This window comes from Xenopus laevis, chromosome 5S (genome assembly GCF_017654675.1).
Source record: "Xenopus laevis strain J_2021 chromosome 5S, Xenopus_laevis_v10.1, whole genome shotgun sequence".
Taxonomy (NCBI): domain Eukaryota; kingdom Metazoa; phylum Chordata; class Amphibia; order Anura; family Pipidae; genus Xenopus; species Xenopus laevis.
Window position 1 is genome coordinate 52,634,642 of NC_054380.1, and position 72,089 is coordinate 52,706,730.

The window sequence follows — 72,089 nt, forward strand, 5'->3', positions numbered from 1 at the left end:
GGATGAACAGTTGCGGGACAAAGTGAGTAAGAGACCTAAATTTAGTTACTTCCATTCAAAAAGTTTAAAAGAACAATTGAGTCCATCCGATTCGAGGGATCGATACTAGGGAAAAATTTGCAAAACGAGCCGCACACCATGATTTCATTGTGCGTCACAATAATACGTTGTGGTCCTGTCGCACGTCAAAATAATTTGTTGCGAACGTGAATCTATGTTTTTCAGCGCCACGTTATTTTTTGACGCGTAATGCAATTTGATGAAACCCATCTTCTATGGGTGTATTGTTTGTGACCTTTTTTCACCTTTGGGGCTACCAATAAAACATTTTCCATTACTTTCAAGCTTTGTAGACTGTGATGATAAATTAATATGGCATATTTTGCTTTGTGTCTGAATGTGCTGAATTGCATTGGAGTCAATGAGAAGACCAATTCACATGCCTTTTTTCTTTTAGTATACTGCTATACACATGCCCTGTATTGTTAGAGGACTCCTATATTTTCAAAAGAAAAAAGAGGCTCTCATTTTCCCAGTTTCTTAAAAACATCTGTTATTATTTAAAATATCAGTGAAAATAATCTTATATCCCTGGAGGACTATAGGAGCATAAATCCGACAGTTCCTCTTGGCTAGTTTTGGGCTGGTTTTGTAGCTGACTTTGGCTGATTTAAAAAATTACAATGGCAACCCTGTTGTCACCTTTTTTCAGATTTGGGCAGGCCCGGACTGGCAATCTGTAGGTTCTGGCAAGTGCCAGAGGGGCTGCTATCAGGTGCCATAGAAAGTCTGAAGAGGCCTGTTTGGGCGTCTGTGTACTTTGAATGCCAGGGCCTATTTTGACTCCCAGACCAGAAATGGCTTTGGGGCTACCATTAAAACAATTGCCCTTACTTTTAAGCTTTGTACACTGTGATGAATATACGGCATGGCATATGGGAAGAGCAATTCACACTTAAGTTTCACTCAGTAACTGCTACACACACATGCCCTCCCTGTATACATTGTTAGAGCACTCCTATCATTCCAAAAGAAAAAAAAGTGTTCACATTTTGCCAGTTTCTTAAAAACATCTGTACTTTTTTACATTAGCTGGTTGACTGGTAATGTTATCTCCTACTACTCTATATTGCTGTTGAACCAAAAAGTACCATCTATAGTTTATTATTAATAATAGCTTACTAACACAGGCTCAACTATAAATAATTAATCTGAACACATAATATCTGGGTGCTTTGTATCCCATATTAAGATCAAGAAAGCATATATTTATGAACCATATGTAATGTAAGTAGTCATAATTGTGTTATATTATCCAAACAACTTCAAGTACCATATGAGTAGTAGTTAAATGAAAAATAAACTCCAAATATAAAGTTTTAAACAAAATTTTTATATAAAGAAAATAGAAGAAAAGCACAACAGTGCTGCATTAAAAAAAATAAAATTATATTAGAGGAGGAGGAGGGTTCTTCCTGAAGCTGTGCAGCAGGTCCCTCACTTCCTGAAGCACCCGCCTCATTTCTGTGACCTGCAGTACCAGGCCAGGTAGGAGGTTGTGGTGGTAGTGGGCCTCCGTCTGTATAGCAGCATCCACTGTGGCTACACCTATCCCTTCTTCTTCAGCCTCTCCCCATGGAGACGGTGGAGGTGCTGGAGGACACAAGCACAGCAGGTTCTGCTGCCTCCTCCTCTCCGCCATCATCCACTACATTGGCCTCTTCCTCGGCCCCTCCTGCAGCTGGATCTTCTTGGATCCACTCCGCTGGTTATCAAAGAATTTCAGTTTGAGTAATACAGAACTTGCATTTGTACAGTACAATTTATACAGGCTGAGGTGTTGTGTAACTACAAGAAAACCATCATCGATAAGGATGGCAAGTATTGGGCGGGCAAAACCATTAAGAGAGTTTTTGCAGCAGACAATTCCGCCATTTGACAGCTCATTTACTTGTTATCTAACTTGTCTGCAATTATATGACAGTCAGTCAAAGTCTGTCCTAATTAAAGTATTCACTTAAATACATTTTTGCTGTAAAATAGCAAATCAATATAAAAAAAGTCGTGACTTTATTGTAATAAACAAAAGAATTCTATGTTTTCTTTACATTCCACCTCCACACGCAGCTCATCCACCAAAGCAGTGTGCCTCCTCTTCAAATCACTCCAGATTCTCTGTAGGTTGCGCAGAGGCAGGATGACACCATAGTGCTGGCGCATCCTGCGCCTCAGCCACTCCATAATGCTCCGGTGTAATGCCTGGATGCCTATTGTCCTAGGAGGGATATTGTCATATCCCTCCCGAAGCAGGTACATGATGAGGTACCTCACCCCCTCCGGCCGCATCATTCCAGGTCCTACTAAGGCCATGGCTTGAAAGTTTTGGAATGCTACAAGTGGGAGGGCAGGGCTTTATATTGGTGCCGCCCATTTTGGATGCATGTATGACGCCCGCGCCACGTGACGCAACGCTGAGTTTGATGTGTGGCACCATATTTAGACACAAAGGAGCCAAATTTCATCACAAAGGCGCTGAAATTTATGAATTGACTATTGTAACACTCAAATACATTGTTTATTTTTTTTAAATTTTAATTATGTCACACTATATTTGCTAACTAGGCACTATTAGAAGTAACATTATTAGAATTAAAATTAGACTTTGAAGGTAGATCCCCAATCATAAATAATTAACCTGAAAATGCGGCATTCTTAGAAGCCAATCCAGAAGAAATTAGACAAGCATGCGGCAAATAATTTGATGAATCTGCTATTGAATTGAGCGTCCCTAAAATCCATTTTATTTTTTTAGTTGCACGTTTCACATAATGCAAACCTTCAATACAAGTATAATATAACACAACACTAGCATTAGTTGTAGCGTTTGAACAGATTGTTAATTTGTTATTTGTACGATGACTGAGGTAGCAGGACTTTTGTCCGCAGTCGATTCAGGGGTAATAATAGTGTGACTACATTTGCCAACCAAGCAGCAGCATTGGAATCAACTGTATTTGAGCCAGTAGAATTAAATAAGGTAGACCTCAACCAGAAGAAATTAGCCAACTAAGCGGCAACTGTGAGGCATGGGGAAATTTTCTCACAAAAAAAAATACTCTTCTTGATGAAAAAAAAATCAGAGGTTTATTTAACTTTCCAGACCTCCATAAAAAACAATAAGAAACTTTTTTTTAACAGTTCAAAAACTTGCAAAGCAGACTGTTACAAATAAAAAAAAATGATTTCTGCATCATACAGCACCACTTGTTTAAACCAGCACTTCCAACTTGTGCTTTACAAATGACTCCCCTGCTTTCTAATCACTCCAGCCTTTTATAGGAGTCAGAACTCCCACCATGCACTGCAGCATTACCTTTAAATTCCAGGAAGTGCTGCTGGCCTGCCTCTTAAAAGGTGCAAGCCACCACACCAGGCTGTATCACAGGTAAAACTTTTAACTTCAAAGCTGCATTTGCAATCATGCTGTATTTTAAAATCCTTCACAATATAGTTACCACAAATTACATTTCCTATGCATATGTGTACATTGTAGCATTTATCTTACACATTTAAATGTAACACACAATAGCAGTAAGGTTTTTTTTTAACACAAGCTAGTTAATTACATGCATGGTTCACAGGTGCTGACAGATTTAGAGTAAAGAAAGGAAAGTGCATTAGGTGGCCAGCCTAATGGAGAAAAGGAAAAGTAACAGAAAGGAACACCATTCACCCAGCATAGGTCTGTCAGTCCATGTGAACACTTGCATTAAAACCAGTGTGACAGATTATAGTACATATTATATACAATTTGAAGCAGTACCATTCACATCTCCACATTCACATAAGCAGCAAAATTTTTAGAAGCCATGTTAGGCCTCAACCAGAAGAAATTAGCCAACAATGCGGCAGTATTCGAAGAAACATTTTTAGAAGCCATGTTAGGCCTCAAACAGAATACATTTGCCAAATAATGAGGCAATAGTAGCAACAGCAGCAGCAGCAGTAGTGTTGGAATCCACTATATTAGAGCCAGAAGAATTAAATGAGGCATTCCTCAAACATTCATTCATTTTTATGAATGTCAGCATATCCACGCTGCCAGTGGATAGCTGTGTCCGATTCTCAGTGACCACCCCACAATGTGGCACTGAAGTGTCTGACAGGACACTGGCAGGGGGGCAAGCCAGCACCTCCAGAGTGTACTGTGCCAGTTCTGGCCAGTGGCATAACTAGATATTACTGGGCCCCACAGCAAATTATTTTTCAGGCCCCCAAAATGTTTAGAGGTTGACTTGTTTCTCCAATATTTATTGAAATTGTATATGAATTAGGGCCTCATGGGGCCCCTATACCTCCTGGGCCCCCCTGCAGCCGCAGGGTTTGCTTCCTCTATAGTTACGCCCCTGGTTCTGGCCACTGGTCAAGCCTCAATACCCAAAAATGCATGGGGTCATCATCAGGGCGAATGGCATCCTGCACGCTGACATGTAGTCAGCCACCATATGCTCCACCCGCTGCTGGTGGTGGCTTTGGGTGCTGATTGGGCCTGCTGCTGCCCGTTGAGGCTCAAAAAAGCACTTCCAGACACCCATGAGATCTCCGCCTTTGCTGCTGCTGCTACTAGGACCCCATCTCTGCTGGGTGTGTGGAGTAGTGGAGGCCTGATAAGTGTCAAACTGGGGAAGGCCTCCAGTAGTTTTGAGTACAGAGCCCTCCTCAATTGACCCACCCTCCTCTTTCTCTTGCTGGGTACAAGGAACTCCCCCACGTTTCCCTTGTACTGTGGGTCAAGCAAAGTGGCCACCCAATAATCATCCCGGTTTTTGATGGAACAGACCCGGGGATCGCTTCGGAGGCAAGTCTGCATATGGGCAGCCATGTAAAAGAGGTGCCCCCGACCAACTTCTTCTTGACTGCCCTCCAGATGCAGCAGGTCATCTGGCTCGACCTAGCTGGGGTGGTTGGGTGGCGTGTACCCTGGTCCCCATGCTGCACAGGCACCCAGTCCTCCTCTCCCTCATCCTCCTCATCGGGCACCATTTCCTCCTCATCCTGTCTCCCAGCCCCCTCTGCCTGCCTACGGGGCCTACTCTCCTCCTTCTCAGGCATGTCACCCTCCTCTAGCAGCCCATCCAACGTGCGCTTGATGAGGAACACCAGGGGTATCACATCACTAAGACACGCATTGTCCCTGCTAACAAAGCGTGTGGCCGGCTCAAAGGGGGCAGTACTCGGCAGAGCTGCCTCATTTGCTCCCCCTGAGTACCCCTGGCACTGTGCTCCAGCAGGTAATTGCTGACTGCCCAACGCTGCTCTACTAGGTGCTCCACCATGTGCAGGGTGGAATTTCAGTGTGTCAGCAGGTCACAGATGAGTCGGTGGGGTGGCAGATTATGCTGCCGCTACATCCATGCCAAAGATGCGCTGGCAGTGGCAGACCTGCGAAAATGGGCGCATACTCTACATACCTTCTCCAGCATGTCACCCAACCCTTGGTAGCTCTTGAGGAAGCACTGCACCATAAGGTTGAGGACATGTACACTTTGGTGCTGCTCCCACGTCATCCTGTGATGACGTTTCATATGGGAACTTAAAGTTGATGTTCCCATATGTGACCCTGCCTGCCCCCTTCGAACCTTCTGCTGGCAGAGCTGGCACACTGCTACCATCTGGTCCTCTGCCTGGCACGTGAAAAATGCCCACACTGCTGAAGTGCGGGCCACTGCCTTGCCTGCTGTGGAGGGTTGGGGATGGTCCCCACCCATACGCCCATAGGCTTTGGACCTAGGCGCAGTGCTGCCCTGTTGTCTGCCCCCCCTAGCAGTGGTTGGTGGAGATGGCTCTTCATCCTCATCAACAACAAACAGTTCCCCACCTGAACTGCTGCTGTTATCCTCCTGAGCCGGCTCCCAGGGTCTGTCCCTGTCATCGTCCTCCCCCAGACCAGACCCTACCTCATACATGGCATCAATACCCACATCCAGCATGCTGGTGTCTGACCCCATACCAGCAACCTGCTGCCCTGCCATTAGGGGACCCTGCCCAATATCCAGGATTTTAAAAGGGAAATACGCACTCTGACAATTATGCCTCTGAAGAAGCTGATAGGATCAGCAAAATGTGGCAGGTGAGGGGGAAAGCGCACATGTCCAGAGGAAGCTTATGAAAAAAGCAGCAAGACTGCCTCCTGGAACTTTGTAACAACTAAAACTGGACTCAATGTGATTACCCCAAGGGGAAGAAATGTGAGTGCAATTGTTTCTTAAAGATTTTATTGAATACACTATTTTTGGATTTTATCTCTGTCTTGGAGCCTGCAGAAAGTATAAGGCCTGAGAGAGACCGTTAAGATTCCCTACATGTGATACACCACTTGAGTGGTGTGTAAGAAGGCGATTTAGCAAACCAGTGGAGGTGCTAATTCATTCACACCTGGGGAACACTACAGCTACAGTACAATGCAGCACTTTTGGCTTACTGAAGATGCGCTTCCATTATTTGGACCATTCACGGGGTGTTGGCGGTATTCACCTGTGTGTGATTTTTTTTAGCAGCCTGTATTTTACACATTATTGCAGTGGACAATCACCTATTGCTGGATCTCCAATTATCAGAACCTTCTGAAGATGATCAGCAACATGAAGATACTCCTGTTTATCCTGCAGATGCAGGACTACGTGGGAATTAGGTTTGCCAGCAAGTAATTTGTGGACATTTCTCTTGTAAGCTTATTTAAAATGTAATATGACATGAGATTATGATTTCTTAGGTGACATATCATTTATAGACAAGCTGTTTTTTTAAATTGTAATTTTTAAATTTGTGACACTATACACTATGCTCATTGTTAATTTTAATGGTGTTGTTTGCCCTGTCCTCACCACTAGGGATGGGCGAATTTTTTCGCCTTGTTTCGCCGAAAAAATTACGCCCATAGACTTGTATGGTGTTGTGCGTTAAAATAAAAAGACGCGCGTCAAAACAATTTCGCCGCACGACAAAATTTTTTTGATGCCAATAGACTTCAATGGGCGTCCGCGACATTACGCCGGCGGCAAATTTTTGGCAAAACTAAACGGGTCAAATTCGCCCATCCCTACTCGCCACACAAAATAGACAGTTATGTGAGACAGTCACTGTGCCCTTTTCAAAATGTATGTTCCATACCACCCTCTCCAATTAAGATTGAGCTCCCTAATTCAAAATTCAGGGGGGGGGGGGGTGGAAGCACTCAAGGCTAAATCAAGTATATTTAAGTTTAATGGAAGTGCTACTTACAATGCACTTCCCTGGTCCCCTGTCTCATATGTAATTCAGTATAAATGCAAATGCATAACTTTACAAAACAGGGGTTTTTAGTTAGAGTTATGATCATAAAGTTGAAAAGCCACCATACCACATCAAGGTAAACCCCATATGGCGGTCCCTAGCTTGCTTGTTTAAAAGGAGATACTTCTCTGCATAATAGCATTACCTGTATTCAATGTGTGTTGAACCTTGGTTTCAATTTGAAGGCTGAATCCTCCCCCGCCAGTAAAGGCTTTTAAGAGAGAGGGATTACCCAAACCAACGCCCATATTTAAAAGCATAAGACTATTGTAAAATGTACCCTAGCAAGCAGACATCTCAGTAGGATATCACTAGTGTATCTGTTACAACTTGAAGCTATTTTTGATGTAAAATGCTCCACCATAAATGTACATGTGTGTGAAATTAATTTCCCTTAATGTCAAAAGTTTAACTAGTTTTAAGTCAACCTTGACAAATGTATCTAATACATGTATTGCTCATTTAAGATAGGATTTGAGTAAATGATTGAGAATGTAGCCTTTGGACTTATGTATTAATTAAAACTGTCTCCTAGTAAATGTTGGCACTAATTTGTTATTTGAACTTTTTATACTAATTTGTTGTTTGCTAACATTTTTATTTAAAAAATGCACATAACAGGATTATTGCCTATTGTTTGTATCTAAAAAAAGAACATTATATACCATACCATTGTTGCTATGTAAAAAAGGGAGTTTGCTGCAAATGTTACAAAGCCAAAATACATTATAGAGATATACAATCATCATGACAATAACAATTTGCCGAAAAGTAATTGTAGTATTTATTATAGACTTATTTCCCCCCTTTTTTTGGAATATTTGAAGTGGGACATGATGTAGCACTTTCTTGTCTCAGTCACTTGCAATCTGGTAGACACAGTGGGGCTCATTTATCAACACTGGGCAAATTTGCCCTTGGGCATTTACCTATAGCAACCAATCAGTGATTACTATGTTAAAGCCAGCTGCAAGTAAAACAATGAATGCAGCAATTTGATTGGTTTCCATGGGTTACTGCCCATGGGCAAATTTGCGTAGTGTTGATAAATGACCTCCAGTCTCTTTTTCCTTGCCCAATGCATGACATAAATTTTCGGAAGTGGTTGTTGGCCACGCCACATCATTTTTATAGGATGACTTTACCCTTAAAATGTGAATCATTAACAAGCCTACAAATATTTTCCTTTTAAGAAACAATGAAAATTTACACCTGGCTGGTAAATGGGTCAAAATAACAATATTTTTGTTGCTTGGATTGTAGTACATGATGGATATTATACACATCTATGTGGAATATTGGCATGCTCAAATATTAAACATTTCATAATGAGAAAGACACATCTTTTGTTAAGTAAGGCTAAGAATTAAGTGAAGATTACCCCTTGTTGAAAATGAAAGATAGATGATCTCCCTGGAAGGCTTGCAGTGGTCAAAGGACTTCTGTGATATCAAAAGACTTCTGCTATTGACTTCTACATAAACTCGGCAGGTCTGTTTGGAGTACTTTTTTTCAGACATGACATCTAATAAAAAAAAGTTTTTTTTTTATAGAAAAAATTAGTTTTCCCCTTTTAAAATCTGACCAGAAAAAAGCAGACTTTAATAAATAACCCCCATTGTGTACTGTATATTTTGAGTCCGTCCCTAAGCTCAATAACTGACAGCAGCACAGAGCATGTACAGTGAATCAGCAGAAAATAAGATGGGGAGATACTGGGGCTTCTTTGGTTGTGGTTGCCTTGGACTGGTACAGAAGCCCAAAACACACTATACACCATTTCTAGCCTACTGTGGTCTAGCAGAGGTGCGACGTCAATGACCTCCGCGTCTTCCTGTATGAGCGCTGGTGCATGTTCTGAAAGAATTGCATCGCTGCTCGCTTGCTGGTTTGATGTGGCAGCGAGGGTGACATCATTGCGTTTGGCACACTAAGACCTGGTGGCACCCAACTAGTGGAGGGCTCCTCCCGAAGTGAAAGGTGGCTGTTAAAGGCAGAGACTGAGCTGCGACCAGGACCTTGGGGTTTGTTCTGGGTTTGGGATACCAACCATAACAGTACATTGGGCACAAGATGGACGCTACCAGAGCTGCAACCTCTCCTGCTACAACAGAGGCAATCCTGACAAGTCTCCTTCAGCACCATGGAGAACAGGAGGCAAAACAAGATCAGATAGTCCAGTGTCTGCAGGGACTATCCGCAAGGCTGAATCAAGTTGAGCAACAGCCTATTGCACCTGTATCAGCTCCAGTCCAGGCAAGCAGACCATTATCTTCATCTGCGGTTAACCCCTTTGTGGAGCCAAAGATTCCCTTCCCTGAAAGATTCTCTGGGGATCACAGCAGGTTGTTTGCCTTTCAGGAGGCCTGCAAACTCCATTTTGTTTTTTTATCCCACTCCTTCCCTGCAGAAGAATCTAGAGTGAATTTCATAATTACTTTACTGAAGGGGGACCTTCAGCTTTGGCCTTTAGTCTGTCTCCCAGTGATATAACCTGTCTCTCATTAGATGCCTTCTTCAAGGCAATGTCTATTATCTATCATAATCCTGACTGTGCCACCTCTGCTGATGCTGCCATAAATAACCTCAGGCATGGCAAGTCGAGAATTATTGTACGGAGTAGGAGCTGGAATGACGCGGCTTTAAAAAGTCAGTTCAGGGTAGGTCTGGCCACGGCTATCAAAGATAGTCTTGTCAATTTTCCTACCCCGTCTTTCTTAGACTCCCTTATGCATCTGGCCATCCAGATAGACAGAAGGCATAGGGACACATGTCAAGAGGAATTATCCTCAGTTGTCTCCTCTAGTACTTTCCCTAACCAGGCTCCTAACACCTTTTGCCCCTAGACCCTCTGAGGAACCAATGCTATTGGGTTCTACCCGTTAGTCATCTGAGGAGAGGGATCATAAGCGGGTTAATGGGTTATGTCTTTATTGTGGGGAAAGGGGGCATTTTCTCAGCACCTGTCCCAAGAGACTGGGAAACGGTAGAACCTAAGCAGGTCTGGGGAGTCCTACTTTGGTTATGCCATTTCTACTTCCCAACAATTTGTTTCTTCACAAATTTTGATCTTGGTCTTCTAAAATTTGGATAAGGGCTGCACCTAGTGTACTGCTTTCCTTGATTGTGGTGCAGCTGAGAATTTTCTGGATGGTAATTTTATTCAGAAACATGGTATACCCATTCAACCCTTGGTTCCGCCTCTCTGGTTAGTAGCAATTCATGGGAGTACCTTGGGAAATGGGTTGGTATCATTCCAGGCTAAAAGCTTCTCATGTCTGCAGGGGATCACTCTGAGGAGATCACCTTTTATGTCATTCATTGCCCTCAAACCCCGGTGATTCTGGGTCTCCCCTGGTTGCAAGTACACCCCCCACATTGATTGGGGGGTGCTTCTCCATTGGGGTATAGATTGTGAGCCTTTATGTTTTCAGATTCCTCATGTGCTGGCCGCTACCTCGTTAGAAGGGCTACTGGCTGTGTACTCATCGTTTTCTGATGTTTTTTCAAAAAGAATGCCGAGACCCTGCTCCCACACAGACCCTATGACTGTGCCATTGATTTGTCCCCAGGTTCCTCTCCCCCTAAGGGTAGAACATATCCTCTCTCTCTTCCAGAATCTCAGGCTATAGAGGAATACATTAATGAAAATCTGGATAGGGGATTTATTAGGCCTTCATCCTCTCCTGCAGGTACTGGGTTCTTTTTTGTAGAAAAGAAGGTCTCAGGCCTTTTATTGATTATAGAGGTCTCAAAAAAATCACAGTGAAGAACCTTTACCCCCTTCCCTTGATTTCAGAGCTTTTCAATAGGGTTAAGGGTGGCACTATTTTCTTGAAGCTTGACCTTAAGGGCACATATAACTTGATTTGAATCAGGGAAGGGGACAAGTGGAAGACAGCTTTTAATACCCGGGATGGGCTTTATGAGTACTTAGTAATGTGATTCATCTCTATAATGCCCCAGCTGTCTTCCAAGAGTTTGTAAATTATATTTTTCGGGACCTAATGGGGCGATATGTTGTGGTTTACCATGACAATATCTTGATATATTTCTCCAGTTTACTGCTCATTGTATCCATGTTCAAGAGGTGTTATGGAGACCGAGGCAACATCAGCTTTATTCTAAACTTGAAAATGTATTTTCAAGGTAACCTCAGTCAACTTTCTAGGGTATATTTTGTCTCAAAATGGACTGGAAATTGAGCCAGATAAGGTTCAGGCTATACTAGATTGGGCGCAAACCCTGCCCCTACAGGCCATTCAGAGGTTTTTGGGGTTTGCCAACTACCACCGACCGTTTCTTAAAAACGTTTCCACGTTAGTGGCTCCCATCACGGCCCTTACTAAAAAAAAGGGGCAGGCCCTAATAGGTGGCCCGAAGGGGTGATTAAAGGCTTTTGAGTCTCTGAAACAAGCATTTATTTCAGCCACGTTAACTCAGCATCCAGACTCCACCCTTCCTTTTCTGGTGGAGGTGGATGCTTCTGAGGAGGGTGCAGGAGCAGTCTTATCTCAGAGACACCCTGTTACCAATAAGGTTCATCCGTGTGCATTCTTTTCTCCTGCAGAGGTGAACTACGATGTTGGTAACAAGCAATTACTGCCCATTACATGGGCCTTTGAGGAATGGAGACATCTTCTAGAGGGCTCTAAACATTTAGTTACAGTCTTTACCAGGCCCGGATTTGTGGAAAGGCCACCTAGGCCCGGGCCTAGGGCGGCAAGATTTTAGGGGGGCGGCATGCTGCTCTACCACACCCACATTGGTTCAAAAACACTGGGTATGCACTGGAGATCAATAATTTTTTAAATTTCCATTGCTCCAGTCCAGATGATGAAAATTTGCATGACTAAAGGGGAAGGGGCAGGGGCGACAAATGGCAGTGGGCCAAGGGGCACCCACTATATAAATCCGGCCCTGGTCTTTACGGATCATAATAATCAGTTTTATAATGAATCCACTAAGCCTGGGGAGAAAGATATTAAAGAGGACACTTTGTCTATAAGTTTGTCTCCAGTACCAGGGAAGAATCTGAACCTGATTTAATTGTAGGGAGGTAATTGTAGCAGACCTGAGTCCAACCTGTCTTCCTCCTTGTCTAAAGCCAAGGATAGTCCTCCTTCCAATAAGCCGTTTCTGCCGTGAATTCCTGTATGAGCACAGATTCACATTCTGAAAGACGTGGTAACGTCATCACGTTTGGCGTGAATTTTCAAATAGTTAAAGGCGCAGGCACCAGTTGTTCCTTTCCCAATGTAAAGGTCTATTCATAGTTGACCCTGCCTGTTCCTGATATTGTCCAAGTTTGCTGCCTATCCTGACCCTAGCCTGTATATCGACTACTCTTCTGGATTTCGCTTTGTACCTCACAATTGGTGTGTTTGACTCAGCCTGTGACCTTGACTGCTCTAAAGTCTCCTGATTCTGTACTGCCTGCTCCAGTTTGGTATTTGACCCAGCCTGTCCCTCACCACGTTTCTGGTTCCCTTGCCTTCCCAGAACTCTTCCCTTGGTCCTCTCACACTAAGACCTGGTTGCATCCGAGTAGCGGAAGGCTCCTCCTGAAGTGAAAGGTGGCTGTTAAAGGTGGAAGACTGAGCTGTGACGGGACCTTGGGGTTTGTTCTGGGTTTGGGATACAAATCGTAACACCTACATCTCTAGTTTAGCTTTTTTAGGTTTAGTTTTCCTTTGTAAGACTTACCGGCAGGATCCTGGCCCAACAGGGGCGACAAACGGTAGCATGGGCATATAGACGCATGTCTGCACCAGGTTGTGGGTCAATGTGCATTCCAGCACAGACGTCAGCATGCACAACGTCATTACGGCCAGCGTCATTACGGCCAATGTCATTATGTCCAGCATCATTATGGCCAATGTAATTACATCCAGCATCGGGCATTGAACACGTGACCAGGAAAGGTTTTTATTTCCAATTTTCGTCATCGTGCCTGCGCCACTGCTACCCACATGGTAGCTATGGGCACCTCCATTTTTGGCCATTGTCAAGGAGGAACACACCAACCGTGATTTTTGATATACTGTTTACAACTTCTGCTTGTTATTACTGTGCTTGAACTCCACCTGAACCAACCTCTCACTGTCTGACCACTCTGCTTGAACTCCGACTGAACCAACCTCGGCCTGGCTACTCACTCTGTTTGACCCTAGACCTCTGCTTGTTTTTTTTTTATGCTCTTCTGCTTCCCCTCACAGTACTCAGCTCTGTTTCACTTCCGGTTGCTGCTGTACTTATGGTGTGGTGCATGAGATGCTCCTCACATCTTGCGTTCCTCCTACTACGTAATCGTTACATCCTTTAACAGATTGGATCAGCCAATAGAAGAGGTTTATAGAAATATTAGGTAGTTGTAACCTTTAGAGGATAACTGGAAGTTATTTGCCACATAAAAAGTGTAAAATCATTAAATTCATGTATGTTTGATTTAACGAATTTTAGATGTAGTTAGAATATCGCATGTTAACCAATGCCATCATCTGCAAAAAAAAACAGATCAATATGAACATGTTACACAAAAACACTACACGAATCTGGAATTAGCAATAACACATTTATGCAAACTTTACTGTTTCTCACATTTGTTGAATTCTATATCACAATGAATTGAATTTGGTTGAGTTAAGTTGATACTATTACTAGTTTCAAGGCACACTCTGGATGGAAAAATTTAATCTGGGCACATATTAAGCGAGGAGAAGAGCTTAAAGGTAGAGCTGTAATAAAGGTGTCTGTCACTTGCTGAAACTGAAGCACAAAATTCAAAGCCGTTAAGCCAAATTAACAGCAAGTCTTTTAAATTAGGGTTATCGTTGATATCAGAAAGGCATTTTTCAGACTAGTGTGCCTTAAATGCTTTCAAGAAAACACATAAAACTTTGCATTTGTTCTGTGTGATATATTAATTTAATTAAATAGGAAAAAAAGTCAAAATCACAGGCATGACAATTTGTTAGGTGTCTAACGTTACCTTCTACCATTTAATTTTAAGAGGCATCTGGGTGACCCACATCATCTTTTCATCTTCTAGGTAAGCCTTGCTGGGCACATGCTGAAAAAATACTACACTGACCATTGAGTAAAGCACAAGAGATACTTGAAATCAGAAATGGAAATGGCAGCTCAGCACTCTGCTTAAAAATATACCACGGGTCACTGTATTTTTTTTAAGAAGAGGTTCGCCAGTCCAAATTCAAATGTAAGCCTTTTTATTTAGCTGGAGCTACATAGTTAGGTTTGGTTGAAGTCCATCAATTCAACCCCTCCAAATGCCCAACACACATAGATACACATACTCTAACTGACCCCTCCAAACACTCAAATAAACTATATATACCAATATCTAATTCTAAGTCCGTTCTAACAGCCTATTTAAACGTTGTGCTTGTAACATCATTGGTTAAATACACGAATAAATGCAATACTGATTACAGTACTCAGTCAGACAAAACACGCAGCCTTTCCTCCCCATTCCTCCCCTGTTCGCAACACTATCTTGTACGCGGAGCGAGAGATCTTCTGTTACCATAGAGATGCAATGCTGTTCTAAACTCCCGCTCCGCTTACAAGATAGTGTTGCGAACAGGGGAGGAAAGGCTTTGTGTTTTGTCTGACTGAGGTCTGTAATCAGTATTGCATTTATTTGTGTGTTTAACGATTTTTCAAGCACAGGAAAGTCAGTGCGGATATAAGTTTAATGGGGAAGTTATGTATAGGCTTAAGAACATGGCACCCTCAAAGTTATTGAAATGTTGATAAGTTTGGAATGTGAGCAGAGCTTTTAAAAGGCACACAGAGATAATCTAACCCAGCATTTCAGGAAATGGGGTAATTGGCAACATTTTGGGATAGTTTTCTAATTTTGCCTTTCCTTCTCCATTAATATCTGGACTGGAGCCCAATACTGCACTGTATACTCCTGGGGCCTTACCAGTGAGGTAAAATTAGGTTTTCATACATTTAATGCAAAATAGTACTTTATTTGAGGATTATTCATTAAGGGGTCATTTTAAAATATTTTTTGCTTTTGATGCCCTACAATTTAGTTCTAATGTGCTACAACAAATATTTCTATAAATGTATTTGTTTATAGAAACAAATATTTCTATAAATTAATGAACATTATACTGACGATTTCAGATATGCAAAAAGGTATGTTCAAGTCTGTTAACGAACCACACTTAATTGACTGAATTAAGGAAGGAATTGTACCAAGCCCCAAAATAGGAAATATTTTCATCATGAAATAAGGGGAAGGTGGAAAAAGATGGCAATATTTTGATTATTTAAAATGCTAATTGTCTCATTTAAGTAATTTAATGTATAAGATCCATATTGTAAATGACAAGTACATGTAGCTAATTTCTGGGTGTTCGTAAATGAAATAGTTTAATAAACACAATGGGGCTCATTTATAAAGTTTGCTCAGTGTAGAATGATTCACACAGTTAATATTTTTGCCCTGAGTATGATTATATTTTTAAAGCTAGATATGTGTGGTGTATTTAATGTGCAAACAGAAGTTGCAAATTGTGAATATTTATGCAAACACTGCATTAGAATTACACCACTTTGGGGTGGAGAAAAGTTATGCAAAACAGTTTTTTCGCAAGTTGCGAATCTAATTACTGTCAAAGCTATCTTTGCGCACAATTACCTCGAATATTTTTGCACAATGCGCATTCCTAAAAAACGGAAAGATGGGCACAGCAGTACAATATTTTAACATTCAGAAAAAACATAGGCAATACAACCATTTGCGAAAAAATATGTGATGTGAGAACTTTATAAATGACCCCCCCATGAATGGCAACACTAACACAAACTGGAAGTTGGTCTCTAAACCCAAAACATTCAGTAAAGCCCACTGCACCAACATTATGGCAGTACATAGTTTTATATATATATATATATATATATATATATATATATATATATATATATATATATATATATATATATATATATATATATATATATATATATATATATATATAGTCCTCCAAGAAGCCAGCACTCTCGAAAAATAGTTTCAAACGCCTGGGTGCAGTATCGACAGTTTCGATCTCCACATGCACAAATAAGATCCGCACTCACAGGACTTATGAAAATTATAGAAAATTTATTGCAAGAATCTAACGTTTCAACCTCATCCGAGGTCTTTTTCAAAGTAACAAATACTAACACACAAATGCTTTAAATACCTAGATTGGCGGGAAAAACAGGTTCTTGGTCAATTAAAGATGACGTGTCCACCTCATCATTAAAGCACGACAAATATACATATCCCAGACAACATAATAATTATAAAATCATTACACAAAAGTAAATTACAGTATAACAAAACCCACACTCTAATACAATGTTAAAAACAATTAAAACCAAATATTCAGTAACATTATATATCACTTCCCAATTTGTTGCCATAATTGTTACATAGCTGTTACTTGTTACAAAAAATATCAGTTTGAAGGAGAGTGGAAGGTCTGTTCAGGGGTTCCCTCTACAATTGTAATTTGATGTTACTATTCTAATATCTTAAACTGGATAACAGCGCAGTGGTTCTGTATAAAACATTCTAATAGCCGTCATATAACCCATCTCTCTACCGCTCAGTGTCATTATAGCCCAGGTGCTCGCCCACCTTCAGAGATTTAAAACTGGCAAGAGGGATCCAACTATTAAAATACTGAATAAGGATAGATCGTCACAATTAGGGTTGTATTCTCTGGAGAAGAGTTGCTTGTGAGGGGGCAGGGTTACTTATTTTAAATACAGTATATACATTAAATACTGAGAGCAATGGATGATTTTAACATATATATCAGAACAAAGGGCAAGAGACCACCCTTTAGTTTTGTGGAACAAAGTATTTGCCTTAAGCATGACTAATAGCTCTTTGTTGTGTGTTCAGTGAGGCTATAGAATGAGCTTGCGAGTGTTGTTGTGTTGTCAGATTGCCTTAATGGCTTTAAGAAGAGCTTGGTTGACTTCTTGGACTGGCATAATATCCAGGGCTACAGCAGTCTCAAAACAAGCCAGTTTTATGCAAGTTATACACAGGTTGAGAGAGACAGACTGTTCTTTAAATGAAAATATTCAATTTATTGTGTAAATTTAGTTTTTAGTGACAATTTTAGGGAATAAACAAAACAGAAGTATACAAATAAAACCCCATTCTCACTCTGGGCTCTACCACAGGATTTGGCAACCTCACTAGAATGGGTCCCAGACTGGGATTCACAGCAGCAAAACAAAATAACAGTGTGACCGATCACTGTACTTATGTTTTGACAGAGGATTCAGAGCAGCACTACTTTGATGTTTACTGGTGTATTTAGGTGGACCTTCCTGATAAGGCTTACTTAGTTTTAACCTTTCCTTCTCCTTTACTAAAAAACTTAATTCAGGGCCTGGTCAAACTGCCCTTTAGGAGTGAGGAAGAATTCCGCCCACCCCTATGCAAATTTGTGAAGCTTCAGATGATTTTTTAATCTTTTTCTGGATAAACAAGTTAGTTGCAGGTAAAACTTAGTCTCTGTGTAAAATGTATAATGAAGTAATAGAATTTTTAATGAATAAGATGAAAATTGGGCGTAGGACTGGCCAGATATGGGATGTAGAGAATAATCCAGCAGCACACTGATTATGGTGTGAGAAGTGATAAATTGTTTATTTAGCCCACATACATACAAGGTAAGGGCAACGTTTCGGACCCCACTGGGCCCTTTGTCAAGCCTAGTGGTCAAATACAAACACAGTGTTTTATAGAGTGTACAATGGGAGTGGCCTGTGACTCCTCCCCATCAAATGACATCATTATGAATCAGGTGAAACAAGAATACTTAGTGTCCATTTAGAAATAAAGTCCATTTGTATAAGTCCATACATCTGTGTACTCAATAATATGGCAACACAATAGAATGGTCTAGTACTACCTGAGACGCTTATAGACTGCTGTTGCACATGGTATTCAGCTCTCCTTGAGATTCATATGCAGATCTAGTAGTCTGCACTCTAGACCAACTAGTAACCTTGTTAATAAAAGAGAAAAAGCATATTATTAAAAACAGAACTATTAGAAAATGGAACACAATAGTTACGCCATTGTATGCATCCTACAACTTACTTAAACATAAACAATCCAGGGGTATAACCTTTATTTAAGCCTTGTGGCCATAATGTATCTAATTTATGTATCCAGTACATCTCTCGATATTTTAATTGAAGTAACCGGTTGCCACCTCTTCTTGGTATGTCAACAGTCTCTATAACTTGGAATTTGAGTTGACTTATTGAATGTTTGGCCTGGTGGAAATGATAAGGGACAGGTAAAGTGGTGATTTCTTTGCGAATTGTGGATTTGTGCTTTGAAATCCGATTTTGAATGGTCTCCCCTATGTAAATTAACCCACACGGGCATTTCAATAAATAAATGACAAAAGATGATCCACAAGTGAAGTAATGGTCAATAGTATATTGTTTGCCAGTGTGTGGATGGTAAAAGTGATTGCCCTTTACTTAATTGCACTGGGTACAGTGTAGACAGGGGAAAGTGCCAAATTTTGGGTGCTGCAAGAATCGTTGGAAACCCTTCTTTTGGGGACCGATATCTGCTTTAACCAATTGGTACCGTATGTTTTTACCCCTCTGATACGCTATTAGTGGAGGTTGTTGAAATTGTGAAATATTGGAAAGACCGTTTTGAAGTAGGTGCCAATGTCTTTTTACTGTCTTAGACACATGTCTACTTGCACTTGTGTATTTGCTGACAAAAAGCATCCTATCTCCCTCCTTCTTGGTCGACTTGTTTGGGTGTAGAAGAAGTTTCTGTCCATATCCTTTATCTTTCCTAAACCTTCCTCAAGTACCTTGTCTGGGTAGCCTCTTTGTGAAAAACGATCTGTCATTTCTGCCAATCTGATGTCACATATGTTGGTGTCGCTTAGAATTCGTTTTACCCTTGTGTACTGTGTTGTTGGTAAAGATTTTTTTAAAGAAGGTGGGTGAAAACTTTGGAAGTGTAATAGATTATTCTTGTCTGTATTCTTCCTATATAAGTCTGATTCTAGTTTCACACTCCTTCTGGTTAACTGTACATCCAGAAAGTTCAGAGTATCGGTATGAAAGTTGTGAGTGAAATTGAGTGTTGTGTCTATATTATTCATGAAATCCTTGAACAACTCGAGGCTTTCGACATCTCCATCCCATAAAATTAACAAATCTTCTATATAATGTATATATAGTAGACAGTGTTTTTGGTACAGTAAATTCATATACACAGACATTTCTTCGATATATGCCATGTACAGATTAGCATAGGTGGGGGCAACGTTACTACCCATAGCCGTCCCCCTTTGTTGAATGTAAAATTGGTCTCCAAAGAGAGTAATTCTGATATACGACAATTTCTAATAAATCAATCAGAAAGTTCCTTTGCGCTATAGAGTATTGTGTTTGATCAAGGAAATGTCTGATAGCCTTCAGACTATCAGACATTTCGTGTGAAATAGAGGTGTATAAGCTTGTGACATCAAAACTATTCAGTAATATATCATGATCTGGAAGAATAATTGTGTCAATGATGTTCAATAGATGTGTAGTATCCTTTACATAGGATTTTGTTGTTTGTACTATAGGTTGGAAAACCTTATCCAAAAATATGGCAAGTGGACCTGTAACTATTGGTCTGCCTGGGGGATGTCTAAAGTTTTTGTGTATTTTTGGTAGTGTGTAAAATACAGGGGTAATTGGATCCTGTTTAATAAGAAATTCTTTCAAATCATCATCAATTATACCATCCTCATGTGCTCTGTACACCCTGTCCATTATGCATTCTTGTATAGATGTCAGGGGATTACTGTTTACTCCCTTATACACCTCTGTGTCTGATAATTGTTGTGAAATTTCTGTTATATAATCTCTTGTATTTAATATTACAAGAGCTCCACCTTTGTCTACAGGTTTAACCGTAATGTCTTTATTTTCCCTTAATTCTTTCAAACATAGTCTTTCCTTATATGTGAGGTTATCTTGATAGTCCATCCGGGGATTACGTTTCAATTTGCCCTTTAATTTTTCCACATCACTGGATACTAATTTCACATAGGCTTCTATAACATTATTATTAGATGGGGGCATATATGTGCTTTTATTCTTTAGGCCCAACTTCAAGAAGGAGGGAGATAGGATGTTTTTTGTCAGCAAATATACAAGTTCAAGTAGACATGTGTCTAAGACAGTAAAAAGACATTGGCACCTACTTCAAAACTGTCTTCCCAATATTTCACAATTTCAACAACCTCCACTAATAGCGTATCAGAGGGGTAAAAACATACGGAACCAATTGGTTAAAGCAGATATCGGTCCCCAAAAGAAGGCTTACCAACGATTCTTGCAGCACCCAAAATTTGGCACTTTCCCCTGTCTACACTGTACCCAGTGCAATTCAGTAACAAAGGGCAATCACTTTTACCATCCACACACTGGCAAACAATATACTATTGACCATTACTTTACTTGGCAAACAATATACTATTGACCATTACTTCACCGCAAAGAAATCACCACTTTACCTGTCCCTTATCATTTCCACCAGGCCAAACATTCAATAAGTCAACTCAAATTCCAAGTTATAGAGACTGTTGACATACCAAGAAGAGGTGGGAACCGGTTACTTCAATTAAAATATCGAGAGATGTACTGGATACAAAAATTAGATACATTATGGCCACGAGACTTAAATAAAGATTATACCCCTGGATTGTTTATGTTTAAGTAAGTTGTAGGATGCATACAATGGCGTAACTATTGTGTTCCATTTTCTAATAGTGCTGTTTTTAATAATATGCTTTTTCTCTTTTATTCACAAGGTTACTAGTTGGTCTGGAAATTTTGCTGAGTGCAGACTACTAGATCTGCATATGAATCTCAGGGAGAGCGGAGTACCATGTGCAACAGCAGTCTATAAGCGTCTCAGGTAATACTAGACCATTCTATTGTGTTGCCATATTATTGAGTACACAGATGTATGGACTTATACAAATGGACTTTATTTCTAAATGGACATGTAGGGATGTGTAAAATAGCCACCCCTAGTATTTTGTGCAGGCAGTCCCTCCATGTTATGGACACCTATTTGGGTCCTAAAATACAGTTGGGAGGGGTACTGTCAGGACTTACCAGTATAATCCAGACGTAGAAGAGGTTGGAGCAGAAGATAATGAACCCACAAGCGCCTCACACAACCGCTACCCACCTGGAGTGGAACAGGGAGCAGGGTTGTGGAGAGTAGCCAGTGAGACGTTCAGCGAAGTACAAGGGATTAGGCAAAAGGCGTAGTCAGGAGGTCCGAGGTCAAAAGGCAGGCAGCAATATTCGTAATCGGTAAACAGGCAAGAAGGTCGAGACAGGCGGCAGTAATCAAAGTCCGGGTTCAGGCAAGGGTCAATAATCAGGAATCCAAAGTTCAGAGTCGCTAGGGTTTCAGTCAAATAACCTAATAACCAGGCAATGCATGTTAATCTGGTCTGGGTTTAAATACAGGATTTTTGGCGCCAAACTGGCGTCATTGCGCTGACGTCGCGGAGCTGACGCCAGCACGTCCGTCACAGGCATTTCCGCCTACGTCCTTGCACCCGCGACCGTCGCCGGCGCCTCCGCGACCGTCGCCGGCGTCCCGCGTCAGACGCCGACGCGCATTAGCGCGTCCGCGCCTGCACCGGACAGGACGCAAGCATGCGTTCTCACATTGCCCCCCATCAAGGAGCGGCCTCAGGACGCGACCACCAGAAGGCTTACCAGGATGAGTTCTATGGAATTTCTCCAGCAACTCAGGAGCGTGGATATTCGACGTTGGTTCCCAGGAATTTTCTTCCGGACCGTAACCCTTCCATCTCACCAGGTACTGGAGCCGCTTGCCTCTTAGTCTGGAATCCAGGATCTCCTCAACCTCAAATTCTTCCTGTCCGTTGACCACCACAGGTAGCGGAGGAGGAGTCGAACGCCCAGGGAATCGGAATGTTGAGGCTGGTTTTAGAAGAGCAGCATGAAACACTGGATGGATGTGCCAGGAAGCTGGAAGTTTGAGTTGAAAAGCCACAGAATTGACTTGGCGAATAATAGGGAAGGGACCCAGGAAACGCTGACCCAACTTCCTACTGGGACAAGAAAGCTTAAGGTTAACAGTTGATAACCAAACACGGTCACCCACCTTGAACTCTGGGTCCCCTCTCCGTCTCCGATCGGCATACATCTTGAAATTTTGTTGGGCCTGCTTCATGTTTTCCTGGATCTTTTGAAAATTATCGGATAAGAAGGTTAATCGGTCTTTGACAGCAGGAACTAAAATGTCAGAAACAATGGCAGAGGGAAAAGTTACTGGATGAAAACCATAGTTTGCGAAGAAGGGGGACTGATAGATTGAAGAATGATGGGAATTATTATAGGCGAACTCGGCTAAGGGAAGAAGATTCACCCAGTCATCTTGGAGGTATGAAGAATAGCATCTCAGATATTGCTCGAGAGTCTGATTAGTTCGTTCGGTCTGACCATTGGACTGGGGATGAAAGGCAGAGGAAAGGGACACCGAAATCTTGAGTGCTCCACACAACGATCTCCAAAACTGAGAAGTGAATTGTGGTCCTCGATCCGACACCACCTCATCCAGAAGACCATGGAGCCTTACCACTTCCTTAATGAAGGTATCAGCAGTCTCAGAAGCAGAAGGAAGTCTGGGTAACGACTTGAAATGAGCCATCTTTGTTAAGCGGTCCACAAAAACGACAATCGTGGAACAATCACAAGACAACGGCAAATCAGAAATGAAATCCAAAGAAACCGAACCCCATGGACGAGAAGGCACCGGCAGAGGTTGAAGAAGACCAATAGGCCGAGAATGAGAGTCCTTGGACCTAGAGCAGACTTCACAAGACGAAACAAATTGAAAACAGTCCTTAGCCAACCCAGGCCACCAAAATAGTCTCTTAGCCAGGATAATAGTTTTCTTGATACCTGGATGACCTGCCAATTTTGAATCATGAACATTCTTGAGGACCTCTAAGCGCATAGGTTCAGGAACAAAAATTTTACCTTGATGAAGAAGAAGACCCTCCTTGGAAACTAACGATGGTTCAGAGAGATTTGAGGAAGCGTCTTTAATTCCATCAACCAGGGTAGACTGTAGCAGGAGAAAATTATTAGAGTTTAAAATTGTTTCTGGAACCAAGGACGGCTCGTCTTCAGAAGAAAACATACGGGACAAGGAATCTGCTTTAACATTCTTAGACCCAGGTCGATATGTAAGATGAAAATTGAATCTCATGAAGAATAAAGCTCACCTTGCTTGTCTGGGTCTCAACCTCTTGGCCGAACGTAAGTACTCTAGATTCCTATGATCCGTAAAGATGAGGATTGGATGTTTAGATCCTTCAAGGAGATACCTCCACTCTTCAAGTGCTAACTTGATGGCAAGTAGTTCACGATCAGCAACATCATAGTTACATTCGCTCTTGGCCAGTTTACGGGAAAAAAAAGCAACAGGATGCAGATCCTCCTGAAACCCAGCTCTTTGTGATAACACAGCACCCACCGCAAGCTCTGAAGCGTCAACTTCCAGGATGAAAGGAAGGGAAACGTCAGGATGATGAAGAATTGGGCCTGAAGTGAAGAGTGCCTTCAATTTCTCAAAGGCCGCCTGAGCTTGTGGTGACCAACAAAACTTTTGATTGTTAAGAGTCAACTCAGTGATTGGAAGAATAACCTGGGAAAAATTCTTTATAAATTTCCTGTAAAAATTGGCAAAACCAATAAAACGTTGGACAGCTTTCTTGGAAGAAGGAATTGGCCAATCAAGAATTGCAGAGATTTTCCTGGAGTCCATCTGAATTCCCTGCGGAGAAAGGAGAAAACCTAAAAAGGCCACAGATGTTTGTTCAAAGACGCATTTCTCAATCTTGGCATAAAGCTGATGAATACGTAGACGAGCCAGCACCTTCTTTAAATGTGATCTGTGTTCCTCCAACGAATTAGAAAAAACAAGGATATCATCCAAATATATGATAACGAATATGTCTAGGAAGTCTCTGAAAACATCATTGACAAAATGTTGAAACGTTGCAGGAGCGTTGCAAAGACCAAAGGGCATGACTAGGTATTCAAAATGCCCATAACGTGTACGAAAAGCCGTCTTCCACTCATCACCTTCTCTTATTCTGACGAGATTGTATGCGCCACGGAGATCCAGTTTAGAAAAGATCTTAGCCTCCGCCAAACGTTGAAAAAGTTCAGGAATAAGAGGAAGTGGATAACGATTCTTAACAGTAATCTTGTTCAGATCCCGGTAATCAATACACGGCCTTAAGGAATGATCTTTTTTTTCAACAAAGAAGATCCCAGCCCCTGCTGGAGAAGAAGATTGTCGAATAAAGCCTTTGGCTAAATTTTCATCTAAGTAAGAACGTAGTTCCGATAGTTCAGACTCGGACAACGGATAAACTCGTCCAAAAGGAATCTGGGCCCCTGGAAGAAGGTTAATAGGACAATCATAAATACGATGAGGAGGCAACTTATCTGCCCCTTTCTTATTGAAAACGTCCGTGAATTCCCAGTAAGCTTGAGGAAGAAGATTGTGAATTTCGGAAGCAGGAGACAAAGAACAGACTCTATTGAAAGAGAAAATGCATTGGGAAGAACAAAAATTTGAGAGAAAGTTCACTTCACCGGTAGTCCAGTTGATGGACGGGTTGTGTTTCTGCAACCAGGGTAGACCCAGAATAACGGGAAATAGAGGCGAAGAAACTACATCAAAGTTCATGACTTCAGCATGCCCTTTATTTAATACAACAAAAAGTGAGACGGTCTCTTGCACCACAGGGCCCGAGGTAATCAGGGAACCATCTGCCACACGGAGGGCTATGGGATTCTTTTTGGACTGGAGTGGGATCTGGAACTGCAGCGCCACTTTATTGTCCAGGAAACACCCGCTGGCCCCAGAATCAAGGATTGCTTGAAGCTCTACCCGCTTGTCTCCCCACTGCAACGACAAAGAGACAGTCAGAAGAGGCACGGGAACATCGCAACTGGAAAAGTCTCTTTTGAAAATCCTCTTACCCGTTGGACGAGTCGGACAACCCCGAAGCAAGTGACCTGCTTGTCCACAATAAAGGCAGAGGTTGAGTCTGCGACGTCTGATCCGTTCCTCTGGAGTTAACGCAGATCTAATGGCTCCAATCTGCATCGGCTCTGGGGCTGCACTGAAGACGGGTGGCGGAACAACTGGAGGAAAAGTGGAAGGCATTCGGATAGGAGGTGGAGCGGTTGGTAACATCCAAGACTGCGGTGGAAGACCTGCTTTCTCTGCCTCTTCTTCCTCTCTGCGCTCCCTGAGCCTCCGATCGAGTTGGATAGCCAGACAAATAAGGTCTTCCAGACTGTCGGGAATGCCAGTACGGGCCAATTCATTTTTTAGTTCAGACGAAAGGCCGAAGCGATACTGGTTCTTAAGGGCAGCCGGATTCCACTCCGTGTCATCTGCCCATTGCCGGAATTCTAGGGTGTAGTCTTCTGCTGGGCGGCTACCTTGCTTCAAGGCACGCAGGGCGGCTTCAGCAGTAATGGCTCTGTGCGGATCGTCAAAAAGAACTGCCATGGCTTCAAAGAAGGAGTCTACTGTGGCCAATGCAGGACTGTGGCGATCCATAAGACGAAAAGCCCACGTCTGTGGTTCTCCCGTCAGGAAAGAGATAATCACCCCTACCCGGGTCTGCTCAGAGGGATAGGTATGAGGCTTGAGAGTAAACAGTAGCTTACAACTGCTCCTAAAATTCCGGAACAACTTTCGGTCACCCGCAAACTTCTCCGGAAAAGCCACCTTAGGTTCCGAAATCTCAGAAGTTATCACCTGGACTTCCGCTGGAACCGGAGGAGTTGCTGCGGCCGTGGAAGGGAGAACAACCGGTGGTTGGGTCCTAATGTGCTCCTGTAACTGAGCATAGCCACTTTGCAGCTCCCGGACAGCTTGCGTAAGGGAAGATAACTGTTGCGTCAGGACTGCAAACGGGGACGCCCCTTCAGCTGGATCCATCTTTGGCCTGGTTATACTGTCAGGACTTACCAGTATAATCCAGACGTAGAAGAGGTTGGAGCAGAAGATAATGAACCCACAAGCGCCTCTCACAACCGCTACCCACCTGGAGTGGAACAGGGAGCAGGGTTGTGGAGAGTAGCCAGTGAGACGTTCAGCGAAGTACAAGGGATTAGGCAAAAGGCGTAGTCAGGAGGTCCGAGGTCAAAAGGTAGGCAGCAATATTCGTAATCGGTAAACAGGCAAGAAGGTCGAGACAGGCGGCAGTAATCAAAGTCCGGGTTCAGGCAAGGGTCAATAATCAGGAATCCAAAGTTCAGAGTCGCTAGGGTTTCAGTCAAATAACCTAATAACCAGGCAATGCATGTTAATCTGGTCTGGGTTTAAATACAGGATTTTTGGCGCCAAATTGGCGTCATTGCGCTGACGTCGCGGAGCTGACGCCAGCACGTCCGTCACAGGCGTTTCCGTCTACGTCCTTGCGCCCGCGACTGTCGCTGGCGCCTCCGCGTCCGCGACCGTCGCCGGCGTCCCGCGTCAGACGCCGACGCGCATTAGCGCGTCCGCGCCTGCGCCGGACAGGACGCAAGCATGCGTTCTCACAGGTACTGTTTGCTCTTTCTGCTCTAAGCTAGGCCCCTGCTGCTTCTCACAGTGACCAGCAGATGGCACTGTGCTGGGATATAAAAGGCTCTGAAGCCATGCTTTCAGTCGTCCATCTTGTGCTGGCTCTGACCTGAACAGGCAGGCAGAGCTCTGTGGAACCTAGACAGGTCAGGTCTAGTAAGAATAGGCTACTTACCATTATAGGTCACTCTAGGAATGACAGACAGGTTATTTAGCTGAGCAGCTCCAGGCTCCAACGAGGAGAGTCAGAGGGATTAAGATCCCGGGTACTAATAGCCCAGAAGTAGGGACTAAGTGTATAAGAACAGGGTAGATAGATTCCCCTCAGGTTCCACTTAATGAAAAGGCTGAAAGCTGGGTGTACCTTTATTGCTGCTGAGCACGTCCTCTTGCCTGTGGGGACTATCACTGACCATATGGTGCTGTGAGTATTGCCTATTCAATGTGATGCTAAATCCTGTCATGCTCTATTGTATACTCCACTGAGGATTGTGTATGTTCAATAAACCAGTTCATGTTTGAGTTATAAGAACCACGGACGCCCAATTATTATACCCTGAATCCAGTTACAGTTACACTACACCCTGCCTCCACACCGTTGCGAGGGCTCACTCCCTAAGATTACAGGTCTCATCCGGTGCACATTTATTGGGAGTGGAGCTCAATAGTGGTGTAAATAACACACAATTTACTATAGCGCTACAGACACTTTAAGTATTCTTGTTTCACCTGATTCATAATGATGTCATTTGATGGGGTGGAGTCACAGGCCACTCCCATTGTACACTCTATAAAACACTCTGTTTGTATTTGACCACTAGGCTTGACAAAGGGCCCAGTGAGGTCCGAAACGTTGCCCTTACCTTGTATGTATGTGGGCTAAATAAACAATTTATCACTTATCACACCATAATCAGTGTGCTACTGGATTATTCTCTACATTGTATGCTGGACCTGTTGGGCAGGAAAGGGTCAACCAGATTAAGCACCTGATACCCTGCACAGGGTTTACTTGATGGGTTGAGCACTCCGAACATTGCAAATATTGATTGGCCAGATATGGGATGACTTGACGTAGTTGGCCTGCTTAAGTATTTTGCAATATATGGACAAACAATCCCTGTTTCATTTAAAGGGTAAGGCATTTTTAGTAGCTGTATTCACAAAATATATATATAGGCATATTATATAGTTATATATATATATATAGTTATCTATATATAGTTATATATAGATAATTGATCAAGAGCCTTTAAAAATTAAAAATGTATTTAATTTATTAATACATATTTAAAAGGAACAGGCCAACATTTCAGTCTCCGTTGAAGACCTTTATCAAGACCAAGTTCACATATAGAAATGCTGATATTTATAGGTAAAAGACACTACACTCAATCGAATGGAATACATCCGGTCATGTAATCAAGAAGACAGCCCTGCACCAGAAAGGGAGAGTATTAGGACCCCTTGTTATGTGAAAACATGACACCAGAAAGAAACAGTTTAAAAACATATATACAAAGTAGCAGAGACATATGATGTTTCTTTGATACAATGTTGCAATATAACAAACCCATCATACAAAAAACAGTCTACACTAAGAATGGAGAAATATAGGAAATTAATCTAGGACTTAAAAAGCATGTAAGGGGGCAGGATTCATTTAACCCCATAGGCACCAAAGTGGTACTTTTTTTATCCAAAAGACCTCCCTCTTAGCTCTTTAGCTACTGATTTGGTTGCAGTGCCATCCCTAAAGGCAGTACTTATAGCAGAGCGATGGGCATCCATCCTTAATCTCAGGGCCAGGTCTGTTTTCCCAACATCAGAAAGTCCACAAGGACATGTGACCAAATAGATCACATAATTATTGCAGCAGGTAATATGATGTCTAATTTTAAACCTTTTGCCGGTTTGAGGGTGCAAAAAAGTTTGACCAGGTGTCATGTATCTACATGAAGTGCAACTAGGGGACAAGTGCAACTCGGAAACAACCAGGTTTACCCCCCCCCCGACAACCAAGTCTGTGTCTGCTATAACACTGTATTGGGTCACTCTTAACCAGTATATCCCTTAAGTTGGTACCTCTCTTAACAAATCTTAGGTGGAACTGGCATGACTCTGGCCAACTCATTATCAGTCCTTATAATGTTCCAATGCTTTTTCACTACTCTGCCAGTGTTCTTAGTGCAACTGTTGTATTTGGTACTAAGCACCAAACCAGATTTTTATATTGTGAAACCACTTCCAGACACCATTCTTGAGCTTTTTCCAAAACCTTTCTAAGTAATTGCTCAGGGTAACCCTTCTCTAAAAATCTGGTCCACATCTCGCAGAGTTGTTGTTCACTTGATGGGTTAGAGGAATTATTCCTAAAAACCCTACAGAATTGGGAAATCGAAAAAGCTTTTTTCATATGACCAGGGTGGCAACTATCATAGTGTAATAAAACATTTTTGTCTGTAGGTTTCGCATATATTCCAAATGATCACCATTCACCATCACTACCACATCCAAATACATTTATTTTGAAAGGATCAATTTCATATGTAAATCACACAGGACTATAGATCTCATTAAGCTCTTTAACCATCTCCAAAAATTGCAACTCTGTACCACACCATGAACATATCGTCGATATAGCGACGGAAAAAAATCTCCAAAAATTGCAACTCTGTACCACACCATGAACATATCATCGATATAGTGTCGGAAAAAAAGGAGTTTAGCCCCATATTTGGGTATAATGTATTGTTGTTCATATTGGTGTATGTACAGGTTTGCATATGAAGGTGCCATGGCTGCAACCGTTTGTTCAAACCGAAAATAATTCAATGATAAAGTCAACTTAATTAAATCCAAAACAAATGCAATGGGTGGACCATCATAAGTGCTGGATGTTTCTAATGCCTGTTTTACTGCTGCCATAACTAGATCATGTGGGATTATCGTATAGAGGCTTACCATATCCATGCTTATTAGGAAGCAGGGGGAATCAGGAGGGAGTCTCAATTGTTTAACACATTCTAGTAAATGGGGCGTGTCCTTCAAATATGTTGGTGTACTGCAAACGGTTGATTGTAATATAGAATCCAAATATATCCCAATGGGATGTACTAAGGACCCACGACCCAATACAATTGGGCGGAGAGATTTTGTAGGAATTTGAGCCATTTTAGAGTCATTATGCTTATAATAATCTTTAAGATTCAACAGACGGCCAAACTTAAAGCAATCAACTTCCCATTCAAGAGAGCTGAACTGACTAATGGGTACGAATGTCCGGCCTTTATGAAGCAGACTTGTTTCAGCGGAGGTTAAGGTATGGTGGGAGAGATTAAAGATAGGGTCAATTCGATTTTGTGCCCTTGACCCCTTCTTCCCCCTTCTCGTTGGGTAACTTTTACTGAACCCCGACCTGAAGGAGGTCTTTCAATCACCTGGGGAGGGTCGTCTAAAAAATCAAGTGCCGATGTCAAGCTATCAGTGCTGTCTGGCAGACTATGGGACTGTGAAGTGGCAGGTTGACTTTCATCACCCTCGGAGTCACCTGAACTGGTGTCTACCGTATTAAGGGGTTTAATCAACTTATGTCTAGGTGCACGCCTTTAGCGTGAAGCCGACTGTGTGTATTGTCTTTCACTGTTCAGCCATCGGTATACCTTGAAGTTGATGTAATCCTCATTTACATGCTTCAACTTTTCTTTTTTAAATTTTAGTAACTCCTGCTTATACACTTCTACTTGGCTGTTTACACGGGACAAAATGTTGGGAGCCGGATCAGCCTGAAAGACTTGCGCATGTTCAGCCTCTAGAGTTGCAAGATTTGCGCACTTTTGTGAGATCTCCCGAGACCTCCTCCAAGACTAGGATCATCAGATTGAAGGATCACCGGTTTAGAACCCTGATCCATTTTTTAAAAAACCCGGGGTTCGATCTGCCTATCGGCGGCACATTATGGATCCTGAAACCACGTGGAATCCGCTTGGCTCTGTAATAGTCCGACAAAAATAGGCCATGTAAGTCCAGGTCGATCTCTTTTTTCTTTAACATAAGATTGTGGTGGGTGCTTATGAATCAGGCAAATTGAGGGACAATAAAAAGATTTTTTGTTAGAGGAACATCCAAAATTTCCAGTTTTATACACTTTACCGAAAGTGCATAAAAGCCTCACAAATCCCCCTGGCCGCCCAATTGTATCGGGTAGTGGGTCCTTTTTCCATCCCATTGGTATATGGATTCTATATTATAATTAAAACAAAAAGATGGCAGCAATAAAACAGGCATTAGAAACATCCAGCACTTATGATGGTCCACCAATTTCATTTGTTTTGTTGACTTTATCATTGAATTATTTTCGGTTTGAACAAAGCTTTTATTTGCAGGTGTCCGGGACCGCGATGGGTGCGGCCATGGCACCTTCATATGTGAACCTGTACATGCACCAATATGAACAACAATACATTATACCCAAACATGGGGCTAAAGTCCATATATCGACGATATTTTCATGGTGTGGTACAGAGTTGCAATTTTTGCAGATGGTCAAAGAGCTTAATGAGATCGATAGTCCTGTGTGATTTACATATGAAATTGATCCTTACAAAATTGATTTTTTTGGATGTGGTAGTGATGGTGAATGGTGATCATTTGGAATATATGCTATACCGGAAACCTATAGAAAAACAGGAAATTGTTTATTACTCACTGTAATTTCTGTTTCTTAGTCACCTTCCATGGCAGCATTCACTCATGGGTTAATCCCCTCCAGGCCAGCTGGACAGGACGTCCTCCCACAGATTAAATAGTGAGCCCCTCCTCTACTCACCCGTATTCATATTAAGCTTGTCCACATGGGGTGGGAATTCCCTAGTGAATGCTGCCATGAAAGGTGACCAGGAAACAGAAATTACGGTGAGTAATAAACAATTTCATGTTTTCCTAGTCACCCATTGCCAGCATTCAATCATAAGAACTACGAAAGCTAGACTCAGGGAGGGACACAATACAAATTGCAGAAATAATATATGCATTATTTAACAGAATGTACAATTGATTGCAAGACTTTTCTTCTAAATCTGGCTTCTTGCGAGGCAAGTACATCCAATTTATAATGCTTTATAAAGGTATTAACTGAAGACCATCTTGCAGATCTGCAGATTGCTTCTGGCGATGCTCTAGCTTCCATCGCCCAGGAACATGCTAATGGTCTCATGGAATGGGCTTTAAGATCCAAGGGAACCTTCCTAACTGCTGTATTGTATGCTTTAACAATAGCCGCTATAATCCATGAATTTATCATTCTTTTCAATGGAGCTTGACCTTTTCGAAATCCACAAGGAATGGTGCTACTTCTTTGCAAATAGCAAAAGTGCTATTCTGATCTGATGTACCAGATAATTCACCTTCTGAGACTTCCCATAATGCCTCAATCTTTTCTTGGCACTTGCAACTTCCTGGAAACCTTGTACTACTGCTTGTTTTATAACAGATGCCAAAGACTCTGCAAAAGCTTGGTTCCCTTGTGAAAGATCTGTGCTTGGCCCTTCTTGGCTCTGTCCCACAGGAGTAGAATTTTCCAAAGTTTTGTCTTTTTTCTCAGCGGCCGGAAGGCTGCATAACAATAAACAATAGCCCTGAGTGAATTCATGACTTTTTCTCTCTCTCCTCTTTTTTTTTTTTTTTATCTCACCTTTTCCCCTTTGATTGAGGCGGTATGCTCGGCATTCCCAGATCCATAGATGTGCTGTATAAGATATAATGCTATAAGCTAACATAAACAAGGTATTTGGTGAAAAGGCAACAAATCCTTCACATATCTAATTCCAGAGATCTGAGTCCTGAGTCTGCAGCAAGTTCAGCAAAAATGTGCTGATGTTAGAATCCAGCTTTCCAAAAAAATATTGCTTGCCTGGCTCCTTGCATTATTATTAATGCTTGAGCCGTGCCAGAATTCTAATGGCGAATTAAGTTTGGCGCCAAGCCTTTGCTTTCCTTACAACAAAATGGCGTCCTTTGCACTTACTTTTACTTGCTACGAGTAACAGGACTGAATGCCATGTATTCCACACTCGGCACTTAATTTTAAAAGTATGCGGCAAGTCCGTCTTGCTAGATTCAGCCTTAGCATCTTCGCTATTGATGACGTCATCACGGCGCAACACCGGCGTCACATGCGGCAGATTCTGCACGGAGCAGTCGTGCCTCCTATCCACTCCAACTTCGTCCACCTAACCCACCTTATGGGAGGTAAAGGCTGGCCTCCCTGGCATGGTCCCACAAGATCCGGCCTCCCGTTGCTATCCCCACTCACAGGGAGCGTCTGGACTTCCAGCTATGACAGGGGGAAGAGAGATTCAGAGAAACCCCCTACTACTGGGTTTATCGGTCAAGCCTGCTGACCTACAACTATCCACCGGCCTCCAGACAGGACAAAAAAAGATGGGTGAGTAGAGGAGGGGCTCACTAATCTATGGGAGGAAGTGCTGTCCAGCTGGCCGGAGAGGATTAACCCATGAGTGAATGCTGGCCATGGGTGACTAGGAAAAAATGTTTTATTACACTATGATAGTTGCCAACCTGGTCATATGAAAAAAGCTTTACCGATTTCCCAATTCTGCAGGGTTTTGAGGAATAATTCCTCTAACTCATAGGGGCAGATTTATCAAGAGTCGAATTTCGAAGTTGAAAATACTTTGAAAATCGACCATCGAATTGAATTACTTCGACCTGGTTGTTTCTGATGCCCTAGTTGCTCTTCGTGTAGATACATGACACCTGGTCAAACTTTTTTGCACCCTCAAACTGGCATAAGGTTTAAAATTAGACATCATATTACCTGCTGCACAATTATGTGATCTATTTGATCACATGTTCTTGTGGGCTTTCTGATGTTGGGAAAACGGACCTGACCCTGAGATTAAGGATGGATTAAATATGTATTAATATATTAAATAAGTTTTTAATTTTTAAATGTGCACTTGTTGTCATCAATTATCAATCTATGCAGCCCTTTACAGGTAGCACCTGGGTCGTTTTTTCCTGAATGGAGTGCGGAAAAACACTGTATGTATGTGTGTATATATATATATATCACATTTACAGGGTAAACATTTATCCAGGTCATGATATACAGTATCTAGTAGAATTAAAGGACCAGTAACATCAAAAAATGTAATTGTTTTAAAGTAATAATAATATAATGCAGTGTTTCCCTGCACTAGTAAAACTGCTGTGTTTGCTTCAGAAACACTACTATTGTTTATATAAATAAGCTGCTGTGTAGCCATGGGGGCAGCTATTCAAAGGAGAAAAGGATCAAGTTACACAGCAGATAGCAGATGAGCTCTGTAGAACATAATGCTATCTGTTATCAATTATTTATCCTGTGCCATATAGCCGTATTTAAATTTCCGCCATTGCTTTTCAATACTTTAAAACACTTTCCGTTTTTGGTGTTACTGTTCCTTTAAGTTCAGTTGCCTTTGACTTAATTCTACTAGATATGGTACCAAAGTAACCACAAAATTAGATTACATTTTGGTTATTACAATAAATGGATAATGGGAAAAGTCTCAATTTAATAGGCTACCATAAATATCGGCATCTGGACTTCGAAAATGTGGTATTTTTTTAACATATCACCACCTGCACAAAATGTCAGAGATTCAGGAAAAGTTACACTTTTATTTACTTTTGTTTACTACAAAATAGATTTTCTCGGAAGGTGACATTCATCTTTGTCTCTGAGAGCACTGACAAGTTAAATGAATCTACATTTACAGTAAAAGTAGGAAAAGAATTGTGGAGGAAAAGTTATCTTGGCCCCCCTCAATGGAGGAAACAGTTTCAAAGTGCCAATGAGGCTCTTGTAGAAACTGTTCCAAGGTTATGTGTAACATCTGCCAATTTGGTTCTTATCAATATCCTGTATTGTTTTTGTATTCTGTGCCTAGGAGAATCATCCTTGAAGCACATCTGCAGTTACCAATACCAATTATCCCACTCTGATGTCTATCCCTCATTACTCCCTAAAACTCCCTTTTACTCCTTTTACCTCCCTTCTCATGAATATTTGTTTATCAGAAGGTATATAATGTCTGGTCAATCCTTTGTTCTCAGTTTTGTCTCACTTGAGTACAGGACCCACGTACCTCATGTATGTTTATTATATAAATAATAAACTTGGTTAACCCTTTGCACCTTAAGTGATCTCTGGTCTTTGGATTTTTCCCCAACAGAATGTTTACTATAAATGGCTGAAAAGTCAAAAGTATTTGCCATTTTCATTTCATCGGACTATAAAACTTGAGGCCCTTTGGTTGGATGCAACCTTCCAATGGATTTTTAAGGCCCCCATTCTACTCAGATTTGCCACCGAATAATTTTATGATTTAATAATTTATTGCATGTTATCCAGCCATTGTTCATTATGGAAAATAATCAGCAAACTACATGAGAAGAGTTTGATAGCAATGCCTTACAGAGTTAAAATGATTTCTTTTTTTATAACTTTTGTAACTCTCTTCTTTTGCTCATGGGTGAAGCACAATGCACAAGGGATTTTGCCTTGCAGATAATATAAAGAAGCACTTTTAAAAAGCTCTAATTTATTTATATTGGTTAAACAGAAATCATTTCTCCAGCTAGTGATGGAAGATTTGTTACACATTAAAGTGGAAGGGAGGTCAAGTGCAATGCCTTCCAACTACAGCTGCTTTAAGTAAATACCTGATACACATGACCTCTTTCTCAGTTAAGCCCTCACTCATGTGATAAAGGATAAAGGAGTTTAACTTATCTTATCACATGCAGTGACAGGGTGCCTGTCCTTTTTAACCATTAACAGCAGATTAATTAAAAATCCAAATAAAGAGAAATAGATATTTCCTTTGTATATTGTCAGGCAAGCAGTCTCTTTATCTACCGAGGAAATCTCCTCCATGAAATAATGTCACCTAGACTTAAGAGATGAAGAAATCAGATAAGGTTTATTCGCGCGGGGAATCAAAGTCAAAGTAAACTTTATTGTCATTTCAGCAGTATACGAATATACAGTGAGACGAGATGACGTGGCTCCAGCGAGTACATATCACAAAAAGGCACTTAAAAATACACAATAAATATGTAAACATGAAATGTGCAATATATTAGCAGACATTGGATATATACATGTGTAAACCTTTAGAATTGTGCAAATAAATTAACAGTTCACAAAGTTAAGTTCACAGTTCAGGTGTGTCTGGAATGTAGTGGGAGGGCAGGCAGTGAGTTGAGGAGTCTGATAGCTTGTGGAAAAAAGCTTTCGTGCAGCCAGGTTGTTCGGGATTTAATACTGCGAAAGCATCTGCCGGATGGGAGCAGCGTGAATGTGAGGGGTGTGTGGAGTCCAGTGCAATGGAGGAGACCTTTCTTACACAGCGCTTGTGGAAGATGTCCTGCAGTGATGGAAGAGCCGCTCCAATGATGTTGCCAGCTGCTCTGACAGTCCGCTGTAGACTTTTCCGGTCAGCAGAGCTGGCACTACTGTACCAGATGGAGATGCAGCTCGTCAGGACGCTCTCTATGGTGCCCCTGTAGAACACTGTGAAGGTGGGAGGCGGAAGGCTGGCCCATTTCAGTCGTCTTAGGAAGTGAAGACGCTGCTGAGCCTTTTTGGTGATGGAGGCAGTGTGGGTGGTCCAGGTGAGGTCATCAGAGATGTGGATTTCCAGGAATTTGGTGTTCTTTACTGTCTCTACCGTGGCGCCGTTGATGTTGAGTGGTGTGTGAGCAGGGAGAGTTCTCCTGAAGTCGACGATCATCTCTTTCGTTTTATCCACATTCAGTGACAGGTTGTTCTCACTGCACCAGTCCGCCAGCTGCTGAACCTCATCTCTGTACGCCGACTCGTTGTTGTGGCTGATGAGCCCCACCATAGTTATGTCATCGGCGAACTTGATGAAGTGGTTTGAGCTGTGTCTAGCTATGCAGTCATGTGTCAGCAATGTGTACAACAACAGGCTGAGAACACATCCTTGAGGAGCTCCTGTGCTCAGTCTGATGGTGCTGGAAACGTTGTCGCAGATACGAACAGACAAAGTCCAAGATCCAATCGCACAAAGAGGTACTTAATCCCAGCTCTCTTAGTTTCCCACTCAGCTTTTGAGGGATGATGGATAAAGTCTATAAACAGCATTCTCACATAACTGTCTTTCTTGTCCAGATGAGTTAGTGAGAGGTGGAGTACAGAAGATATGGCATCCTTAGTTGACCTGTTTGGCCGATATGCATATTGTAGTGGGTCCAGTGAGTGAAGGAGGGTGCTCTTGATGTGTGCCTTCACAAGTCTCTCGAAGCATTTCATGATGACCAGGGTTAGTGCCACAGGTCAGTAGTCGTTCAGGCAGGTTACTGAAGATTTCTTTGGCATTGGAATGATGGTGGTGGACTTGAAGCATTGATCATCTGGCTTAGCGATGTGTTGAAAATGACACTCATGTACAACACAAGTTGTACATAAGCATTACAAAAATAGCCCTCCAGTGTTGGTCCTTTTATACCCTTGTAAGGGGGTATCCAAAGGCTTCAGTTCTGACCAATCAGAGATTAAAGTCCTTGCTTACTTTAGTCCATGTTCTGTGACAAATCCTCCAGGCTGTCTGGTCTCAGATGATAATCTTGTCTAGAACAATTTGGGGTACTTGAGACATATGTGATAACGACAATGATGATAATATCAAACAGCTCTTCTCCAAAACCTAGGTGTACAATCCTTATGATGTAAACAACTAGGCTGTCATTCTGTTAAAAATAATTCAAACTACATTCTTATGTTTAATTAACCTCATTTTTATATACAGGTAAAATTAAGATGGCCTAACTTAAGCTGGCCATAGACGCAACGATCCGATTTTCGGACTGTGTGTGGAGAGTTCCCATATTTTTCGTCCGACGGAGATCGGTCGTTTGGTCGATCGGACAGGTTAGAAAATTTATGTCGCCTGCCGATAATATCCCTGCATGTATTGCCGATCGTACGATTTTCAGTGGGAGACTGTCACTAGCTTTGCCAGACATAACTATCGTACGATTGCTGTCAGAGGTAGAACATTGGCTGATCTGTTCTTTTACTACTTTATTTGATCGGAATGGTAAGACTTTGATCTGAATGGTTAGTGGCAGGTCGGGAGATGGGAAAGTCCGATCTTACGTTGATTCGTACGATCGGATCTTTGCATCTATGACCAGCTTTAGCCTCATAATACTGATAAGAAAGTAAAACAGTTTGCAATTATTTGACTGGCACATTTAAAGGTACTCACAAACCAAAGTTGAGATAAGTTGTAATAGAAGATATAACCCTGTGAAGATATAGGCTTAACAGCAAATATAAAATGGAGAGACAATAGATACCCCTAGGGACAAAAGCACTAGTCTTGGTCAATTACCTCTCTGACCCCTACCGCTGGTTGGTGTCCTCTTATAAAAAAAAAAAAGTAAGCTGAAACCTAGACGTTGTTGCAGTGGATGTGAGTTGTGGTGATAAAACTTTTCTATTTTTCCTGATGATTAAATTGTGCAAAACTATTAAAAGTTCCAGGCAGGATGATGCCTCCTTGCATCATCTCATAGAGATCTAAAGGGACACATTTACTAAAAAGGCGAATTGTGAGAGACTAAATTAGAGGAATTGTGAGCAGGGCAGCCATCAGGGGGAGACAGGGGGGAGAGTTGTAGGGGGTCCCAAGGGTAAGGGGGGCCCAGCCACGTCGCACTTTCTTGATTAGCCGGGCCCCCTTGCTTTCTGAGAGCTGCTGACTTCAGGAAGGCAGGGCAGGAGCACAAGGGGAGGTATCTTCTGTCCATTACTTCCCCTTATTGGTCACTGAGTTTAAGTCCTGGTTGAGCTCTCAGGGATTGGATAGCTGAGGTTTGAACTTCTCCTCCAGCTTATCCAATCACCATGCAGCTTTACCAGGACTTGAAATTCTGTGACCAATAAGGGAAATGCTGTCACTGGAAGAAGATGCAGCCACCTGTGCTCCCCTCCTCCCTTCTGCAGTTGGCAGCTCACTGACAGCAGGTGGGCCATGCTAATGAAGGACGTTTAAGGGGGGGTCCTGGCCACCAATTTTCTTACAATGTGGGGGGGCCCTGGCCACCAATTTTTTCCCCATGTGGGGTCCTAGCCACCAAAATTTTTTAATGGGGGCCCTGACCACAAATGTTTTTTTCAATGGGGGGCCTTGACCACCAATATTTTTTTATTTTTTTATTAACATGTGGGAACCATAGCCACCAATGTTTTTTTTTTTTAGTGGGTGGTGGACCTGTGGGGTGGGGAGGGCGGACCTGTAGGTGGGGCTTGTGGTGGGCGCAGCCCAGGGGGCCCAGGACATTTTTTCGTGTGGGGCCCTGCAATTTCTGATGGCGGCCCTGATAATGAGAGACCAAATTGGAGAACTGGGTAGCAAACTGGCAAAAGAAGTAAGGTGCCAGTAAATGCAAGGTTATACACTATGGTAACAAAAAAAAAAAAAAAACCTTATAACTTATGCCTTAAATGGAAGTATGTTAGAGGAATCATTGATTCAGAATTTGGGGACTGTGTAACTGTAGGCAGTTTCAGTCAGTTGCTACTGACTAAACTATGAGGAAAAGTTATTTTCTCTGGAGAAAAGGTGCTTGTGAGGGGACATGATTACTCTTTACAAGTACATTAGACACCATTGTAAGCTATGGAAACATTGCATTATAAATTGCTTGATTAATATGATTTACCCCATTTCCACATAAATGTCGAGTACCTAAATGCTGACAAAGTGACCTGCTCCAGGGTGTTTTTTAACCATATACTGAAATTTGATGGTTAAACTCTTCCTTTATGACATTAATTTCAACAAATTTTGTGTACACATTTCAGCATGTGAGGCATGCATTCATCAAACCTGATGGGACCTGGATGATGAGAGTGAACTTCAGAAGCAGATTGTACTAATATTGGCAGATGCAGTGACTCAGAGATATTTGGAGCAGGCTAAATAATATATAGCCTTTAGCCCGCAGCATAGGCGGATTTTCAATAAGGCTAGGGGAGGCTAAGCCTCCCCAAACCTGTCTGACCCCTAAAATAAAAAGAAATAAAACAAAATAAAACCTGCTCCGTTGCTGACTGCACTGTTTCTTTAATCACGGATTGGTAGCTAAGGTCCGCCTCCAAACCACGATGCTGAAGAGATCAGTTGCACTCTGATTGGATTTATGTGGTTTGTAGCTTGTCCAATCAGAGCACAGCTAACTTTACAGACAGTGAAATGTACCAACCAGGTTCAGAGTAGGCGTGGCTGGGAAACCTTTACCGATTAAAGGCAGCATGGCAGAAGGGAGACTGATAAGAAGCAGTTGGAACATCCAGCTGGCCATGTTTGCAACTTTCATTCAACTCACAGGTACTATATACAGCAGCTTCTACACCAGCTTGAATAAATATTAAAGGTTTTTTTAAGTTCTTTTTCTTTTTTTTGCTCTGTTTCTTCTTGCTTTATACTAGTTTTCTGACTTTTTTCATTGTTTTCATGTAAACAGTCCTCTGTTATACCTACCATTTTTCCTGAGGCTTTTATATGTAAATTAGCATTTCATTTCCCACTGAGTATAAATGTGCCAGGACCCACAGTCTCCCACTGTGTATAATGTGCCAGGACCCACTGTCTCCCACTGTGTATAATGTGCCAGGACCCATTGTCTCTCACTGAGTATAATGTGCCAGGATCCACTGTCTCCCACTGTATAATGTGCCAGGACCCACTGTCTCCCACTGAGTATAATGTGCCAGGATCCACTGTCTCCTACTGAGTATAATGTGCCAGGATCCACTGTCTCCTACTGAGTATAATGTGCCAGGATCCACTGTCTCCTACTGAGTATAATGTGCCAGGATCCACTGTCTCCTACTGAGTATAATGTGCCAGGATCCACTGTCTCCTACTGAGTATAATGTGCCAAGACCCACTGACTCCCACGGAGTATAATGTGCCAGGACCCACTGTCTCCCACTGAGTATAATGTGCCAGGACCCACTGTCTTCAATACACTTAATATATTTTGAAAAAAAACAAACTACTGTTTAACCCAACCGGCGTGCAAACTCTATTAGCTCTATTAATGGGGTAAAAGAAATTCGGGATGACTTGTTCCCTTTAATTTAGCATGGTCAACTTTAGCCTCTCCAAACAAAAAAATCACCCTCCGCCTATGGCCCGCAGGTTGGTAACAGACTCTGTAAACAAAAAAGGCAAAAAACAGCTACATTAAGTAATGGAGAGTGAAACACCCATCCAGTTATAATGTAGCCAGCCAACCAGTTCAGGCTAAGGTTGCAACAATGTATTAAAATGTAACTTTTAATTTAAATTGTATTAAAAAGATTATCTGGCAACACCAGCATACACACTTACAGAGTGTAGAACGCTACGCTGTGCGGGATCATGTCCCTAAAACATCACACAATTAAAAACCAATGCGCAGGCTGAAATGGTGGTGGATACTGAAATATATTAAGTAACGGATTCAAATATCCATTGTCAGTACCAGCTCAGCAGGGGTACTTATCCGAGTACAGTTATCATAAGTTCCCACCCTTCCCCCAGCTCTCCTTCTACCTGACTACGTTGGGAAGAGTGGGAGCTATCCACACCACCTACGCCGCCCTACGCGTTTCGCTGGCAAGCAGCTTCATCAGGGAAAGTGCTGGTCACGCTCCTTTCTCCCCTTTCAATAGGCATCTACCGCAAGTATCCGCGCTCCACAAGGGTGGTGGCGTGACGTCACTTCCGTTTTTTTGCCGATAGTACTACTCAGTACTGGCGGAAGTGCGCGTCTTTTACTTCAACCCTTAGGTATATGACAGCGGTTTGCCAATACAGCTCCGCTTATCAGTTCTTATTCAACACACATATAGTTGGGGAATAGCTGATAGATCGTATTGGATTGCTAAGATTTATTATAAATAGATCGATGACTGGCCCTAATTTAGAGTAAACTGTATAGTAACATATTTGTAGGACTCGGATGCCTATAATTGCGGAAAAGGAGGCAAATGTGCCAATGTCAGAAATCAAATAAAATATGAATTTGGTAGTAAATAGTAATCTACATGTCAAAGTTTATTTAAATAATGATTAGAAGAAAATATATAGTGAAACTTAATAGTTAATTGAATATATTCCCAGACTAATACGGTTCTTATGGATACATTAAAGGAATGGTGCAAACATGAATCCTTCATTCAAACCGTTTGGCAATTTGCTTTGACACCTGTATATCCATTGCGCCTCACATTGTAAAAGTTTTCTATTAATATCTCCTATTCCCGTAGTGGGCTTTTTAAAGGTTAAGTTTCCTGTTATTCCAACATTTTATACCATCCCCAAGAGTCACAAAAAACAGCTCCCCCAGGCCCCCCAATAGTTTCGGGGATAGGAAGCCTTACGGAACCAGCTAGTATCTACGTTGATACAATTCTCAAACCATTCGTAGAAAATTTACCATCTTTTGTCCAAGATACAATAGATGCCTTAAGACATCTACAAGGCATTACATTAAATAGTCATGATTTTCTAGCTTGTTTGGATGTAGAGTCATTGTATACCAGTAATTTCCATGAGATAGGCTTGACTGCAGTTAAAGATACTCTAAGACAAAGGGGCCCACTATAGGAAAAAATAGTGCATTTGTGGTGGATCTCCTAGGATTTATTTTGCGGCATAACTATTTTACCTTTAATTCACATTACTACCACCAAACTAGGGGGACCGCAATGGGCAGTACATGTGCCCCAGTTATGCAAACATCTACCTGGGGTGGTGGGAGAGCAATCTGGTGTTCGGGGATGAACTCATGGAATATACGCAACATATCCCTATGTGGTTAGGCTACATAGACGATATAATATTGATATGGTCCGATACTAAGGACAAATTCTATGAATTCGTCAATAAACTAAATGTTAATGAAATCAATCTTAAAGTGACTGCTGACATTGACAGAAATTAGATAAATTTTCTAGATATCAGGATTTTTCGAGGGGCTGATAACAATATACACACAACTTTATTTAGAAAACAGACGGCCACTAATAGCATGCTACACGCCAGTAGTCAACACCCACAAAACACTATCAAGGGCATCCCAACTGGCCAGTACCTGAGGGTAAGAAGACTTTGCAGTACTGTGGAGGACTTTAAGGATGAAGCTGGAAAGCTATATTCCAGATTCAAACAACGAGGGTACAGCCATAACTCTCTTAAAAAAGCATATAGAAGAGCACTGGAAACTGAAAGAAATACACTATTAATCCCTAAAAAATCTACTCTATGTAAAAAACATAATGAAAACTCTGAAGTCATCAGAGTAATAGGTGACTTCAGTGCAGAACATGGGGAGATTAAACAGATCCTCACTAAACATTGGCACATTCTGGAACAAGATCATGACTTAAAGACAGTAATAGGTTATAAACCAACTATCTCCTTTAGGCGTAGCAAGAACTTCAAAGACAGGCTTATTCAGAGCCATTACTGAAATACACCAAATTCCACCTGGTTGTCAAACAAAACAAGGGGCTGTTATAAATGTGGTACCTGTAAAGCATGCCCATGGATAAAGAACACAACTAAAGGGGAGATCGGACATGAAAGAATATCTAATTAAAGAGTTTATTAACTGTAAGACAAAAGGAATTATTTACATCATGAGTGGTGAATGTGGTAAAAACTACATTGGAAAAACTAAAAGGGAATTTAGACGGAGGATCTTAGAACACATAGGCGATGTGCTGCACAAAAGAAACAAATCAGTCACCAACCACATTAATGAGTGTCATGATGGGAACACTTCAGTAATGAAACTCACAGGTGTGGAACACATTCAACCCACTACGAGAATAGGAGATATTAATAGAAAACTTTTACAATGTGAGGCGCAATGGATATACTGGTGTCAAAGCAAATCGCCAAATGGTTTGAATGAAGGATTCACGTTTGCACCATTCCTTTAAAGTATCCATAAGAACCGTATTAGTCGGGGAATATATTCAATTAAGTTTCACTATATATTTTCTTCTAATCATTTTTTAAATTAACTTTGACATGTAGATTACTATTTATTACCTAATTCATATTTTATTTGATTTCTGACATTGGCACATTTGCCTCCTTTTCCGCAATTATAGGCATCCGGGTCCTACAAATATGTTACTATACAGTTTACTCTAAATTAGGGCCAGTCATCGATCTATTTATAATAAATCTTAGCAATCCATATGATCTATCCGCTATTCCACCCCTATATGTGTGTTGAGGAATAAGAACTGATAGCGGAGCTATATTGGCAACCAACTGTCATATACCTAAGGGTTGAAGTAAAAGACGCGCACTTCCGCCAGTACTGAGTAGTACTATCGGCAAAAAAACGGAAGTGACGTCACGCCACCACACACAATTGTGGAGTGCGTATACTCGCAGAAGATGCCTATTTAAAGGGGAGAAAGGAGCGCGACCAGCATTTATGCTCCTGACAAAGCTGCTTGCCAGTGAAACGCGTAGGGCGGAGTAGGTGGAAGGTGGTGTGGATAGCTCCCACTCTTCCCAACGTAGCCAGGTAGAAGGAGAGCTGGGGGAAGGGTGGGAACTTATAACTGTACTCGGATAAGTAACCCTGCTGAGCTGGTACTGACAATGGATATTTGAATCCGTTACTTAATATATTTCAGTATCCACCACCATTTCAGCCTGCTCATTGGTTTTTAATTGTGTGTTGTTTTAGGGACATGGTCCCGCACGGCGTAGTGTTCTACACGCTGTGAGTGTGTATGCTGGTGTTGCCAGATAATCTTTTTTAATACAATTTAAATTAAAAGTTACATTTTAATACATTGTTGCAACCTTAGCCTGAACTGGTTGGCTGGCTACATTATAACTGGATGGGTGTTTCACTCTCCATTACTGAATGTAGCTGTTTTTTGCATTTTTTGTTTACAGATGCAGTGACTATTATACAAAAAATATATATATGGGGTTTATATATAGAGCAATAGGTTTATTCGGTGCTTTCTTCAGTTGCTCTTGAGTGTCAGTTTGCGTTTAATTGGTAAAACGCACAATGCACCTTCAATTTGCATGGTGCTGACCTGGTTCTTAGACTTGCAATAATGATTTGTAAGCAGGTAAAACAACAGCAAATAGTCTTCTTCAACCTTTAGTAAACTGGCGGATTAGCTGTGAATTGTCATTTTGGCAAATTTTCACCAAAAACACAATTTGCCTTTTTAGTAATTGTGCCCCTTAGAATAAAGTACATTAGAGCACATTAGAGCAAAAATTTTAAGGGGCAGATTTATTATGAAGTGTTAAAAACTGATGAATAATTTTCCACATAAAAAAAACTAAGTAAAATGGCATTATTTTTTTATGCACTTTTTCGTTGAGCAACTGCCACCGGGACATACTTGCAAAGGTCTGAAGCAGTGTAAAATAATGCTGGCAAATCTGGCGTTCACATGGTGTAAAATAAAGCACACCTTGATAAATTCGCCATTTATTTTATACTGCTTTTTCAGCATAATAAATAGGGCTTATAGGGTGCATTACAGTTTATGTAGTGACATTCAGGCTGCTAAAGCAATATATGGTTAATTTACTATGGGCAGGGTTTACGTGCTTGAGTGTTAAGGGGAAAAAGATTCTGCCCCTGAGATTCAGTGCATGTAGGACCACTGTTCATGATTATCTCAGCGTGTACCTGTACTATCTAAGTGTATACCACAGACTGGAAAGGTGCCACAATAAAGGAAATGTAACACTAAATTTTTTTTAGTAAAAAATCTATTCTACCCTGCACTAAGATCAGCTCTGTCCTGCACAAAGTTTACCACTTGTAATGCTTTATTAAAAGAAAAACATGATATAACTCTGCTTCCGGTCTTCTGCATAAAGGCGATGGGGCGACATTCCCTCTGCAAGATCAAACAAGCGGCACTCAACATCTCCTTCTAGCCGATTTCTGCCCAAACCGGAAGTTCAATGTTACTGCTGTATGGAGGATTTTTTCAGCTGCCTAGTAATATAGCTCTGTCTTCATTTAATTCAGGTACTGGGAGATGGTGTGTGTGAGCAGTGTTTTTCTTTCTGCAAAGACTGCACTGACCTTTGTGCTTCAGAGATAAATCAGTCTGATGCACGAAACAGGGCAGCCGAAAAATTGTCCATACAGCTGTAATAATTGACGTCCGGTTTGAGCAGAGTTCAGGCTAGGAGGAGATGTTGAGTGTCACATTTTTGATCTTGCAGAGGGAATGTCGTCCCATCACCTTTATGCAGAAGACTGGAAGCAGAATTATATCATAGTGGTAAACTTGATAAACTTTGTGCAGGACTTTGTGCTTATCTTAGTACAGGGTAGATTACATTTTAGTGCTATATTTCCTAAAGAAAAATGATAAATTAACAGGATTACAAATTGAGAGGACTTTGTAGCTTTGGCATGTTTTGAAAAATTTTACTTGCCACTTGTTAAATTCAAATTCTCGGTAAAACCCTTGACATCAATTTCTCTAGTGGGCTGTAGGCATCGCTAACCAACACTGGACTGATCACTGACTTCACCACATCCCTGTGGATCATTTTGTGATGAATGAGTGAGTTTTACACAAACCTCCTGCACAAATGACATAATTTAAAAAGCTGCCATGTGCCTGAAGACCCTGTAATTAAGAAGCAACCAACCCTTGTACCAAATTTCTTGTACGTCTTGTCCAATGTTTTTACACTATACATACTTCTTAATAAAACATTTCATACAGTCAGACAATGTAACCTACATCACTTTAATACCCCTCTGAATTGTGTCTATAAGTTACCATCCCATTTAGAATGTAAGCCCTAAGCCCTATAGGGTAGGGCCCTAGATCCTTTTGTCTCATTGACACTCGGGGCAGATTTATCAAAGGTTGAGGTGAATTTTCGAATGAAAAAAATTGGAATTTCAAGCTATTTTTTTTGTACTTCAACTAGGGAATAGTCCAAAAAATTTGAAAATTCAAATATTGAAATTTATCATGTACTGTCTCTTTAAAAATTCGACTTCGACCATTCGCCATCTAAAACCTGCCAAATTGCTGTTTTAGCCTATGGGGGACCTCTAGAACCTATTTGGTGTCAATTGGTGGACTATGAAAAATCAAAGTTTTTTTTGGGAAAAACTTTGATTCGAATTTTATCGAATGCGCTATATGGACCTATTTGACCAAAAAAAAACTTCGACTTAATTTCGGTTGCTCTTTTTGAATTCGAATTTTGAAGTTTTTTCAATTCGTAATTCGACCCTTGTGCTTTGCACTCAAGGAGCACTATACAAATAAAAATATACATACCTACATACAGTGCATACATACAAGTAGAATTCATTTTTATCCCAAGTCATATTTATTGGGTTTTATTTTGAAAATCCCGTTCATTTAATAGTTGAGGATTTTAAAGGCCTAACATGTAATTCTTAATAAATAACAGCATTACAGCTGGATGCATTTGTCTATATTTTTAGCTCACTGTGTCCTGATTGTGATAAATGTCCAGGATGGCGCAATATGGCAGCTTTCTGAATTCAATAAGACCTTATTTTATTAATTCAATCACTATATGATATAATCTTAATGCCTTTCAGTCCCATTCTTCAAAAGGACACATGACAGACACAACAGCATCCAAACTGTACTGCAAAAGAATGCAAATGGATCTATTGTGAGAAATGTTTTTAGTATAGATGCCTACTATAGTACATCAAGCCCTGAACAATAGTTCATTTGCATTGCCCACTGCACCTACTCTGTACTGAAGCATAAAAACAAACTGATTTACAAATAATTGTTGATTTAATTTTCTCCTGCATAGCCATCTTAAATTTCGTACTGGCGACCTAAGAGTAAGTTTCTGTTGCAGCTCTGTAGACACAATTATTATTTAACTTGTATTTGGTTATCACTGTAATATAGGTTTCTTCTTCCATTAATACGTCATAATTTGGCTCCTGGCACTACACATAATGAAAAAATATTGTCAGATGGATGGCAATTTTACTGACTGAACATGTTAGACTGGAATCCCTTAAGGAGCCATCTGTTCCTGCTCTGCGATTTTAAGTTAATTAAAAGAATAGTAGAATATGTAGAAAATAAAATTCCCCATAGCCCATTCTTTGTTCACTCATAATATAAATATATTTTTTTGAAACTGTTAAGCTGTTCATTCAGACTACTGTATGTAAATAATGATATATTAAAAAATCTTACCAAATTGTGATACACGTATCAGTAAATGTTGTCCTTTTATATGTTTTATTTTACTCATTCATCACCTGACAAAAAATAATGTAAATTCTAACTGGAAAGGAAGATAAATTGAATTAGATAGACAGCTGTGACCACTCAGTTGCTGATGTAACCTTGCATGTATGTGTGCCCCTTGTTTGTATGTAAGCATAGTGCCTCAATTAAAAAAAGACTAATTTACCTCAAAACTGGTGCCATACACATATCGTTTGTGCGTAGGCATAGTGCCTCAAACAAGACACATAAGAAAAAAAAAAAAAAAAGACTAAATTCCCCCAAAACTGATGCCATAGTAAAATTCAATTACTATACAGGGTCAGTCATACATACATACATTTAGAAAAAATGGTACCCTTGGTGTGACATCTTCATTACTTTGTGATATAACAAATCATTGTATTACACAAGGACTGACCAAATAATAGGAATTATAGTAAATGAATAATTCTAGGTCACAGTAAAAATACATAAATACAAAGTGAATTAAAATAATTTGTGACCACTTCAAAAACCCGGTAAACACATTTTACTTTGCTTGCTCAAAACCACTTGACAAACCCATTGTACCTTGCAATACATTTATTTGCAGTTTCATAATTATCATAGGCAGCAGAAGATGGTTTCAGATGGGGGGGCCAGGACAAGAAGCAATTTTTGCAATTTTTTGGTCACCCCCCCTTTTAGCCACTCCCCTTTGACTCCACCCACTTTCCCGTGTGTTTTCACTGAATTTTCAGGGAATTTCAACTTTAATTTCACATTTCAGGAAATTTCATGTATAAATACCCCCAGACTGAATGGCACAATGGAAATTTAATGTGACCTGTGGCATAGACCCTACCCCTCACAAATGACACACACAGGCCTTTAAGGACTAACAGCATGTGTGCCCATCGCTGTGGCACTGAAAGAGTAAACAGCAGTAGGGCAGCAAAACATCAAAATGCATGCCTAGCAATCCTATGAGCAGCAATGAGGAAGCAGCAACTTCCCAGCAGTTAAATTCATTGCACATCATTCAAAGCTCCCACCGAATGATGTGCAATGAATGTAACTTCTGGGAAGTTGCGGCTTCCCCATTGTGCTTATTGGATTGCTAGGCTAAAGGCTAGCCTAGCAGTTCTATTTGCACCACACCTCCCAACATCAGGCAGCCTGTAATTAATGGTGATGGAAGTAGGGACTTGTAGTCCTCCAAGAGCTGAGGACAAAATGACCGAGTACCAGTGGCAATGGTACCCTCCCCCGCCCTTTGGTTGTTCTAAGCCCACTATTGAATGCACTCATGAAGCAGCTGGGCGGTGGGGGGCTCACTCATGCTGACAGGTGCCGCAGCTTGCACCTGTGTCACCATGGCATCATCTTCTGCAAATGTGCAGCCGCAGCCAGAGCCAGCTCACTGCGGCCGCTCCATCGATGAGGCACATGGAAGAGGTGAAGGCAGGGCCAGTCTTAACAACTGCGGGGCCCAATTGGAACCATTTTGGTGGGGCCCCCTAAATGGAGTTTTGCCATCTGGCACAGGGTTCCTGTCCCATGATAATTACTTACTACATTTCACTAATTTATTTCTAGAGTTCAACTTCATACAAAACACAGGAATTAATTTTCACAGTATACAGTATGTGCATTTTTAAAGATTTACCCTCAAACCTTCCTGTTGTATGGTAAATAGTACAGGGGAATACCTATGCTGGCATGGTTTTCTGTTATCTCTCTGTACAGACTATGAGCAAACTTAGGGGGCTGTTCCTGCTGAATTGTGCTTAGTACAGGGAATACCTATGCTGCCATAGTTTTATGGGATCTCTCTGTACAGACTATGAGCAAACTTAGGGTCTGTTCCTTCTGAATTGTGCTTAGTACAGGGGAATACCTATGCTGCCATAATTTTATGGGATCTCTCTGTACAGACTATGAGCAAACTTAGGGACTGTTCCTGCTGAATTGTGCTTAGTACAGGGAATACCTATGCTGCCATAGTTTTATGGGATCTCTCTGTACAGACTATGAACAAACTTAGGGACTGTTCCTGCTGAATTGTGCCTTTGACCATGTCCACTATAGGAAAAATATTGAATACATAGATAGCTAAACTTTTCTTTTTACTGCAATATATTTTATAAAAGCCAAAAGACACATTTGCAATTCCATGTATAATACCCCAGAACTTAAAGGATGAATTCCATGAATAAAAATCCCCAGAAATAACACAAATGCAATTTTTGCTAACAAGGAAAGGGTTAAAAATCACAAGGCAGTGTAATAAAAATGATTTGTATCCTTACTTGCCCAGCATTCTTTCTGCAGTGAAAGTGGGGGAAGGGGGAAGAGAATGAATCTGCAGCATCAGCCACCAGCGTCTCCCATTCATGCTGCTTGTTAGTACTGGACAAAGCAAACATATAAATATACTGGCGCCTTTTTCCCTGCCAGCGATTGGCTGTCATCTGTCCCATAGCTGAGGGCACACAGGGGACCTAAGGAATGCTCCTTCTCCCACCTCTCCACCACATACTTGCTCAAACCCCCACCCCCTCAGTCTACTCAAGCTGAGCAGTCCAGATAGAAAAAAAAGAAGAAAAGAAAACAGACACGGCCCCTTGGGGTGGGCTCTTCCGACTAAAGAAAGAGATCTGTTAAGGTCACTGTTACTGCACGCACATCGTTTGATGCGGGAGGAAGTCAATTGCAAGATTTTGCTATGGTGGGGGCCCCCATGGGCACGGGGACAGATTGTGCCCAATAGGTCTCATTAGCCTAAGACCAGCACTAGGCAGGAGGAAGGCGCAGCAAGTCCAGCTGTCTGTGATCTCTCCCTCCCTAACACACGCCCCCTCCCATCTTCCGGCTAAACACACACACACATGGGAAACCTCTGCAGCAAACCTCTGCAGCATATAATTAAATCTTTAGCAATACATCACGTGTCTGTCTGTACGGAGTTTATTGGAGACGGAGCAGCAGGCAGAATGTCTTCATCCACGCAGAGCCGCACACCAGATCCTCTCTCTCAGCAATCAGCATGGTATAAGCGCAGGATCAGCCTATTTGCGCCTAAACGTTTTGGCGACATTATGCAAATAGGCTGAACGCGATTGGCCAGTTTTAGTCATGAGAACTTTCGGCTTCTTCAGCCCCAAAATAAATGATAATGGCGTATGCTCAAATGAACTGTAACACATGATTATATCACCTTCTTAAATTAACAGGTCATTTTACATGGTGATTAACATTTGGATACAGTCTAGCATGTTCAACCCACAGAGAAACTGCACAGTTGTTTTTAATATACAAAATATGTAAGTTGTAATTAGAAATGGAGGAAAATTTTTGACTGTGAATTTTTGAGTTTTGCAAAACCACATCACAAATGCGCCACGCAGAAGGCATGCACATCAAAAAAGACACGCGAAAAATAGAAGCTAATTATGACTATGAAGATTTTCATTAGATGTGAGCCCTCCCACTGTCTATATAAGGAGGTGCAGAGGCGACCATTACTCAGTGCATTTTTGGTAGTGGTTAGAGTAGGAGATAGGAGATTTTTGTGTGATATTTAGCTAGAGAAATTTGTGCAGTTAGTTTTTTTTCTGCAAGTGGAAGTTGTGGATTTCAGTTTACTGTTTTCCCTCTTCAACTTGCCTGCTTACCTCCCAAAAGCCCTTGTTAGAGATACATTTGTTTGTCTGTCTATGTCGGTGTGTATCCTTTGTGGGTGCACACTTTTGCCAAGGGGTTTTAGTTTAGAGTTTTATTTTTTCTCCTTTACTTCCCCCAAAATATTAATATTAATGCCTCCTTTATTTTAGGTGCCGTCAATATGACGGGCCAGGGAAGATGAGATGAGGGGTGGGATGAGAGGTCTGGGAGGAAGGGTGGGATAGGGAGGGGTGGGAGAGGAAGAGGCAGTGGTGCTGGCCATGGGCATTCTACCCCACAACAGCCCAGCCCACGTGCCATGCCCAGTCTGGGCAGCAACTGCAACCACAGCATCAACAGCAGCAGCAACCGCATCAGCAGGTGGCATTGGGTCACAGTGGGGCAACTGGCACATGTAGGACTGTGGCATATTTTTTTCCACTGCTTTGCAACTGACACAGTCAAGCAGGCAGAGGCGGTGGACTCAGACCCGGATTTACTGTGAGACTTTAAAGGCCCGGGCCTAAGGTAGCATGAATTAAGGGGCGGCATGCCACCCAGCCGCACAGCTTATTTGTTTAATTCTGAAGTAGTGATCTGTGCCATTTTGCTTCACAAAAAAAATTGGCAAATATACAGTGAAATTCGCAAAACGTCAAAAAATTTGCGAGACGCATTGATGTCAATGAGCGTCAAAATTATGACGTGATCGTCAATTTTTATATGCACGTCTATTTATGGTCCAAATGCATTAAAGACAATTGGCGTCCGACTACAACAAGTCATGTGTCTTGTGCTCTGATAAACTTCAATCACTCTTTACTGCTGTACGGCAAGTTGGAGTGATATCACCCCCTCCCTTCCCCCCCAGCAGCCAAACAAAAGAACAATGGGAAGGTAAGCAGATAACAGCTCCCTAACACAAGATAACAGCTTCCTAACACAAGATAACAGCTGCCGGTAGATCTAAGAACAACACTCAATAGTAAAAACCCATGTCCCACTGAGACACATTCAGTTACACTGAGAAGGAAAAACAGCAGCCTGCCAGAAAGCATTTCTCTCCTAAAGTGCAGGCACAAGTCACATGACCAGGGGCAGCTGGGGAATTGACAAAATGTCTAGCCCCATGTCAGATTTCAAAATTGAATATAAAAATATCTGTTTGCTCTTTTGAGAAATGGATTTCAGTGCAGACTTCTGCTGGAGTAGCACTATTAACTGATGCGTTTTGAAAAAAAACATGTTTTCCGATGACAGGATCCCTTTAGCTCCCACTTGGTCCCCACGTAGATAGGCAGGTTTTGCCTGAGGGGTTACCAATGAAAGGGAGGAAGCATGTGACTGTGCTTTGAATTATGTAATAACTTATAATGAGGAATGCCTCTGCAGAGACACCGCATGTCCACCTTTTGCGGTTTTTAAATGTGTGTGGTTTTATGTACACAGTCCAGTGCTGCGAACAGTTTGGTTAAGCAGTGTGTATATATAGAAATGAGCGTTTTTATCAGCAAACACTATTAACGGTTATGTTTTAACCACTAGTTATTTTGTATATGCCATTCACTGAACTGGTTTGCTTTGAAGTAGATACAGTATACTGAATGTTTTAATAATCCATGTACTTTGCTACATGTGAATAATCATTCGTTTGATACAAACTTACAGTTTTTGGCATGCAGCAATTTGGAAATGCTCACATTGAAGGTGCATATATTTCACAGAATTTAATCTCTTTCTCAAGCTTTTTCAATTTAACTTACTAATAACACCATTTCTATAATGGCAGGTTTTCTCTCTAATCCGGGATACTTTAGCAAATGGAAGGAGGAAGCGGAACAATTATTTAATGAGGCAACTGAGACAATTATGGTAGCGAGTACTGGCCCCAAAATGGGCTCCACCTTTAGAAATCTTAAATGAGGCATGATTAAACAGACCAAACTTTGGTGGGAAATTACAGCGTGGGAAAAATACTTGGCATATTCTATGGTCCCGAGAGGATTTAGGATTAATCTTATCCCAGCAGAACACCTCAGTAGCAATGAGTTTGTAGCCAAATGGCAAGATATATTAACTAAATGCTCTATAGAACTCATGCAACTGATAAAAAATATGGAGGAAGCACAATTGGGGCAGGTAAATGTGGAAAATTATTTGAAATCAGTACAAAGATAATTAGACTTTTACAAAAATTTGAAAATGAGTTACAGACTAACATTAATAGACTGGCTACTGAACTAAAATCACGAAAATGGAAAAAATTTAATTGTGATAATTTGCCACTGGCAATAAGTATGGTACAGATCGAAGTCCCAACACTAAAACTGCCAAGGCCCGGGTATAATCTTTCTTCACTGACTATACATCAGAAAGTGAAGGGGCAGTAGGATCTAAAAAACCAAAAACACAAAAGAAAAAGTCATCTTTTGAAAAAAATAAAGAAACAAGTCCTCCCTTATCCTCCTCCTCTATTGCTCCCACCTGCTCCTCTTTTTTAGACTTGCGACAACTAGAGGGGATGGCAAGGGTGAGTTTAAGAGACAGAAAAAGGTGGGAATATTGATACAACAGGTAGCAGTCATGGATGCTTTACAAATTTTTAATCTATCTAAACATAGTCTTACCAAACATCAGATTTCAGCATTACAAAAAAGCCTGTCGTTTGCAACCACCAGCACTTTTAATTTAGTTGGATTAAAGATCTGCATCTTTTTGGTAGAAAACTACTACTGTGTAAGTACTTTAATAAAGAAAATAATCATGAAAAATGGTCATAGGAGTGAGATTAAAGGTCCCTTTACAAATCTAACACCAAAAAGTATGTTGACTCTTCTGAACTCAATATGTTCAAAGGTAGAGCCGTTTAGTGAAAGCTGTACAAGAGACCTAAGGGTACTTCATCACACTAGTCGGCACAGGAACTATCACTCTAGCAATATATCTTTTAAAGAGCGACAGGGCATAAGGGAACTTGAAGAAAATACTGAAATAACAATTAAACCTAGTGACAGGTGGGAACATATTCATTCTTGACAGCACTGCTTATGCACAAGAGTGCAAGCGTCAACTGAATGACACAAACTGCTATGTCCAACTAAAAAGAGACCCCACTAAGGGGCAAATTCACTAAACGACGAAGCACCTAACGCTAGCGTGAATGCGCCAGCGTAGCGCATTTTCGTTAATTCGCCGATTCACTAACGGACGCTGGCGTAAATTCGCTAGTTTTACTTCGCACCCTTACGCCTGGCGAATTTGCGCAATGGACGTAACTACGCAAATTCACTAACGTGCACATTATTCTGAACGCTACCTTTTACACCAGACTTCCTTTGCCACCTCAGACCAGGTGAAGTGCAATAGAGTCGATAGGGATTGCTTCAAAAAAAGTTAAAAAATGTTCTAAGTCCCAAAAAATGCTGGCGTTTTTTCATTTTTTATGGGTGATAGGCTGAAAAAGATCAAAAAATTTTTTGGGGCTACCCTCCTTCCCACCTACATTTCCTAACTCATGGCACCTTAACTATACAGTGGGCACATGTGTAGGGCAAAATAAAAATTTTATTTGCTGTTTTGAAGGTTTCCCAGGCTTGTGTAGTGCTACATATACCTCCATTGTAACTTGAATTTGGCGCTGTATGCAAATTAACCATCGCTAGCGTAACTTTGCTTTGCTTGGCGAATTAACGCTAGCGCAACTTCGCAACCTTATGCTTCCCCTGAGCGCAACTTCGGATTTTAGTGAATTTGCGTATCGCTGGCGCAACAACGAATCTTAGCGAATGTCCCACCATGAGTTTTCAGTCTGAATTACTGGCAATTTTGAAAAAATATAGGGATAAAGATCAGATTAGTAAAGAGGAATTTGACTTTCTAGTGGTGAAAACCCTGGTAATACCCACCTTTTACACCATCCCTAAAATCCATAAAAATACACATTCCACCCCAGGCCGGCCAATAGTGTCTGGGATAGGGAGCCTCACCGAACCCACAAGTATGTATGTAGATGAAATATTAAAACCTTTCATTATAAGTCTTCCATCATTGGTGATGGACAGAAATTCCCTTCTTAGTACCAAGAAACAAAGTCCAGACTAAGTAGAGTAAGACTAACCAAATGAGACTAATTGGTGATTACAGCATGCAACACAAGGTAATCGCCCAAATTTTGACCAAGCACTGGCATATACTAGAAGAAGATAGAGATCTTCAGAAAATAATTGAGGATAGACTGCTAATTACATTCAGGAGAAGTAGAAACCTAAGGGACCAGCTTATACATATTCATTATAACAGCCCCATTAAGTCCACATGGTTGACTGATAAAACCAAGGGGTGTTACAGATGTGCAACTTGTAATGATATTAAGTTACCCTGGTGGTCCAGTGGCTCTCCCCGGTGGTCTTGTGGACAGCAGGGTGCTGCCTGCTCCCTTCAATGCCGATTCTGCTATGGCGAGCGTGCCCGCACGCTTCCGGGTTTATGCGCCGGCGTGATGACGCATCATGCAACGGCATGAAATTCAAACTATTTAAAGGGGCCTTTCATGGAAAATCACTGCCAGTTGTTAGGTTCAATTTAGTTTGTTCCCTGGGTGCTTATTCTACTAAATTCTGAATGATCTTTTGTGTCCTGACCCTTGCCTGCCTGTGTCTACTGTAATCTCTTCAATCCTGACCCTTGCCTGCCTGTTAAATCCGACCATTTGCCTTTCCGCTGACTATTCTAAGCTCTCCAACCCGATTCCGGCCTGTCTGACTAATCTCTGCTTTTGCTGGCCCAACCTGCCTGTTCCAAGTGGCGTTCCTCCATCCTGGTGAGACGATCATGCCCCTTTGCTTGTCCAGAACCGTTAGCTTTGCTACTCTCTCAAATAAGACCTGGCTGCATACAATTATTAGTGGGGATAGGAGAACATGCTACCATGGTCATGTTATATGATGACCCGGATTGTGTGATGACCCGGAGGAGTATTGTACAGAATTCCGCCGCTGGTCAGTGGAATGATACAGCTCTTCGTAGTCAATTCCGCTTGGAGCTTTCTAGCTCTGTCAAAAACAGCCTGGTTAATTACCCTCCTTCATCCACTTTGGATGACCTCATGAGGTTAGCCATCCAAATTAATAGGAGGCAAAGACAGAGATGGGCTGAGGGGGATACAGATTACCCTATTATATGTAATGACGAATCACAAACTTCCTCGTTTCCTAACCCTCAGGGGGAACCCATGCAATTGGGGGCTACACGCTTGCCCCTGAGGAAAGGGCCCGTAGGCGATCCCTGGGTCTATGCATATGTTATGGTGATAAGGGGCATTTCCTTAAAACTTGTCCAAAGAGGCCAGGAAGTCCTCAAAGGCTAAGTGGAGAAGGGAAGCTCCATTTAGCTAGTTAGATTTCCTCTCCCCAATTAGCCTCAAAAAACGTAGTACCTGTAGTTTTGTCCTGGTCTGGGGGTTCAGTTACATAGTTACATAGTTACATAGTTACATAGTTAAATTGGGTTGAAAAAAGACAAAGTCCATCAAGTTCAACCCCTCCAAATGAAAACCCAGCATCCATACACACACCCCTCCCTACTTTTAATTAAAATTCTATATACCCATACCTATATTAACTATAGAGTTTAGTATCACAATAGCCTTTAATATTATGTCTGTCCAAAAAATCATCCAAGCCATTCTTAAAGGCATTAACTGATTCAGCCATCACAACATCAACCGGCAGTGCATTCCACAACCTCACTGTCCTGACTGTGAAGAACCCTCTACGTTGCTTCAAATGAAAGTTCTTTTCTTCTAGTCTAAAGGGGTGGCCTCTGGTACGGTGGTCCACTTTATGGGTAAAAAGGTCCCCTGCCATTTGTCTATAATGTCCTCTAATGTACTTGTAAAGTGTAATCATGTCCCCTCGCAAGCGCCTTTTTTCCAGAGAAAACAACCCCAACCTTGACAGTCTACCCTCATAATTTAAGTCTTCCGTCCCTCTAACCAATTTAGTTGCACGTCTCTGTACTCTCTCCAGCTCATTTATATCCCTCTTAAGGACTGGAGTCCAAAACTGAACTGCATACTCCAGATGAGGCCTTACCAGGGACCTATAAAGAGGCATAATTATGTTTTCATCCCTTGAGTTAATGCCCTTTTTTATGCAAGACAGAACTTTATTTGCTTTAGTAGCCACAGAATGACACTGCCCAGAATTAGACAACGTGTTATCTACAAAGACCCCTAGATCCTTTTCATTTAAGGAAACTCCCAACACATTGCTATTTAGTGTATAACTTGCATTTATATTATTTTTGCCAAAGTGCATAACCTTGCATTTATCAACGTTGAACCTCATTTTCCAGTTTGCTGCCCAGTTTTCCAGTTTAGACAGATCACTTTGCAAAGTGGCAGCATCCTGCATGGAACCTATAGTTCTGCACAATTTAGTATCATCTGCAAAAATAGAAACAGTACTTTCAATGCCCACCTCCAGGTCATTAATAAACAAGTTGAAAAGCAAGGGACCTAGTACAGAGCCCTGCGGTACTCCACTAACAACACTGGTCCAATTAGAAAATGTTCCATTTACCACCACTCTTTGTAGTCTATCTTTTAGCCAGTTCTCTATCCAGGTACAAATACTATGTTCCAGGCCAACATTCCTTAATTTAACCAGTAACCTTTTGTGTGGCACTGTATCAAATGCTTTAGCAAAGTCTAAGTAAATCACATCCACTGCCATCCCAGAATCTAGGTCTCTACTTACATTCTCGTAAAAAGAAATTAAGTTAGTCTGGCAAGATCTATTACGCATAAAACCATGCTGGCACAAACTCATAGTATTATGATTTGCTATGAAGTCCAGTATCTTATCCTTTATTAACCCTTTCGAAAAGCTTTCCTAATACTGACGTCAGACTAACTGGCCTATAGTTTTGAGGCTGAGAATGGGATCCTTTTTTGAATAGAGGCACTACATTAGCAATTCGCCAGTCTCTCGGCACAATGCCAGATCTCAATGAATCCTGAAAAATTAAGTAAAGAGGTTTGGCAATCACAGAGCTAAGCTCGCTAATTACCCTGGGATGAATACCATCTGGCCCTGGACCTTTGTTAATCTTAACATGTTCAAGTCTCTTTTGAATTTCTTCATGTGTGAACCATGCATCATTAGTTGTATTACTAGAATTGGGAGTGTTAAGAAGGAAACCTTCACTTACTGGTTCTTCATTTGCGTAGACAGATGAAAAATACGAGTTCAGAATCTGCGCTTTTATTTTGTTTTCATCAACCAGCTGACCCCCCTCTGATAGTAAGGGTCCCACCCCTTCCTGCTTCATTTTTTTACTATTGACATATTTAAAAAATAATTTTGGATTATTTTTACTGCTTGCTGCAATATCCTTTTCTATAGCAATTTTAGCTTGCCTTATAGCTTCTTTGCATGATTTATTGGCCTCCTTGTACCTTATAAATGTTTCGGCTGTACCAGCTAACTTGAAAGCCTTAAAAGCACGTCTTTTCTTACCCACCTCAACACCAACGCTTCTATTGAACCAAAAAGGTTTTGCTTTGCAACGACGTTCCTTGCTTACAAGTGGAATATACTGACAAGTATATTTATTAAGCAGCATTTTAAAGACTTCCCATTTTTGTTCTGTGTTTAACCCTGTGAAAAGCATTTCCCACTTAATATGTTGCAGAGATGCCCTTATACTGTCAAAGTTTGCACGTCTGAAATTTAGTGTTTTAGTTACTCCCTTATAGAGTTGCTTCTGCAACAGAATCTCAAAGGAGACCATGTTATGATCACTATTCCCTAAATGCTCACCCACACAAATGTTAGAGATGAGTTCAGTATTGTTAGTTATTACAAGGTCCAAAAGAGAGTTATTCCTAGTAGGTTCTTGAACGAGCTGGAATAAAAAGTTGTCATTCAGCATATTTACAAACCTACTAGCTTTTTCTGTTAAAGTTTCGGCCGTGGTGGATTCTGGGGCTGGGGGAAATTTTTTAGATGCTGCCTTCGCAGAAAGGTATAATGTTCCCCTTATTCCCCTTACACCTCCTATGAGGATTTCTGCTATTGATAAAAGCCCACTGGGGTCAGGTCTGGTAACCCAAAAATCCAAGGCATTATCCATGTGTGTGAACAATATGCATTGTGGAAAAATTAGCTTTTCACGTTCTTCATGGTTCCTTATCCCCGTTAACTCTGGGGTTACCTTGGCTACAGGTACACAACCCCCACATTGATTGGGTAACTGGGGAGGTTATCCAGTGCGGTTCCAAGTGCAAGGATGCATGTCTAGCTTCCACTCTTATGGAGGCAGTTGCTTCCCTAGAGAAACTCCATTCTGTTGAGTATTGCTCTAAGTCTCGTTCTGGGGTACCTATCAGCAGTTACATCCGCTCAGAAAAGAGCAGCCGATAAGCCAGTAGGGAGGTACCCAAATATCAGGTTGGGGACTTGTTTTGGCTATCCACAGGGAATATCAAGCTTAAAATCCCGTTTCTTAAGCAGGGGCCCAGATTTATTGGTCCATATCCTATTGTGGAGATTGTGAACCCAACCTCTGTCTGTCAGTTATCTAACTTGTTTCATGTTTCTGTGTTGAAATCTGCCATACAGGTCCATCAGCAATAATGTCCTCCTCCTGTGTTGGTTAAGAGTTTGGCCAAATTCGATTTCCGGGTTAACCACCTTAGGAGACAGTTCCATCCTAGGTCTCCTGGTAAGCTTGAGGTCCAGTGGCCCCTCCTCGAGAGGGGGGTAATGAATGATATTAAGTTACCCTGGTGGTCCAGTGACTCTCCCTGGTGGTCTAGTGGGCAGCGGGGTCCCCTGCCGCCTCTCTGGCGGGAACACCGGCTGTGTGCTGCCTGCTCCCTTCAATGCTGGTTCTGCTGTGGCCCGCGTGCTTCCGGGTTTATGCACCAGCGTGATGACGTCATTGCGCAACTGCGCGAAATTCAAACTGCCCGTTGGAAAATCACTGCCCGTTGTTATGTTCAGTTTAGTTTGTTTCCTTGGTGCTTATTCTACTAAATCCTGATTGATCGTCTGTGTCCTGACCCTTGCCTGCCTGTGTCTACTCTGATCTCTTCAATCCTGACCCTTGCCTGCCTTTTAACTCAGAACTCTCCAATCCTGACCATTTGCCTGTCCACTGACTATTCTACACTCTCCAACCCTGATTCCGGCCTGTCAGACTAATCTCTGCTTGTGCTGGCCCGGCCTGCCTGTTCCAAGTGGCGTTCCTCCATCCTGGTGAGACGATCGTGCCCCTTTGCTTGTCCAGAACCATTAGCTTTGCTCCTCTCTCAAAGTCCAAAGTCCAATTAGCCGAGGGCTCCTCCAGAAGGTGAAGGGTGGCGGTTATAGGCAGAAGTGAGAGCCTAGACCAGGGAGCTTAGCTTGGGTTCTGGATTTAGGGTGCCGTATAGGTGTCCCTATATTGAAAGAAACGACCTGTGTAGTGGGTCGAATGGACATTAAAGAGTACAAAATAGCACATTTTATTAATTGTAAAACCACTGGGGTAGGGTATCTTATGAGATGTAGCTGTGACAAAATCTATGTAGGAAAATCTCAGAGAAATTTTTGAAGAAGGGTTCTGGAGCACATAGGAGACGTAAAAAACAAACGCAACACATCTGTAGCAAACCATATTAATGAACTACACAATGGCAATACAGGTTTAATGAAATTCTTTGCAGTAGAACATTTCAAACCAACAACAAGAATAGGGGAATTATTACAGTGTGAAGCAAAATGGATATATTGGCTGAACAGCAAAGCCCCCAAATGGATTGAATTAAGGATTTACTTTCACATTGTTTTTATAAAATACTATGAATCAATGTGGATCATTATCTGCAGTAATTCCAGGTGTGATCATATTTCTAGATACTTGGTAAATTTATAAAGGATATGTTTTAATCATTAGTTACTTTGTATATGCCATTCAATGAACTGGTTTGCTATGAAGTAGATAAAGGATACTGAATGTTTTAAGTATCCATGTACTTCGCTACATGTGAATAATCATTTGTTTCATACAAACTTGAGGTTTTTGGCATATAGTAATTTGGAAATGCTCACATTGAATGTGCATAAAAAGCAAAACATGGCAAATACATTTTTCACAGTCTACAAAACTTTAAAGTAAGGGAAAATGTTTTATTGGTATCCCCAAACCAAAAAAAAAAGATGACACAAACAAAACACCCATAAACTCTAATTTAGTTTCTACAAATGAAAAAATAATGTTACGTGTCAAAACGCAGATGCTAGTCAAAAGTCAAATTCACGACAAAAAAATTAATGCGCAACTAAATTGAGGCGAAATTTTTCGATGTTTAGCCAATTTTTCGTTAGATTTGCAAATTTTTAGCGAAATGCCACAGATTCGCCCATCACTAGTTGTAATGTAAAATGTAAAAAAAAATGTAAGAGATGTAAGTTTTAATTCAGAAATATATTTTGGGGAATAAAAATGAGATGTTTTTGCAAAAAATTGCTATGTAATAATGTAGAGGTAAATAGTTCAATGCTGCATACACTTATAGCAGGGGTGTCCAAACTTTTTACAACGGGGGCCAGATTTGGTGAGATGAAAATGTGTGGGGGCCGACCAATCAGCCTGACATTGTTTGATTCGAACCATTAAGTATATATTCATGAAGCTGCTGGATCCAGGCAAAATTAAATGTGAAGCCATTATGGTATGTTAGTGCCCTACTGCACTGATCTTCTTCTGTCCCCATAGACAGCCCTTACCCACCCCCACATCCAGCCTCTGTAGTCTATAATAACTTTTATTTCAATTGTTTATTCTTTCTCAGTTAGACACTCACCTGTAACTCCCCCTCCCTCTCAGAAACAGGCATGAAAAAAAAGCTTAAAACTCTGTCTCCTCCTTTGCACACAAGCACTCCCTCTGGAGCTCCCCCTCCCTGCCAGAAACTAAAGGTGGACTCCAACTGTAACTTACTTCCCTCCTGCCACATGTGATCGCTGATAAGCAGGATCAAGCTGCAGCACATTCAACACTCGCGTCTCTCAGTGATCCCATAGAAATGAATGTGCGGCAGCAGGAAATGTAAGTCACAGTCGGAGTCCACCTTTAGTTTCTGGCAGGGAGGGGGGAGCTGGCAGCTGGTATGTAACGGAGACCGTAGTTGTAAAACTATTGAAGGGGGAGTTGAGCCAGAGGATAGAACGGGTTTTTTTTTAGCAGTGTAGCTTTTTTTCATGCCTGGTTTCTGGGAGGGAGGGGGAGTGACAGAATGTTTAAAAAATCACTGCGACGTGCTGCTGTGGCTTCGGCTCCTCTTCTGCTTTTTGCTGCGGGCCAATTAAAATTGGATCGCGGGCCGCATTTGGCCCGCGGGCCGTAGTTTGGACACCCCTGACTTATAGGATATGTTTGCCACAATACAACGTAAGTGACTTTTTGTCATAAGGGATCTACAAATTGGTAAAATAGCACTTGCCAAAGAACCTATCTTAAAATGCAGTGATTTTACATGATTATTTCAAATATAGTTTAAACTGGTATAGTAACCTAATAATTTAGGTAGAATAAGACCTCCTGCAACCTGGCTTCCACCAAACACAATCAACTGAAACTGCACTTGCCAAAGCAGGGACGGATTTACATAGTGGGCGCCCCTAGGCCTGCTGTCATTTGTCGCCCCCGTACCCTCCCCTTTATCTTTAAATTTTCGGAGAAATAGGGATTGGCGCACATCATGTTTAAAAAACTACCTTATCTTCTGCGCATCCCCAGTGTTTCTGAACCAATGTGGGTGTGGTTGGGCAGCATGCCGCCCCCTAAAATCCTGCCGTCCTAAGCCCAGGCCTTGGTGGTCTTTCCACAAATCCAGGCCTGCGCCAAGTAACCAATGATCTTCTCCTGGCAAAGTCTAAAGGTCTATACTCATCCATCTCTCTGCAGCATTTGGGGCAGATTTGCTAAATGGCGAAGTGGCTAATGCTAGCGACTTTTCAACAGAAATCACATCTGCAGGGACATCGCCAATTCACTAACAGGTGCAGGCATCAATACTATAGCAAAAGAGACCATCATTAGTGTTTGTTCACACTCTATCGCCAGGTGACTTTTCGCTCTGGTGAATGGTCGTTACTCCACAAATTCAGTAAAGTGCGGATTTTACTGAACCTTACCTCTTTCCCAGATTTGATTTTGCCACCAAGCTTCCTCCTTGGTCTGGACTTCTCTGCTAGGAGCTGATAGACCCCTGATAGTATCATCCACCCCACTGAGGAAGCTACGCCTGATGTCGACAGAGCTCTCCGGGGGTTGGCATCCTGTATGGAAGCTTATGAAGCTCAGCAGGTCTGCATTGGTCAAGTACTTGCTACACTTCTTTCTCGGATGCCGTCCGCTTCTTCGGTCATGGGAAATCCTCCCATCTTCTGCGGCCTCATCGGCAGGTGAGCCTGCATTCCTCCACCGCCCCGTTATAATGGGGATCCTCAAACCTCAGTGTCTGATCCAGTTTGAGTTTTAACCCTTGCAGTACTCCAGTGAACGAGCCAAGGTGAGGTATGTTTGGAGGGTAAACCACTAGAATGGGTAACACCACTTTGGGAGATGAATTCTCTGATCTCAAGGCTTGTCAACTAGACTCAAAGATGACACCCGTCTCAGGGAGCACCAGTCCGATAAGGAGCGAAGCAAAAGATTCCTGCCTGTTCTGGCACCACGCTTTCAGAGACCCCTCCTTCCTAATTCTGTCACTCCTCCTCCTGTCACTCCCTCGGAGGAACCTATGCAGATTGGTAGAACTGGGGAATTTTACCTGGGAGGCATCAAGCCTGCGTCCCGAAAGAACTCTCATCTATTTATTTTGCCATTACAGATTCGGCTACCTGATAAGACTATCGATGTGTGCACTTTTCTTGATTCCGGGGCTGCAGGAAATTTCATGGATGTCGATTGTGTGGCTGTCAGATTTCTGCTTCCTCCTGAGATGCGAATCCCTAATGTGTTCCACGCATCTCTGGTAAAGCCGGCAATTGTTAATGACTTCTCTGCAGAACAAACTCCCCCTGCTTCTGTCACTGTGGATGGTCAACAGGAATACGAAGTAGAGAAGATTTTGGACTCACAAATCTCTAGAGGGTCTCTACAGTTCCTGATCCACTGATATCAAATGATGATGATGATAAGAAAAAGACACGTCCATTAAGTTCAGCATTTTGGTCTAATACAACCTGTGGTGACTTGGGTGACATTGATGGTGAAGCGAGTGGCATTCCAGAGCAGGTTTACAACTTGAGGGGGCAGGGTTATGATGTAGTGATCAGTGTTTGGCTGATCACAGTGCCATCAAAACTCTTTCCAGATTTCACAATTTAGAAATCCAGACAGGTGGCCGTGTGAAAACTGGAAATGGTGGCAACTCTAGTATTTACTGATACCTTAGACTTTGAGGGGCTGTTCACCTTTAAATTCAATGTTATTATGATGTAGAGAGTGATATTCTGAGACAATTTGATCTTTGTTTTCATTTTTTATTATTTGTGGTTTCTGAGTTATTTATCTTTTTATTCAGCAGTTCCCCAGTTTACAACTTCAGCAATCTGGTTGCTAGGGTCCATATTACCATAGCAACCATGCATTTATTTGAATAATAGGCTGAAATATGATTAGGAGAGGACCTGAATAGAAAGATGAGTAATCAAGTAGCAATACCGATACATGTGTAGCTTTACAGAGCATTTGTTTTTTAGATTTTCTATTTGAAAATGGGAAAGAATCAGAAGAAGAAGGCAAACAATTCAAAAACTATGAGAAATAAACAATGAAGATCAATTGATAAGTTGCTTAGAATTGGCCATTCTATAACATACTAAAAGTAAACCTAAAGGTGAAGCACCCCTTTAAGTTACTTTTTAGAATGTTGAATGTTACAGTTCCCAGAGCATGGATCATATGTCATTTGTAGTAAGTGGATGCCTGATCAATGCCACTGTTTTATCCCACTCATTTTCTGTTTTGAAAGCTTTGTGTGAATGAGAGTCAACAGTGTGAGCTTCCCTATCTGACTCCATCTTAGCATCAAAATGTTTGGACAGTTTTTGAGTGCAACAGATGGCATTTCATTAGATTATTATTTCAATACATCATTGCCCACCCACCTCTCCAAAAGAAGTATTAGGCCTAAATGTCAATCAAAATCTGACTCCTGCATGAAGAAAGACAGATTGCTGAGAGGGGGAGTGTGAAGACTAATTTGAATATTTCAAAAAAAGTGCAGAACTTTTAATTGATTATATTTTCACTTCTGAAAAGTCCCCCTTTAATCAAAAATAGCTGGGCACCAGATAAAGACTTTTTCTGCAATTCTTTCATAATCTCACATAGCTGTGAAAATGAATCTAGAGCTAATAGTTTTTTTAATCAACAATGAACATTTTAGCTGAGCTGTGTTGTGCTAATGCTTCAAAAACTCAAGTTAAACATTTGGTAAATGAAAAATTTAAAGGGCATTAGACATTTTCTTGTTTAGAAAGCACAAAATAATGCATGGAAAGCCAATGAGAATTTTAATGATTAATTTCACCCACAGCAAAGGTGCTTTTCAGATACACACATGCATACACACTGCTTAAAGGATATTTTTATTTAAGACAACTGTCAGTTTCTCTTCTTATATCTGTGTTTGTTACAATTTATTGTTTGGCAACTCTTAGTGGTCCTCTGCTTATTTACTTAGAAATTGATTGTAACAGTGTGTTCTAATACATATTTTAACTTTGTGCCAAATGACAAAACCTGAACAAAGAGCAGAGAACAATGCTCTGTGTATTATTTTAGAATTGGGTGCTGTACTTTATAAGGTGAAAAATATAACCTAACCAACTGCCTTTTTCTATAAAAGGCAATTTATATTTATAATGCCTACTTGGCAGCCAGTATACAAAAAGATAAAAATAATAAAAAACATGCGATATTCTCACTTCTACACAGTTCTACTGCACCATGTATAAACATCAACATGTGAGCAGGTCTTCCAAAATATTGCTTATATCATGCACTCAAGCCATTACACCTGGGTGTACAAGCATCCCACAGTGACTGCCCCCATAACAATCATAATACAGTACATAATATAGCACAGTAGCAACTAGAGTTATTTGTATCAATATACTAATGTCAGGCAGCCAGATAATAGGTAATGCTTATCTCTCTACAATAGTTACATACTAGCAAACACATGTATTATTGCGCTACCAATTTCATTTGGAGTGATGACACAATTTCAGTTCTGTCTTTATTCAGAAAATAAGAGCAGAGTTCATGTGATGACATCATCAGCCATCCATGTGCATGTATCTACCCCATATAAAATCCAAAGCATCCATAGTAACTACAATCAATGGTAATACATGAACATAATAAGGCATCCATAGTAACTAGAATCAAAAGCAAAACACAAGAATTATATATAAAGAATCAAGGCAATGTGTACGTAAAGATTATGCAATATCCACATCCATTTCTGTAAATTCCAATAACAGCTCTATATATAAATAGGATATTTAGTCTTGAATAATAAAAATGTGTAAATTAGGTATATCATGATCCATGCCAGAACTATGTCCTGTATATTACTTAAATAGCCATATCATATAATAAATGTACTCACCCCATGTGGTCATCAGGTAAAGACATGCATACACAGTATCAAGGTCACTTGCCTACTTAGGGCACTGCTATCCCATTTAATAATAGTAACATGTAAAACGTAACAGAAAGCAAGGCTACTCCAGAAGTTGTATCAACAAAATCCTATTCCCCTCAGTTAAAGAGCCAAACACTGTCAAGTTTTGTTTAATGATGCTAGATTCAAAGGTGTTGCCTAGACAACTATCCTTTGTGGCAAAGACTTCGGGAGATGTTAGGTAGGAACCACTAACAAAAAAAGATTTGTTTGATATGGAATGCTAGGAAGGGACAAGGAGCAGGGGAGTGGCCCATGTAGCCATTCATTTACAGAAAATGGGCTTGAAAATGTAAGTCCTGGGACCATGAGAGGAAGACGTTGGACAGCTTTTATCACAGAAGGAATCCAGATGAATCTCTGTGGAGCCTTTCACCCTGGGATCTAAATTAGTGCTTGAATCTCAATAGTTTTGTAACTAGTAATTTGATTGCTAATCATAAACTACTCATCTAAAAATGGTATGGTTATGGTTTGTTGGTTATTTATATTATATTTGAGTGATTTTTATTTTAGATATTTTTTCTGATACTGCTCCTGCACATGACTTTCGAAAGACAGCTGGGTATATAGTATTTAACTTTATAAAGCTTTTAAAGGAAAGAGATTGGCATAAAACCACCTCTAAAAGAGTTGCTTAACTTCCAAACACTTTTATCAGTTCTTTTCAGATTGTTCAGGAGAAATAAAAACTTTTTCAATTGCTTTCCATATTTTATTTTTACCATTTTTCCAAAATTGAAGATTATTACGTTTAAAGGAACAGTTCAGTGTGAAAATAAAAACTGTGTAAATAGATAGGCTGTGCAAAATAAAAAACTGTTTCTAATATAGTTAGTTAGCCAAAAATGTAATGTATAAAGGCTGGAGTGACTGGATGTCTAATATAATAGCCAGAACACTACTTCCTGCATCAGCTCTATAACTCTGAGTTAGTCAGCGACTTGAAGCGGGCCACATGGTTAATAAATGTTCAGTGAGTTTGCAATTGATCCTCAGCATTCAGCTCAGATTCAAAAGCAACAGATATGACCCATGTGGCCCCCCCTCAAGGCTTTGATTGGTTACTGCCTGGTAACCAAGGTAACCAGTCAGTGTAAACCAAGAGGACTGAACAGCAGGAAGTAGTGTTTCTGCTATTATTTCACACATCCAGTCACTCCAGCCTTTATACATTACATTTTGCCTAACTAACTATATTAGAAACATTTTTTATTTTTCACAGCCTGTTTACCCAGTTTTTATTTTTACACTGAACAATTCCTTTAATTTTCCTGTCTCTAGTATTTCAGTCTGACAACTCAGTAATTCAGGTGAATATTCTACAATTTGCTACATTAGTTGAGACAATTCTCAGCAGTATTGTATACTCATTGTAAACTCACTTTAATCAAACTCAGGGATTCTGCTCAGCAGGGCTAGAGATAGGAAATGTATCAACTTTGGTATCAATTTAGATCATTTTGTGACCTCCCAGAGCTGCTTTAGAAAGACAAGCTATTTTTCAAGGTTGAGAAAAAAAACTAAGACAAAACTTGTGCAACTTGTGCAACCACAAACAAATATTCCCAAATATTTTCTTTTCTCATAAAAAAGTTCCATTCATAGTCAACAAGGCTAAAAAACTTGAATGTTTTAATGAACCAGTAAAATAAATATGTAATTAAAGCTGTTAATTCCCATTGACTCCTATTAAACCAAATATTCTCAAGTATATTCGTATTCACCTTTTTTGCGTTTTTTCCTCAAATCCTGAAAAAACGAAAACTTGACTTTTGATAAATCGGACAAAGAAATGTGAAAATTAAACGTTAAAGGGATACTGTCATGGGAAAAAAAAAATTTCAATATGAATCAGTTAATAGTGCTGCCCAGCAGAATTCTGCACTGAAATCCATTTCTCAAAAGAGCAAACAGAATTTTTTTTTATTCAATTTTGAAATCTGACATGGGGCTAAACATTTTGTCAATTACCCAGCTGCCCCTGGTCATGTGACTTGTGCCTGCACTTTAGGAGAGAAATGCTTTCTGGCAGGCTGCTGTTTTTCCTTCTCAATGTAACTGAATGTGTCTCAGTGGGACATGGGTTTTAACTATTGAGTGCTGTTCTCAGATCTACCAGGCAGCTGTTATCTTGTGTTAGGGAGCTGTTATCTGGTTACCTTCCCATTGTTCTTTTGTTTGGCTACTGGGGGGGGGAAGGGAGGGGTGATATCACTCCAACTTGCAGTGCAGCAGTAAAGAGTGATTGAAGTTTATCAGGGAAATTGACAATATGTCTAGCCCCATGTCAGATTTCAAAATTTAATATAAAAAAATCTGTTTGATCTTTTAAGAAATGGATTTCAGTGCAGAATTCTGCTGGAGCAGCAGTATTAGCTGATTCATTTTGAAAAAAATGTTTTTTTTCCCATGACAGTATCCCTTTAAACAAAAAGTCACAAATACAGAATAGAAAGTAATTTGCAAACAACCGAACTGAAAAAAAGCATTGGAAGGTGAACAACCCCTTTAAAGGGACTGGTGTGGGGGTGCTGCAACCACATGGAAGGCTGGTCATACTTCCTATGGAAAAAAATCTGATTAAAAAAAAATACAGAAATACACAAAATCAGGGGTTGTGGGAGCACCCCAAGGCTAAGTAACATATATAAATATAATGGAAGTGTGACTGATCTACTGAAGTTAGCTACAAGCATACAAAAGAGAGAGGATTGATCAATTTTGTTTTTTTCTTAAATAAAACAACAAAACATGGGCAATAAAGGTTTGGTTCAGAAGCATGTACACCAAGTTAAGAATTTGCTCTACAATGATCAGATTTTACTGATACAGGTATGGGGCCTGTAATACAGAATGCATCAGACTTGGGGTTTTCCAGATAAGGGATCTTTATGTAATTTGGATCTCCATTCCTTACGTCTATTAAAAAATGATCTAAACCTTAATTAAACACAGTAGGATTGTTTTGCCTCCAAAAAGGATTCCAGTATATCTTAGGTGGAATAAAGTTCAAGATAATCTTTTATTATTACAGAAAAAAAGGAAATCATTTTTATAATTTGAATTATTTGATTAACATTGAGTTGATGCCATTCCGTAATTTGGAAATTTCTGGGAAAGGGGTTCCAGATAACAGATCCTATACCTGTAATAGGGAAATGACTGGTGTAACCGTCATATAAAATGACTGATTTTAATACTTTTGTCTTCAACTGTTCATTACTGTTTCATCTTCAAGTTATAAGAACCCTACACAACTTGATTTTTGTGTTTCTGAAACGGTTATTTAACTAGAAACTTTATACCTCTAAGGCTTACTGTGAAAGTCTTGAAGTAGATGTTTAATGCCCTTTGACTGAACAGAAGTTAGAAGTCAGGCTTTCAGTATTTTTTTACAAGTGTCTTAAAAGACTTGAAACTCTGTTTACAGCATACAAAATGGTCTGCATAATTGATCCAAATAAAGAAAATTCAAATAAAGATGACAGAAATTTCACACAGACCTTTATATTAAACATTCCCATACCAACCAGAATCAAGTCTATCAACCTCTGCAATACTACATCTGGTCTGTCTCAAAGTCCTGCTATTAACAACGGCCTCACGTTTTTCTGACTGTGAGTTAATAGTGCTATTCCAGCAGACTTCTGCAGTGGAATCAGTTTTTCAAAAGAGCAAACAGATTTTTTTATATTTAATTTTGAAATCTGACATGAGGCTAGACATATTGACAGTTTCCCAGGTGCCCTCAGTCATGTGACTTGTGCTCTGATAAACTTCAGTCACTCTTTACTGTTACACTGCAATTTGGAATGATATCATCCCCCCTGCCCCAAGCAGCCCATCAACAGAACAATGGTAAGGTAGATAACAAAGATAACAGCTCCCTGGTAGATTTAAGAACAGCACTCAATAATAAAAATCCATGTCTCACTCCGACACCTCCAGGTAAAATGACCTGAGATGGCTGCCTACACCTCATTATTGCAACTAAAAAAAATACACTTATTGGTTTAGGAATTAAATTTTACACGGTAGAGTTAATTATTTGCAGTATAAACAGTGTAATTTAGAAATAAAACCTACACCATAAAAATCATGATAGAATCCCTTTTAAAATTCCTCTGAAACATTGGAAGTTAACAGGATAACAGCTCCCTGACACAAGATAACAGCTCCATGGTATATATAAAGACAGTGCTTAATAGTAAAAATCTCTCTGCGACTCATTCTGAAAGCACATGACCAGGCACGATGACCAGCGATGG